This window comes from Malania oleifera, chromosome 2 (genome assembly GCF_029873635.1).
Source record: "Malania oleifera isolate guangnan ecotype guangnan chromosome 2, ASM2987363v1, whole genome shotgun sequence".
Classification (NCBI taxonomy): Eukaryota; Viridiplantae; Streptophyta; class Magnoliopsida; order Santalales; family Ximeniaceae; genus Malania; species Malania oleifera.
In genome coordinates this window covers 132,510,919-132,583,007 of record NC_080418.1, presented here as the reverse complement: position 1 = coordinate 132,583,007, position 72,089 = coordinate 132,510,919, and the positions used below count along the sequence as shown (strand labels likewise).

General features: G+C 36.4%; 1 protein-coding gene across 2 annotated transcripts; it reads left to right on the top strand.

Annotated features, from left to right (window-relative positions):
• The first annotated feature begins 42,837 nt into the window (after positions 1 to 42,837).
• Positions 42,838 to 71,536, top strand: LOC131148590 (probable zinc metalloprotease EGY1, chloroplastic). Of its 2 annotated transcripts, none has more exons than XM_058098399.1 (10): positions 42,838 to 43,342; positions 50,460 to 50,924; positions 51,088 to 51,228; positions 52,433 to 52,534; positions 65,426 to 65,637; positions 66,261 to 66,311; positions 66,384 to 66,453; positions 68,894 to 68,962; positions 71,148 to 71,198; positions 71,318 to 71,536. In XM_058098399.1, exons 1-10 carry the CDS (start codon positions 43,007 to 43,009, stop codon positions 71,474 to 71,476), a joined length of 1,656 nt encoding a protein of 551 aa, XP_057954382.1. In that variant the 5' UTR covers positions 42,838 to 43,006; the 3' UTR covers positions 71,477 to 71,536. The 2 variants fall into 2 exon arrangements, with proteins under 2 accessions (XP_057954382.1, XP_057954383.1); XM_058098400.1 differs by having other exon boundaries at positions 42,892 to 43,342; positions 71,069 to 71,198.
• The last annotated feature ends 553 nt before the right edge of the window (positions 71,537 to 72,089 follow it).

Below are 72,089 nucleotides of genomic sequence, written 5' to 3'. Positions count from 1 at the left end.
ACGGATTTGGAAACTGTCAGTAATACTTCTTTTATTTAAACAAAATAAGAAAAAATTCATTTCACAATATTAGTGACGAATTTGAAGATTCGTCACTATCATCCCTTTATTAGTGATGGATTTGGGAACCTTCACTATTAATTCTTTTATTTAAAAAATTAAAAAATTTTATTAAACACTATTAGTAACGAACTTGAAGATTCGTCACTATTATTCCCTTATTAGTAACAGATTTGGGAACCGTCAGTAATACTTCTTTTATTTAAACAAAATAAAAAATTTTCATTTCACAATATTAGTGACAAATTTGAAGATTCGTCACCATTATCCCTTATTAGTGACGGATTTGGAAACTATCACTGTAGAAACCCAGATAATTATAGGAATTAAATAATAAAGAAATGGGATGAAGAAGGAAATTTTAAAGGGGACGCAGCAGGGCCTCGTCGAACGCAACAGTTTTCTTGGGCTCATCGACGTGGACGCGTGTCTCATTGATGAGAGTTTACTAAAGGGCTGTTTTTGGGGCCTTAAACTCGTCATCGAGGCCACATGGCAAGAGGACTATAAATAGCCGAAAATGACATTTTAGTGGAGAAACTCATTTTTCCAGTTTCCTTCTCTCTTTAGCTCTCCTTCTCTCTCCTTCTCTCTAGATTTCTCACCCCGTTTCTCCCCGTTTTGACAATCAGAAGTCACCACGTTAATCTTGGTAAGTAGATTATTTAGGTATTTCTAGTATTAACAGGCTTATTTGAGTCCAGGTTTTGTAATATACGAGAATATACTGGAGTTTTGTGGAGTAAAATTAGGGTGTTATGTTTTCAGGGTTAGGGTGTTTTTAAGATCATGCAGGCATGGGTTGAGGATCCAGTAGGTATTTTTCCAGGAATTCTGTTATATTAAAGTTTAAAAAATTGTGAATAAGCTAGTTTAGGAAATATGAGTGGATAATTTTTTGAGGAAATTCAGTGATTCGCTGAGAAATTTGTATAAATGTATTATTGCAGGATTTACATATTGGTACGCCGAGGGTGTGAGGGTAGAATTGGAGGCGAGCCTCCCAGACAGATAGGTAAGGGAAATATACGATGTTAGGAATCTTAGAATATTTATTAATGAGTTATATGTTTTTCCATATTATTATTCAATCCGAAAATTATTTATATATCATAAAATACAGTATCAGTATATGAGATATTATCTATGTAGTTGTGTGGCATGAGGCAGATATTTTATAGCAGATTACCATTATTTCGAAAATACTAAAGTCATAAAATTATGATATTACAGTTTATACAATTCAGATAATATAGTATTTTCATATCAGTTTTCGGTGTTGTGATTATTTTCCATAACACTATGGTAATTTAGTTTATACAGTACAGATATTACAGTATTTTTAGAACAGTTTACAATGTTATGGTTATTTTGAAATCATGATGAAACAACAAGATAATACATATAGTACATACGGTATTAGACCTTGATGAATTAGATCAATTATCAGTAGAGCACGATACCGTTGCTATTTCATATCAGTTTACTAGGTACCATGCCATAGAGTTTGTGTCAGGGGCGGGCTGACGATTGGTGGAGTGCAGTTTACCAACTACTGTGCCACGAAGTTTGTGTTAGGGCTGGGCTGAGGATTGGTGAAGTGTAGTTTGACTTATCCTAGTAGGCCAACCAGTGTTAAGTCCGGCCTATGGGCCGCACAACCTTATCATGAGGGGTTAAATCATGATATATAGTTTTCCAGGATATTATCACAGTTATTTTTATGTATATAGATTTACAGAACAACAGCAGATATTCTATAGTATTAGAATTAAGAATAAATTGTACTCAGAGATGTCAGTTGTATTTTTAAATTATATGGATATACAATGTACTATGAGATGTTTTACCAACTAAATTTTGTTTCATTTATTTGTCTGTATAATATGTTTGAAAGCTCAGTTGTCACACACTAATAATAGCATATTTACACTTACTTAGCGTTGTCTCATCCCAGTGATTTAAGATTTTTTCAGGTGATCCAGTTAGGCGAGTGAATTAGACTCGCAAATAAAGAAGACGTGTACATTACCCTATTTGTAGGGTAAGTGTATACAGGAGATAGTATTTTTGAGCAGATGATTCTAGGGTGATGTGTATATGTTGACCCTATTGGTTACATCCCGTTTTGATCATGACAAATACCTTGGTATTTAATGTCTGTCAAGTTTGTGTGCAGGTTTATATTATCAAATCATATGCTGGCACATGAGAAGACTTGAAGACTAAAGACCCTAAAGACTCATTGTAATTTATATTTTGTGTAATTTGGGTCTGTAATAGTAATATAGGAATGGTCTATAATAATTAATGCATGGCATGCATGTAGGAACTAAAGCTCAAGACCGTAGTTTGACCTTAGGGATCACCCTTTGGTCGATCGACGTCGAATTTTTTTGGTAAGAAAAATGGCCTTAGAAATTACCCTAGGTCCTTACACAACACTTGAGATTGTCTCCATAATCACATATATTATATGGGGAATTAATTGAAGAGAAATTGGGCTAAATTGCAAAAATTGAGAGAGGTCGGGCAACCGAATCTCAGGTGAACAAATCACCGCGGGCGCCAGAACTATTGAGAAGTCAACAATTTGACCAGCTCTCGGGTGACCGAACACAAAATTTCCTTATCTCCCTCGGGCACCCGAACCCTCTAAAAGGGACTTCTTAACCACTCGGCCTACCAAACATTCACGTTCAAAATAGGCCCGGGCAACCGAACCTCTGAGTTCAGGCTACTGACCCACTGACCGGGCACCCGAAACTCCAAATGAATGCTACTAACTTTGGTTTGGGCTACTGAGCTAATATTCAGGCTGCCAAAATATTTTAAAACATTTTTTTAAAATGAGTTTGTTCGGGCGACCAAACCTCGATTCAGCCACCCGAACCTTCTTGGGTTAAATTTATTTTACCCGAGGTAAATTAGGGTTAAAATGAGTTAATTACTCATAAGTGTTTTTAGAATTTTATAAGAATACCCAATAGGTTCCAAACGGTTATATTTTTTATCTTGTCTATAAATATGGGTTCCTTTGTGAAAATTAAGGAGAGATTAGCCAAAATCATTAGCAAAAATCCTCTCGATCTCAAAATCTCATTTTGCCCAAAATACTCTCAAATATTCATTTCCTTGATACATCTTGATATTGTGAGAGTTTATTGATTGTTCTTGTGTTTATTAGATAGTGCTAATACTCTCATTTGTTTGATTGATTATTTGATATTATTTTGGAGAGTTTAGCATAATTTATCCCACAGATTTTTATTGATAAAATCTTGTGTTGGGATAAACTCATAAGCTTAAGGATCTTTGCATTGTCATTGTAAGATTCCTATAGCTTTATTTTTGTGTGTTAAATATTTTACAAAACTAGATTTCAAACAACTCTTGTGCTAGATACATTTGAGAAAATATTTTTTTAGTTCGTTTGAATATCATTGCTAGTATCTTTGAAACACTAAACTAATATTGAGATTTAATATACTTCGCTTTCAAAGATTAGCTTGTTAGAACACTGTGCATATTTGAGATTATACATCCTTGAGTGTTGATTGCACACGTAGAGCACCGAACTTATAGTTCGTACATCATTGAGGTGCATTGATTATATTGTGCGTAGTGGTACATATCAGCTTGTGCAAGAAGCATTTTTTTTTGTACAAAAATTTTCATATTCATTGTATTCCAAGCATGGGCCTGAAGAGGGAGACTAGCCCTGTTGAATAGTCCCAGACTGGCTTAGACTCGGTTAGAAAAGCTAGGTGTGCTATCCTGGTAAGGCGTGTTGGTTGAAGTCAGCCCCTTTAATTAAGCTGGTTGTAACCAGTGCCGCTCCACCCGTTAAAAGAGCATTTGCGGAATCCTTGGGCTTGCGAGCTAAAGGCGAGGACGTAGGCAGTATTGGTTGAACCCCGATAACATATTATGCGTGTACTTTATATTTCCGCAGTTTATTTTCTACAGTTTCATTTTCAACACATGTATGTATTCTATTTAATTCATTATATGTTGTACATGTGTTAATTAGGTTTGTGATTAAATAGAAAGACCCTAAGTTTGTGTAATATTGTTGCATATAAATTGAACCTAAAAGAGAAATTTTAAATACTCAATTCACCCCCTTTCTTGGGAGCACACCAAAGCTAACAGTATAGATATATGTGTATGGTTTGGGAAGAGTTACTAAATTCTGGTATTGTTTATATGGATGAATAATTTTATGTTTTTCCGCTGCATAGGTGTGTAATATAATCAAGTTTTCCTCAGTGCTCACTAGGGGCCTAGGAGGTTATAGCAAATAATTCAGGAGTATCATAATGTTATGTTTTGTAGTTTATTTATTATTATTATTTTTTTAAATGGTATATTTTTTGGGTTGTTACAGTTTGGTATTAGTGTTTAGGTTGTTAGGTTTTGTAAACTCTAGAATGCAGTGGACACAATACTAGAATATAGGAAAAAAAATTGAGGTTTTGTTCTGTGGTCTGAGTACAAGATTTCCATGGTGGTTTCTATGTATTTCCTAGGGTAACGATTTCAGGAAAGCCATAGTAAACTATTGTCGGTTTGTGTGTTTAGGCTGTGGGATTGAATTAATTTTGAATTAAGATCAGGGAGGGTAGTTAGTTGTAAATATGAGATTTTAGGTAAATGAAATAAATTAGATATGTATGGGATATAGGGTCCTTAAATTATGTTCATTATATTTTCATGATGGACCTAGAGAGCAGTGGTATGAATGCTAGGGGTGATAGAGTAGGACCTTCCAATATGGGGGGTAAAGATTCTGATGTGGTATTGCGCAACGTTACCCAGCAGGTGATGGCTAAGATGGCCAGAAGCTCGGGGGAGCGTAGCTACACGATTGAGCAGCTTACGTGGATGAGATCTCCGTTATTTTCTGGAGGAGCAGACCCTCTAGCGGCTGAAAATTGGATTCAAGATATTAAGGATATGATGACGATCCTCTTGTGTACTGATGAGCAAAAGGTATTGTTTGCGAAATTTAAGCTGATCGGAGAGGCAAAATGTTGGTGGAGATCAGTGAGGTTGATTGAGAAGCAGAGGATTGATCCGGTAAGGATGATGTGGAGCCATTTTTGGGAGTTGTTTTTCAACCGGTACTTCCTCGCCACTGTTAGGAGGGCAAAGGTAGCATAATTCTTACACCTAACTCAGGAACAGTTGACAGTAGAACAATATGTAGCCTGTTTCATAGAGTTGTCTCAGTTTGCCTCACATATGGCATCAGACAAGGAGAAGAAGGCAAGGAAGTATAAGGAAGGCCTGAGGCAGAATTTTTTGAGTAAGTGATCGGTTTTTCGGGCTCAGACATTCGTGCAGGTTGTGGATAGAGCTATAGTAATTGAGAGTGACATGCAAAGAGGCACCGCAGCTCAGAGTCAGAGGAAGAGGCTCATGCCTCAAGGTTTCCAGGCGAGTTCCAGCCAAGGCCCATAGAGAGGAGACCAGTATGGAGGAGGTTAGGGACAGATGATGAGGCACAACGATTTTCAGAGTGGGCAAACATTTCTTATCTGTCCTGAATGTGGTCGAAGACATCGAGGTGAATGTAAAAGGGGAGAAAATGTTTACTATCGTTGTGGGAGACCTAGTCATATGGCATGATCATGTCAGGGACAGTCGATCCATGCGCTAGCTCATAGACCACTTCGAGGTGGTTATCAGGCACCCCATGGGGACCAACAGAGGAACACAGCACCGAAGAGGGTGTATGCTTTGATGTCGGGAGACGCTGAGGCTGCTGGAGACGTTGTTACAGGTATCTTTACTGCTTTTTCATATAAGGTTGTTGTTTTGTTTGACACAGATGCCACCCATTCTTTTGTCTCATCGGGGTATACTAAATTAGTTGGGATTTAAGCACAGTTGTTAGATGTTGAGTTGGTTGTAGCCATGCCAAATGTATCTACTGTGAGGTGTAGGAAGGTACTTAGGAATTTTCCAGTGGACCCTCAAGGGAAAATACTACCAGCTAATCTTGTGATATTAGATATATAGGGATTTGATGTAATATTGGATATGGATTGACTGGCAGCTAATCACGCCAGCATAGATTGTCATTAGAAAGAAGTATTTTTCAAACCCCTAGGTGAGCAAGAATATAGATTTGAGGGTTCATGTGTGCGCACCTCACCACATTTGGTGTCAGCTATTCAGGTGAGGAGGCTACTTCAGGGTGGTTGCCAAGGATATGTTGCTTACATAAAAGAGTTGCCAAAGGAAGAACTGAAACAAGCTAATATTCCAGTGGATAGAGAATTTCTAGATGTTTTTATGGAAGAATTACCTGGCTTACCACCAGACAAAGAGATTGAATTTATTGTGGATCTACTATTAGGGTCGGCACCGATATCTAAAACACCGTACCGAATGGCTCTAGCCGAGTTAAAGGAATTGAAAGATCAATTGCAGGATTTGCTAGATAAAGGATTTATCAAGCCCAGTGTGTCGCCTTTAGGAGCACCAGTCCTATTTGTGAAAAAAAAAGATGGGATCATGAGAATGTGCATAGATTATAAAGAAATAAACAAACTAACAATCAAGAATAAATATCCTCTTTCCAGGATTAATGACTTATTTAATCAGCTCTAGGGCACCCAAGTCTACTCCAAAATTGACCTTCGGTCGGGTACTACGAGTTTCTGGTAATGCTGTTCGAATTGACTAATGCATTGGTAGTATTTATGGATATAATGAATCAGGTGTTTCATCAGTACATGGAGCAGTTTGTTATGGTATTCATTGATGATATACTGGTATACTCAAAGAGTTATGAAGAGCACGAGGATCATCTAAGGTTGGTGTTACAGATGTTAAGGGAAAATAAATTATATGCCAAATTCAAGAAATTTGAATTCTGGTTGAGGCAAGTTACTTTCCTCGAGCATGTGATTTATGGGGACAATATATCAGTTGACCCGAGTAAGATAGAGGCAGAGGTGCGTTGGGTGAGGTCGAGAAATGTCTAGAAGGTCAGGAGTTTTCTATATTTGGTAGGCTACTACCGATGCTTTGTGGAGGGTTTTTCCATATTGTCGGGTCCGCTAACACGACTCACGAGGAAAAATATAAGATTTGGTTAGACTAATGATTGCGAGCAGAGCTTACAGGAGTTGAAGCAGCGGTTGGTCACCGTCTCGGTGTTGGTTATTCCATTAGGAAAGGATGGATTCGTTTTATACAGTGATGCGTCTCATAAGGGACTTGGGTGCGTGTTGATGTAGCATGGCAGAGTTATTGCATATGTCTCTAGGAAGCTTAAAGGATATGAGAAAAACTATTGTGTGCATGATTTGGAATTAGTTGCAGTAGTGCATGCTCTCAAGATTTAGAGGCATTATTTGTATAGAGGGAAATTTGAAATCTTCACAGACCACAAAAGCCTAAAGTATTTCTTCACCTAGAAAGAATTGAATATGTAGCAAAGAAGATGGTTGGAACTTATCAAAGATTATGATTGTACCATCAGCTACCACTCAGGGAAAGCAAATATGGTGGCTGTTGCACTGAGCAGGAAAACAGTAGGAGCAGCGGTGTCAGCAGTGGAGATTCAATGCCCTATCTAGATGGATTTGGAGAGGTTAGGCACAGATATGATAGAGGGTGATCACCAGACATTTATTGCTAACTTGGTGTTATAGCCTACATTGCAAGAAAAGATTAAAGTTGCGCAAAGAACTGATCCATAACTAATAGAGTTGATAAAGAAAGTGCAAGATGGGCAGGAAGAAAAGTTCAGTATATTAGATGATGGAGCACTGCGGTTTTGTACCATATTATGCGTGCTTGTAGATGCTCAGATCAAGAGAGTTATCTTGGAGTAAGCTCACAAATCCCTATACACCATGCATCCAAGTTGTAATGACCTTAACCTGTCACGTGGGCCCAGAGTGCTACTTTAGTGACGTCAATGTACCTAATACCTTATTCATCAAATATAAAACATATACGTAGTGGAAATAAAATACATAATCCTCAAAGTACATTACTAGAGTTCTAACTATCTTTATACACAAATAGATCCATTTTCACATAATTACATCCCATAGAACTAAACAAAAATAAAATCTCTATCTACACACTACCTACATAAATTTACACCTCTAGCCCGCTAGACTCGATCTCTAAGATTACCTGAAAAGACAGTTTGTAAAGTAGGGGTAAGGCTCAGCTCAGTAAGGAAAAGACTAAGAATGTCAGTGTGGGGCCAGGATGCATTTAGTGTACAGAAAATAACCAGTTCACTAAGCAGATAAACACGTTTATGAAAATATTCTTATTTTACACTCACACACACAATTAGCCAAGGATAGGGAAGATTACCTACTCATACAAGTAGCTTCTCTCTACTTTAGTACCATTACTGCTACTAAGGCACTCACCTTTCTCAGTAAGCCCTCAAAGTTATCTTATTAATTAACCGTATTCACATAAATTAATAAATATGCATATAAGACACTCCCTGTGACAAACACGCCATTTACTTCCCCCATGGCACGGGTTGTGCGGCCCGAAGACTGGACTAAGCCTAGGTGATCAGCCCAAACAAAGTAAAAAAAAAACAATATCCTCTGTAAACATATTTGCAGGCATCCACAGCAAAGCTGCAGGTCCAACGCCCTTACTTCAACCTCATGCAGGCAGTCGGCTGGACCCCCTACACTTTAATCCAGAACAGTGTGGGTGCACATGGTCTAACTAGCAATGGTACCGTGCTCACAACACACTGGTCCCTAAGGTTCCTAAAGCATATCATGAAATTTAGATAATAGAAATCACCATTTAAAATATCAATTCACATATATTTCCTGTTATTCCGAAAACCTAGCCCCCGGGTATAAATGCAATCCGACATATAGCCGTCAATTAAAACTCAGTCCTCGACCGTCAAATAATAATCCTAGCCCTTGACCAATCAAATAATATCTGGCCATTGGCCGTTAGTTCAAACTCCTGCATTTCATAAATAGTTCCAGTATTTTCACAAGCATTTTCTGTATTTCTCAAACAATTCAGTATTTCACAGACAATTCAGTATTTCAAAATCCCAAATCCAGATATACAATAATCCATACAAATTAAATCATCTGCCACACGATTTTTCACATTTTAACATACCTATATAAACTAACTAGCTTTCCACCGTTCATTTTATTCAAAAGTACCATACCATATATCCTAAGTGTGTAAAATCTATTTCGAATGATTGGTTTTCAAAATAGCCTTTAAATTTCCAAATGAATGAATAAATAAATAAATTTATATAAACATAACAGTTATATTGATTCAAGTTTCATAAAATTTCTGACTTAACTCAATCCCCTTACTTGATTCCTGAAAAAACCCGATAACACCCCGGCCTATGCCCTAGGTGTTCAAAAACCCCTGAGCCTTGAAATTCAAATTTCACCATATCATTCGTCACAATCCCTAGAGTAACTTTCCCTAAAATTTTCTTAGGTTCTAAATATCCTAAATAGCCTAATAAAAACCTAAATTATCAAACTTACCCCCAATTTATGATTGGTACCCCGGAGCTCCAATTCGAAAACTCACTCCGACTAGATTGTACAGAATCTCCCCATGAGTCTCCTGACAATTTCCATCCATTAATGGAGCTTATAATTTAAGAGAAATTTAGGTAAGTTTGAGATTTGGCCTTACCCCAGGAGATATACCTACGCCGTTCCCACGACAGATCCGCTCTAGTAGAAATGTCAGTGGCAACGAGTAGAACCCAATGGTATCTTCAGATTTTCGATCGACCGAATATCGAAGACGAGATGGAAGAGAGTGGGAGAGAGGAGACGAAGTGTGAACGGAGGAGGCATTGCTGCCTTTCTTGCGCCCGAAGGATTCTCAAATCCTTCAAGTTATGTATTATATATATATATATATATATATATATATATATCATTATAATATTATATTATTATTAATAATTATTATTTAATTAATTAATTTTATTATTTTTTTAAATTTTAATTTTAATTTTAATTTTAATTTAATTTTTTAATATTTTTATTTTTTAAATTTTTTTATTTTTATTTTTTTTAGGATCACTACACAGGTAGTACTAAAATGTATCGAGATCTACGGGAATCCTTCTGGTGGAGCGACATGAAGAAGGAAATTATTAAATTCGTAAAGCAGTGCTTTATATGCCAGCAAATAAAGGCTGAGCACTAGAGACCCGCAGGACAGTTTTAGCCACTCTACATTCTTGAGTGGAAATGAGATCACATTTCTATGGATTTGGTAACAGAGCTACCGCCAGCACGACAAGGACAAAACACTATTTGGGTGGTCATAGATCAACTAACGAAGACCGCTCACTTCATCCCTATCAAAGTCAACTATTCTATGGACAGACTAGCAGAGTTGTATATTCAGGAGATAGTTCGCTCCCATGGTGTGTCGATATACATAGTCTCAAACTGTGACCCCCAATTTACATCACGATTTTGGAAGAGTTCAGGAGGCTATGGGGTCACTGTTAGCATTCAGCACAGTTTTTCCATCCTCAAACTGATGGATAGATAGAGAGGACGATTCAAATACTTGAGGATATGTTGTGAGCTTGTATGCTGGATTTTGGGGGTAGCTGGACTTAGTATATGCCACTAGTTGAGTTCGCGTATAATAATAGCTATCAAGCCAGCATCGGCATGGCACCTTTCGAAGCGTTGTATAGTAGGAGGTGTCATTCTCCACTATAATAGGATGAAGTAGGTGAAAGGCAAGTTTTGGGACCATAATTGGTGCAGCAGACGTATAATAAAGTCTGACTAATTAAAAAAAGAATTAGTACAGCTCAAAATCGGCAGAAAAGTTATGCAGATACTCGCCACCGGGAGTTAATGTTTGATATGGGAGATTGGGTATTCTTAAGGGTAGCTCCACTGAGAGGAGTTATGAGGTTTGGTAAGAAGGGTAAGTCAAACCCTAGGTACATTGGCCCATTTGAGATACTTAAAAAGGTGAGGTCAATTGCCTACAGGCTAACTCTGCCACCAGCTCTGTCTAGAATACGCAATGTATTTCATGTTTCCATACTGAGGAAATAGGTCTCATACCCGTCCCACGTGATAAGTTATGCAGAGATAGAGCTTAGGGATTCACTGGTGTATGAGGAAGCACCAGTGCAGATCTTAGACAGGAAGGAATAGGAATTGTGTACCAAGAAAATTTAGTTAGTAAAATTCCTATGGAGGAATCATGACATAGAGGAAGTTTCGTGGGAGCTTGAGGAGGAAATTAGATAGAAATACCCACACCTATTTAATGGAGAACAATATTAGTCAGTATTATTCAAATAAAGTTAATTTTGATTTTTTCAGTATAGAGTGAAGAATGTATAGTTGTATTTTAGATCATAGGATAGGTAGTCTTTTGGTTTTGGGAAAGTTTTCTTTTATGGGTTTATTTGTAATCTCTTAGAACCGTTTATGTAACCATGGTATTCCTTTACCATAAGTGAGGGTAATTAATAAAATAAGTATCCTATTTCTCTCAATGGATGGTGTTCAATACATATAGCGAATTTCGAGGATGAAATTTTATAAGGAGGGGAGAATGTAGTAACTCGGATAATTATGTGAATTAAATAATAAAGAAACGAAAGGAAGAAGGAAATTTTAAAGGGGACGCAGCAAGGTCTCATTGACGAACACAGAGCGTTCGTTAACGAACAATCTTCTTGGACTCATCGACATGGATGTGTGTCTCATCGACGAGAGTTTAGCGAGGGGTTTTTTTCGGGGCTTGAAACTCATCAATGAGGGTTATGTATTCATCGATGAACTCCCTTATTAGACTCATCGACGAGGTGACATTGCTCATCGACGAGGCCACGTGGCAAGAGGACTATAAATAGTCAAAAATGACATTTCAGTGGAGAAACTCATTTTTCATGTTTCCTTCTCCCTCTAGCTTGGCTCCTTTCTCCTTCTCTCTAACTTAGCTCCTCTCTCCTTCTCTCTAGATTTCTCACCTCGTTTCTCCCTGTTTTGACAATTAGAAGCCGCCACATTGATCCTAGGGAGACTCTCTACAAGTCTGCTGGAGTATATTGTTGGTTTAGGCATTTTAGACATCATCCCAAAATCAGGGTAAGTAGATTATTTAGGTATTTTTAGTATTAGCAGGCTTATTTGAGTCCAGTTTTGTAATATATGAGAATATACTGTAGTTTTGTGGAGTAAAATTAGGGTGTTATGTTTTCAGGGTTAGGGTGTTTTTGACACCTTGTGGGCATGGGTTGAGGACCCCAGCAGGTATTTTTCCAAGAACTCAAGTATATTAAAGTTTAATAAATTGTAAATAGGCAGGTGCAGGAAATATGAGTGGATAATTTTTTGGCGAAATTTAGTGATTCACTGAAAAAATTTGTATAAATGTATTATTGCAGGATTTAGAGATTAGTACGCTGAGGGAGTGAAGGTAGAGTTGGAGGCGAGCCTCCTAATCAAATAGGTAAGGGAAATATGTTATGCTAAGAATCTTAGAAGATTTATTACTAAATTATATGTTTTTCCATATTATTATTCAGCCCAAAAATTATTTATATATCAGAAAATACAGTATCAGTATATGAGATATTATTTATGTAGTTGTGTGGTATGAGACAGATATTTTACAGCATATGCAGATTACCATGATTTTCAAAATACTAAAGTCATAACACTATGATATTACAGTTTATACAACTCAGATAATACAGTATTTTCATACTAGTTTTCGGTGTTATGATTATTTTCCATAACACTATGGTAATTCAGTTTATATAGTACAAATATTACAGTATTTCTAGAATTGTTTATGGTGCTATGGTTATTTTCAAATCATGATGAAACAGCAGGATAATACATATAGCACATACAGTATTAGACCTTGATGAATTAGATCAGTTATCAGTTGTTAGCTTTAACGTGATCCCAAGAGGGGGGTGAATTGGTACTTTTAAAATGTAAACCCTAGGTAAATCTCCTAACAGTAGTATATTCACAACCCTATGGTCAACCTAGTGCAAGTTGTAACGACCTGCTATTTACTTAACTTTTTCTTTTTTCTGAATATAATAAATGTCAATTGTCTGTAGTACTACTGGTAGACTCAGGCTTCGAGAAGTGCTAAGAATAATTCTATATATCATATGCATCTAAGCAGCTGTAACTAAAAAAAAAAACTATACATTGTCTTATACACAATACCAGAAAACTATAGTACTCTAAAATATAATTACAATGCAAAATACCCAGTGACGTCACTATAATCTGAAAACTATCCCAAACCCCTGGTATCTCAAAAATACCTACCCTTCCCACAAGGGCAGCTCAAGTCAACCTCTACCCGTGAGCCTGATTTGCTCGCCTAACTGGATCTTCTAAAAAAAATAGTAAGTCACTGGGATGAGACAACGTTCAGTAAGTGGAAATATGCTATTACTAGTGTGTGGCGGCTGAGTTACACATTTGAAATACTAAAATAATACTAGTACTTTAATCTGAGTAAGCTAATAAACTATACAGAATATATAGAATATAATTTAAAACATAGTTGTGTATTTGAATTTGCTATCTGAAGGTACTGCTACTATAATAGTATAAATTGCTGCTGTGTGATATATCTGTACATAGGAACTTTTGCTATACCTTGAGATATGTATATTATGATATATCCTCTTATGATAGGGTTGTGCAGCCTATAGGCTAGACTTACTCTGGTTGGCCAACCAGGCAAGTCAATCTATATCTATACATCCGTCAACCTATATCAATCTAGCCCACTGCAACTACTGCGGGCCATCTCTAACCTCTATCATCATCTAATCAGCTACCTCAACCCAACATGCCAGGGAGACTGCAATCTCTCCTCGCACGGTTAGACGAAATCCACACACTATCTAAGTTATGTAGTTGCACGTGTCTGAAATAGCAACAATACTGTGCTCTGTTGTATATCTCTGTCTGTAATATCCACAGGGGGTCTGATATCGTGTAATACTATATATATAATCATCTTGCTACTTTTAACATGCTTTCAAAACAACCATAACACTATAATTCTAAGCTATATTATCTGAGATATCTGACTAAAACATGTATATAAAATATCTGTCTGTTTCATTTGTGATTTCTGTCTATACTAACTGTGATATCTGTATAAAATATATGTATACAATATCTGTATATTCTGTATATAATATCTGTAATCTCTGAATAATCTAACTGTAGCATCTTGATGCTATAACTGCATAATTTGTCTGTATAAACTGTCTGAGTGTTATGGTTTAGAAATCATGTTATTCTGAGAAATATTGTAAGTCTTATTCATTGCTAATAATATTTATAATTGAATATCTGTGATACTGAAAAATCTATATACTATACTGTAATAAACTCATGCCACACATTTGAGTAAACAAAGTCTCATGCTCAGTTTCTGTAATTCCGCTGTAAAAATAATATTCATAATATTCTGAAAAGGTAATCTGATATGCTTGCTAGTAAATACACATTCATAGTTTTCTATTATACATATTAAAAATCACTAGCATAGCATATTTCCCTTACCATAAATTTGAAAAGCCTCCACTAAATTCTAGCCTTATACCCATAGAGTTCCCAGATCAACTCCCTGAAATCAACATCCCCCAGAACCAAACATCAATATTTTCCTATATACGACATTTCTTATAACTATAGGGAAAGCAAGTATTGAAGAAATAGCCTTACCCTGAAACTGACATGAATTTCAAAATATCTCCACCAACGATCAGCTCCAGCAGACTTGTAGAGAACTTCACCAAGAGCGTTGTGATGGCCTCGGATCTTCAATCTAATAAGAAATGGAGCGAGGATCGAAGGGATAAGGGGAGGGGTACATTAGAGAGAGAGAGAGAGAGAAGGGTTTCTTGCGCCAAGAATCTGCCACAAATCTGGGTTTTAGCTATTTATAGAACTGGATTCATCGATGAATCCTATAGAAATTTTGTCGACGAACTTGCACCTTCGTCAACGAGTTTCAGACTTCCAAAAACCCTCTCTCAATATCTTCTCGTCGACGAGACGATACTTTATCAACGAGATCCTGAAGAACCCTTATCGACGAAACCCCTGTGTTCATCGAGGAGGCCTTGAATATTTTTCTTGGGTTATTGCATTCTCCCCTCCTTATAAAATTTCGTCCTCGAAATTTATTATCTGTATTACCTTCTATCATCCCATAAAGGCAAATGGTCTACTTATTTTATTACTTGCCCTCACTTATGGTGGAGGAATACCATGATTACATTCCAAATTCTAGGAGATTACACATATAAAACTAATAACTACTTTTATCTATTCAATATATGTACCTGCAAAAGAAACACTATCTAACTATTATACTTTACCTGATTACCTCTAAATCTCTTGAAACAACTGCAGGTATTTCTATCTCATCTGCTCCTCGAGCTCCCAAGAAGCTTCCTCTATAGAATGATTCTTCCACAAAACTTTTACTAGCTAAATTTCTTTAGTGCGTAATTCTTGTATCTTTCTGTCTAAGATCTATACGGGTACTTCTTCATAAGTTAATGAATCCTTAAGCTCTATTTCTGCATAGCTGATTATGTGGGATGGGTCTGGGATGTATTTCCTCAACGTAGCAATGTGAAACACGTCGTGTATTATGGATAAAACTAGCGACAGAGCTAGCCTGTAGGCAATCGACCCTATTCTTTCTAGTATCTCGAAAGGGACAACAAACGTAGGGCTTAACTTGCCCTTCTTTCCAAACCTTATAACCCCTCTCAGAGGAGCTACCTTTAAGAATACTCAGTCTCCCACATCATACTCTAACTCCTGGTGGTAAGTGTTTACATAGCTTTTCTGCCAACTTTGTGCAGTATTAATTCTTTCTTTAATTAGTCGAACCTTATCATACGCCTGCTGTATAATCTCTGGACCCAAAACTCGCCTCTCATCTACCTCATCCCAAAAAAAGGAGAACGACACCTCCTACCATATAATGCCTCGTATGGTGCCATGCTGATACTAACTTGATAACTGTTATTATAAGCAAATTCAACCAATGACATAAAATGAGTCTAGCTACCCCCAAAATCTAGCACACATGCATGAAGCATATCTTCTAATGTCTGAATTGTCCTCTCAGTCTGACCATCTGTCTGGGGATGAAAAGTAATGCTAAATGTTAATTGTGTACCCATAGCCTCATGGAAACTTTTCCAAAATCATGAAGTAAACTGAGGATCTCGGTCCGAGACTATGGATAACGGTACCCCATGGACGCAAACTATCTTCTAAACATATATTTCTATCAGTCTATCAATGGAATAACCTACTTTAGTAGGGATGAAATGGGCGGTCTTTATCAGACGATCTAGAACCACCCAAATTGCATTCAATCCCTGTCGCACTGGTGGCAATCTCGTAACATAATCCATGGAAACGTGATCCTACTTCCACTCTGGAAGTGCTATACAAGCTCGGCTATCTCTCTCTTCATTCCACTCCACCATAAATACTCCCGTAGATCCTTGTACATTTTAGTACTATCGGGATAGACTGTGTATAGTGATATGTGAGCCTCCTCCAATATAATTCTCCTGATCTCAGTATTTGCAGGAATGCATAGCCTAGTACGGAATCGTAGGGCTCCTTCATCTGATACGCTAAACTCTTCTCCCTGTCCATCCCGCACTTTAGCCATTACCTCTGCTAATTCTACGTCATCACCTTGAGCAGTCTTTATCTTCTCATATAGGGTAGGCTGTACAACCAAGCTGGCAACAAATGCCTAAGGACTATCTTCTACTAACTCTATGCCAAGTCTCTCCAAATCCATCAGGATCGAATGCTGAACCTCCATAGCTGCTAGTGCTGGTCCCACTAATTTCCTGCTCAGAGCATCTGCTACCACATTCGCTTTCCCTAGGTAGTAATTAATAGTGCAGTCATAATATTTTATAGGTTCTAGTTACCTTCTCTGCCTCATATTCAGTTCTCTCTAGGTAAAAAAATATTTCAAGCTCTTGTGATCCGTGAAGATTTCACATTTTCCACCATACAGATAATGTCTCCAGATCTTGAGAGTGTACACCACTACAGCTAACTCCAAATCATGCACAGGATAAATCCTCTCATATTCTTTAAGTTGTCTAAAAGTTTATGCGATGACCCTGCCGTGCTGCATCAATACGCACCCAAGACCCTTCAGGGACACATCACTGTATATCACAAACTCATCCTCCCCTGATGGGATAGCCAACACTGGGGCAGTAACCAACCTTTATTTCAATTCCTGAAAGTTCTGCTCACAATCATCAGTCTATTCAAATCTTACATTTTTCCTTATGAGTTGCGTCAACGGAACTGATAAACTGGAGAAACCATCCGTAAAGCGCTAATAATAGCCTACTAAACCCAAAAAACTTCTAACCTCTTGAACATTACCAAGTCTTACCCAATTTACCATTACCTCTATCTTACTCGGGTCAACAAATACACCTGCCTCAGAGATCACATGGCCAAGAAAAGAAACCTGCCTTAGCCAGAATTCACATTTCTTGAACTTTGCATATAACTTCCTCTCTCTCAATGTCTGCAATACCAGCCTCAAGTGATGCACGAGCTCCTCAAAACTCCTTGAGTAGACTAGTATATCATCAATGAATAGAACCACAAACTGGTCCAGGTACTGATGGAACACTTGATTTATTAAATCCATAAACACCGTAGGTGCGTTAGTCAACCCAAATGGCATCACTTGGAAATCGTAATGCTTATATCTTGTTCGAAACTCCATTTTTGAAATATCTTCTGCCCTCACTTTCACTTGATGATACAGATCAATTTTGGAATAGACCTGGGTCCCCTGAAGCTGATCAAACAAATCATCGATCCTGGGAAGAGGATATTTATTCTTAATTGTTAGTTTATTTATCTCCTTGTAATCTATACACATCCTCATGGTCCCATCTTTCTTTTTCACAAATAAAACTGGTGCTCCCCAGGGCGACACATTGGGCTTGATGAATTCCTTATCCAGCAATTCCTTCAATTGATCTTTTAACTCTTTTAATTCGGTTGGGGCCATTCGATAAGGAGTTTTAGATACTGGTGCTGACCCCGGTAGAAGATCCATTGTAAACTCAATTTCACGGTCTGGTGGCAAGCCAGATAATTCTTTTGGAAATACATCTAAAAATTCTCTAACCACAGAAATATCAGTTTGTTTCAATTCTTCTTTTGGCAATTCTTTAATGTAAGCAACAAATCCCTAGCAGCCTTCTTGAATCAATTTTCCCACTTGAATAGCCGACACAAGCTGTGGCGATGAACGTACCCGTGAACCAAGAAATCTGAATTCTGGCTCGCCTGGAGGTTTGAAAATCACTTCTTTCAAATGATAGTCAATACTAGCATGATTAATTGTCAACCAATCCATACCCAAAATTATATCAAATCCCTATATTTCTAATATCACCAAATCGGCTAGTAATATCTTACCTTGAATAGTTTGGAAATCCTCTGAGTACCCTCCTATCTCACCACCGATCTAGGCGGCGTAGCTACAGCTACTCCAATATCCAACAACTATGCCTCATACCCCGTTAATTTAGCATACACCGAAGAAACAAAAGAGTGGGTGGCACCTGTATCAAATAAAACAACATTTGTATATGAGAAAGCAGAAAGGGTACATGTAACTACGTCTCCAGCTACATTGGCGTCGCCTGGCGTCAATGCGTACACTCTTGCTGGTGCAGTATTCTTCTACTATCCTCCACGGGGCATCTGATAACCACCTTGGTACGGTCTGGGAGCTAGTGCCTAAGCTGGAAATCCCTGACACGACCAAGATCTATGCCCGGGTCTCCCGCATCGATAGCAGACGTCCTCACCCATCCTACACTCACCTATCCTACATTCACCTGGATGTCTGTGGCCACATCTAGGACAAGTAGGAACAACTCGTCTACTCTGGGAACCACCACGGCTCGTCATTCGTCCCTGATCACCTCCATATCGATCACCTCCATGGTCCCTAGCTAGAACTCGCTTGTAGATCCTGAGTCGCGAACCTCTTCCTCTGGCTCTGAGCTACAACACCTCTCTACATACCACTCTCAATAATAGCAGCTCTATCCACCACCTCCACGAACATTTGAGCCCTGAAGCCAATGACTTGCTTGAATAAAGTATGCTTCAAACCTTCTTCAAACTTCCTTGCCTTTTTCTCTTTGTCTAATGCTAAATGTGGGGCAAAACAGTATAACTCAAGAAATCGTGCAGTGTACTATGTCACCATCATCAACCCCTGAGTCAGATGTAGAAATTCAGCTGCTTTCGCACTCCGAACGATAGTAGGAAAATTTCGCTCAAAGAATAATTCCTTGAATCTACTCCACGACACTGGCACTGGATCGGGGCTCTGCTCCTCAATCAAACGTGCTGATCTCCACTAGTGCTTTGCCTCTCCTGTCAGTTTAAACATCACAAATGCCACTTTCTACTCATCTGTACATGTCAGTACTGCTAAAATCTCCTCTACATCCTGAACGTAATTCTTAACTACAATCGGGTCAAGTCCTCTAGCAAAAGAAGGAGGTTTCATCCGCGTAAACTGCTTGATGGTGTAGCTACGCTCTCCTCCACTCCTAGTAATCTCAGCCATCACCTGCTGGGTGACGCTGCGTAACACAGCATCTGTACCACCTCCCATACTGGAGGGTCGTGGTCTGTCACCTCTAGCATCTGTACCACTGCTACCCGGATCCATGCTAAAAATACAAAGAACACTATTTCTGAATCTTAGTTTCTCTGTTAACAACCTCCCTGATCCTACCCCAAAATCCAATCCTGCAACCTAAACACATAACTCGTCGATAGTTTACTATGGTTTTCCTGAAATCGTCACCCTAGGAAAAACACAAAAACCACCACGAAAATTCTATATCTAGACCATATAACAAACCTCAAATTCTTTTCCCATTTTCTGGTATTGTTCTCACTGCATTCTAAAGTCTACAAAACCTAGCAACCTAGGCTTTAATACCAAACTGTAACAACCTGCTATTTACTTAACACTTTTTTTTTCTGAATATAATAAATGTCAACTGTCTGTAGTACTACTGGTAGACTCAGGCTCCACAGAGTGCTGAGAATAATTTTGTATATCATATGCATCTAAGCAGCAGCAACTGAAAAAAAAAATTATACACTGTCTTATACACAATACCAGAAAACTATAGTACTCTGAAATATGTTTATAATACAAAATACCCAGTGACGTCACTATAATCTGAAAACTATCCCAAAACACTGGTATTTCAAAAATACATACCCTTCCCACAAGGGCGGCTCAAGTCAACCTCTACCTGCAAGCTTGATCTGCTCGCCAAGCTGGTTCTCCTGAAAAAAAAAAACAGTAAGTCACTGGGATGAGACAATGCTCAGTAAGTGGAAATATGCTATTACTAGTGTGTGGTGGCTGAGTTACACATTTGAAATACTAAAATAATACTGGTACTATAATCTGAGTAAGCTGATAAACTGTACAGAATATATAGAATGTAATTTAAAACATAGTTGTGTATCTGAATTTGCTATCTGAAGGTACTGCTACTATAATAGTATAAACTGCTGCCGTGTGATATATCTGTACATAGGAACTTCTACTATACCCTGAGATTTGTATATCATGATATATCCCCTCATGATAGGGTTGTGCGACCTGTAGGCTAGACTTACTCTGGTTGGCCAACTAGGCAAGTCAATCTATATCTGTACATCCGTCAATTTGTATCAATCTAGCCCACTGCAATCACTCCGGGCCATTTCTAACCTCTATCATCGTCTAATTGGCTACCTCAACCCAGCATGCTGGGGAGACTGCAATCTCTCCTCGCACGGTTAAACGGAATCCACACACTATCTAAGTTATATAGTTGCACGTGTCTGAAATAGCAACGGTACCGTGCTCTGCTGTATATCTCTGTATGTAATATCCACAAGGTGTCTGATATTGTGTAATACTACATATATATATATATATAAAATCATCTTGCTGCTTTTAACATGCTTTCAAAAACAATTATAACATTATAATTTTGAGCTGTATTATCTGAGATATCTGACTGAAACATATATATAAAATATATTTCTATTTCATCTGTGATTTCTGTCTGTACTAACTGTGATATCTGTATAAAATATATGTATACAATATCTGTATATTCTGTATATAATATCTGTAATCTCTGAATAATCTAACTGTAGCATCTTGATGCTATAACTACATAACTTGTCTGTATAAACTGTCTGAGTGTTATGATTTAGAAATCATATTATTCTGAGAAATATTGTAAGTCTCATTCATTGCTAATAATCTTTATAACTGAATATTTGTAATACTGAAAAATCTATATACTATACTGCTGTAGACACCCTATTTTTGCCCTAACCAAGTAGAACAAGGGGTCCCCTCTTATTATTTTCATTATTAGTATTATTACCTTATTATTATTATTATTCTATTATCATTATTATTTTTAGTATTACCATTATTATTGTTATTATTTTTATTTTTATTATTAGTATTTTTATTATCTTTATTTTATTACTACTTTACTATAATTATTTTTATTATTATTCATTATTTATTGCTAGTAGTATTATTACTATTACTTTACTATTATATTTTTTATATTACTTTTATTATTATTATTATTATTATTATTATTATTATTATTGTTTACTATTATTATTGTTAGTAACATTATTATTATTATTATTATTATTACTATTGTCTTACTGTAATTATTATTATTATAATTATTATTATCATTATAAAAACAAAAAAACAAAAAAGGAGAGGCTTTTTAGGGTTTTTGGGACATAGCCTATATATAGGCTTATTCACGCACAGCACAAAAGAGGGGGCGCAACACAGCAGCGTTGGGCGAAGCGGAGGCCAAAGAAAATTATTATGTTGTTGTTCTTCTTCTTCTTCTTCTTCTTCCCGAGCAATCCTCTCCACTAACCCATAGCCGCTGCAACTCCTATCTCTATCCATCCTCTCTACCTTCCCCAGCCTCTCCTGAAATCCTTTTGTTCCCTGCTTCTTCAGCTGCCAGCAGAGCCATAGTAGCTCCGAGCCGTCCACAGCTGCTGCTGCAACAGCACGCACGACCATCTTCTAACAGCAGCGGCCATCAACAACAGCTCCAGCCGAGGCTATTTCCACCGGGTCCAGCAACCGTGACCAGCTGTAGCACATACCCAGCAACCCACCTTCGCCTCAGGTCCAGCACGGCGTTATCGTCGCCGTCGTCCAACTCCGGCGACTCACCACTTTACAGCCATCTTCTCCAGAAACGGCAACACATTCGACACACACAACATCACTCCCCTCATATCTCCGTCCATTCTCTAACTATTTCCTTTGTACGTAGGGTAGCAGCAGAAAACACACACACGGCCTGGCCCATCTCCTGCTATCGTCTCACCGTTCCTCTCCCCAGACCCCAACCGTAAGCCACTTACAAGCTTCACGGCCACTCAAAAAAAAGCTAGTGGCTCTTCTGCTTGAGTCTCTGAATCTTGCTTTGGCGAGATCCCACAGTGCCCTCACGCCTATCTCCGACGTCAGCTCTGATAGTAGCAGCAGCTCTCAACTCCAGTTGCAGCAGTTCCCCCCGAGCACCCCAGGACCTCCGACGACAAAAACACATACCCGAAGGTCCAGACACACCTCTGTAAGCCCCTTTGCAAATACACAGAACACACACACACACAGTAAACACACACCAACACACCCCCCACACACACCTGTCACACACCTTGACACACGCACACTAACATGCACTTGTTTTTTACTTTATTTTATTTTTTTTATGTAATGTCCATATATGTTTTTTTATATATTTATTATTATGATATTATTGTGGTTATATACTTTATGCTTATTATATTATATGGTATATCATGTATTTAATATTATAATGGTATTGTGGTTATATAATTTATTATTGTGCTTATTATAGTATAGTTTATATCTAGTATTTAGTATTATGGTATTATTGTAGTTATATACTTTAGGCTTAGTGTATTATACACTATATCTAGTATTTAGTATTATGGTGTTATTGTGGTTATATATTTTATTATTATGCTTATTATATTATAGGTTATATCTAGTATTTAGTCTTATGGTATTATGGTGGTTACATACTTTATTGTCATGCTTACTATGCAATATATTTGGGGTTACTTGTTTTTAGTATGATTAGTATGGATAGTATTATTTATTATGGTATTTCACTTGTTAATTTGGTGTTTGTAATATTTTAGTAGATAGGTATTCTTATTATTACTAGGTGTATTATGGTAGCTTATTATCCTAGTTCATTATCCTATTATCACATATTGAAACCTCCCATACTAGTATTTTCCTATTAAAATAGTAATCATGTGTTCTAACCACACTAAAAGTTTAGTGGCGACTCCAATACTCATTGTTTTCCCCGAAAATATTAAACTACATTTTTATTTCGCCGACCCTGGGGCACATTAGCTCTGGGACGTTGCGACAGCTATAATAAACTCATGCCACACATTTGAGTAAACAAAGTCTCTTGCTCAGTTTCTGTAATTCTGCTGTAAAAATAATATTCATAATATTCTAGAAAGGTAATCTGATTTGCATGCTGGTAAATACACATTCATAGTTTTCTGTTATACATATTAAAAATCACTAGCATAGTATACTTCCCTTACCGTGAATCTGAAAAGCCTCTACTAAATTTTGGCCCTATACCCGCAGAGTTCCCATATCAACTCCCTGAAATCAACATCACCCAGAACCAAACATCAGTATTTTCCTGTATACAACATTTCTTATAACTATAGGGAAAGCAAGTATTGAATAAATTGTCTTACCCTGAAACTGGGATGAATTTCAAACTATCTCCACCAACAATCAGCTCCGGTAGACTTATAGAGAACTTCGCTGGGAGTGTCATGGTGGCCTCGAATCTTCAATCTAGTGAGAAATGGAGCCGGGATCGAAGGGAGAAGGGGAAGGGTGCGTGAGAGAGAGAGAGAGAGAGAGAGAGAGAGAGAGAGAGAGAGAGAGAGAGAAGGGTTTCTTGTGCCAAGAATCTGCCAAAAATCTGGGTTTTAGCTATTTATAGAACTGGATTTGTTGACGAGACACATCACCTCGTCGACGAACCTGCACTCTTATCAACGAGTTTCAGGCTTCCACAAACCCTCTCTCAGTATCTTCTCGTTGAAGACATCTTGAAGAACCCTCGTCGACAAAACCCCTGTATTCGTCAACGAGACCCTGAAGATTTTTCTTGTGTTATTACACAAGTAATGTAAATTAGTTGTAATATGTACCAATAATTAAATAAAGTAATCTAATTAACAACACAAGCACCAGAAAGTAGTAAAGTAAGAGTGACACGTAGAAATGTTATCGAGATTAGGCCAATTGCCTACATCCCCGCCTTTGCTAACAAGCACAAGGATTACCACTATAATTGCTCACTTAAATGAGTGGAGCAGCACCTAAACAAACCAGGTCAATTAGCATAGGGCTGACCTCAACCTTTACAACCAATCCTTACCGGACTGGATTACCGCCCCCTCAGGCCACACCTGGAAACACTCAGATTTTACAATTAAAGAATATTTGTACAATGATTATGCTTTCATGTAAAGTGCAAATATGTACCCAGTTACGCGCAATCACATACACCACCAATATGAAATAATATGTAAGCTCAATGTGGTTTATTATATTAACTTCCAAATATATTTGCAATCGATGTAATCGGTGCGTGAGACTGCAAGTAATATACTCTTTGTATCACAAGATGTTCAATCAACGTGCTCAAACAAAGATATCAATAAAATCTTAAATATTTCAACCAACAGGTTATCTCATCGTATAAAGCTCAAGTAATGTATATGCTTGGTTTGCAAAAGAAGTTTAATCTTTGTATTCAGCAAATGATATATAGATCAATGAATATTGCAACAAAGATTTTTATCACATAAACAAATATCTTTTTAAGGATATGTCAAGATAAATCACACAAGATATTTGAAGATATTTTGAAAAGATTTTGCAATCCAAAAATAAATACAAACTTCACAAGATATTGCAATGAATATGCAATACTCAGAAGTTTAATGGAAGTCTTCTTAGGAGAGACTTATTAACAAAGTTTCCTAAGAATATTTAGGTTTGGCTCTCAAGAAAAATTGTATCAATTAATCACAAACCAAAGGAGGGCAGACCTTTAGAGCAAACAATCACTCAAAACAAACTTACGAAGAATTTTGGCAATAGTAGAAGGTAAGTATGAGTGAATGGAGCTTAAAAATGAATAGTAGGAATTTTGAAATTTGAGAGAGAATTTTTAATCAAGTTTCTAATTATTCCAAATGAAGGGATATATATAGACTTCCCCTGAATTATAACCGTTAAGGACATGGTTGGAATAATTAGAAAAGATTTAATATTATTTAATTATTTTAACCCTATTTTAGTGAGTTAACCGGTGTAAAAAAATAGGTCAAACCCGAGAGCAACGGTCTACCAGGACAAGTTCGGTCGGCCCAAGTTCTTGGGGTTCGGTCGACCGGGCTAGAAATGAACTGCTGTCTCGGTCGACCGAACATATAAGTCCTAAGGCGATTTTTCAATTCTTACAAGGTTCGGTCGACTAGGGTCATTTTGAACTAAGCCTATCGGTCGACCAGGTTGGTGCAGTGTAATTTTCTCTCGGTTGACCAGGAAGTCAAAATATTGACTTCCTAGGAGGTTCGGTCGACTGGGGCCAAATGAACTACAGGAGTTTGGTCAATCGGGGTGTGGTCAACTAGTTGACCCGGTCCTTGGTTGGTCAACCAGGGGCAAAATGAACATGAATTGTCGGTTGACTGAATGTGCACATTTAGTGCATTTCGGTTCTGTTTCAACCAATAAACACCCTATTCAAATGACTAACACATATATGTGCAATAGTGCGTGTCCTAGGGTCATTTCTAGGTCCTGTTTCAATTATGTTTGGTTTGAGCTTATGTATTAGATCATGCTGTAATGTGTGTGTGCTTACTACAAACCATAGAACTTAATTACTATTATAGACCCTTTACATAAATGAAATAAAATACAACACATAAAAATTGGGTCTTCAACTTCACTTTCTCTTTGTGTATTATGATCTGTCAATCTGAGTTCCTGCACATAATCTCAAATATGCATTAAATACAATAAGTATTTGTCATTATCAAAATCGGGCGTGACTTATAAGGTCAACATTCTTCCCCTTTTTGATGATGACAAATACATCAAGCAAAAATATGGGTATAGTCTAAGAAGGCTCCCCTTATCAATATGCATTAAATAAAAACCATTTTCAACCCAAGTATTTTTGCCTCTCCATCTCCCCCTTTTGGCAACAGCAAAAAGGGCCATAAGAGTTAAGAACTCTAAGCAATGAGTAAATACCATATTTATACATTACAAGTTTTGGAAAGTTTTTGAAAAAAAAAAAAGATTGGCAAAGTTTCATTTGAAAACAGGACTTTACAAAACAGATCTTGTATAAATAGTAACATGTTTGAGTTTATAAATCCTAACTGTTGACCTTATAGGTCACACCCTGGTTTTGATAATGACAAACTCAATTGTATTTAATAAATATCCAATTCATGTGCAGGTTTATACTAACATACATTCAAGGGCACGTGAAAGCTTGAAGACAATTTCATATTCCTAATTGTAATATCTCTAAGTGAATTTTGTCTGTAATAGTAATTAGGCTGTCTGTAATAGTAATTAGGGTACTGGTTTGTAATAAGCTCACACACATCACATGAATGATTTACTTTGTAAGCTCAAACCGAACCATAGAAAGACCTTAGAGTGTACCTTCGGTGTCTTCAAAATTGGACCCCAAGTGGCCTTAGGACACACACATATGCACATATGTTTATTAGGCACTTAAAATTGATTGAGTTGGGTCAATTCGGGACCGAAATCCACACTTGGTGCACTTTCGGTCGATCGAGTCAAACAGTTCAAATTGGACCGGTCGACCGAAACCGGTCCGGGTCAACTATTTGACCCGGTCCCGGTCGACCGACCCCTTACAGGTCATTTGACCTCGGTCGACCGAACCACCTGGGAGTCAACTATTTGACCCCCCGGTCGACCGACCACTTTTGTACTCCAACAACTCGGTCGACCGAAGCGCCTCGGGAGAATTCCCAACAACTCGGTCGACCGAGCCGTGCAGTTCAAAAAGGCCTCGGTCGACCGAAACTCGGAGATTTCAAAAATCGCCCTTACCCGGTCGACCGACCCCTTAGTTCAAAATGCCCTCGGTCGACCGAGCTACTTTTGGTCGACCAGACCTCTCGGGTTGCCCTGATTTTTTTACCGTGATTAAATTTTTTAAACAGGGTTAAATTTTCTTAAGTGTCATTAATCTTTTCTGAAAATTCCTAATAAGTCCCCAACGGTCAAAATTCTTGGTATGTCTATATATACTCCTTTATTTGGTGGATTAAGTACGGATTAGCAAATAAATTAAGAAAAATTTTCTCTCAAGCCAAATACTCATATTTGCCTCCTACTACTTACATTACTTTGAAAACCTACTCAAGCTTACACTCTTCATCTATCCAAATCATTTGTAAGTGTATTGAGTCTTTTATTTTTGGTTAGCTCTTCATATTGCTGTGTATTTGAATCGATTTTTGAGAGCATAACCTAAGTTTTCTTAGGAGGCTTTGCCAATAAGCCTGCCCTAAGAAAGACTCTTTGTGACATCCCAAGTATTGCACTCTAGTTGCAATATCTTAGGAAGTTCATTTTTGTTTGGAGATTGCAAAAATACTTTCAAACATATTTGAATATCTTGTGGTGTTCATATTGATATATTTGGGAAAGGATATTCGTGTGTGTGTGATATATAAATCTTTGTGGTATTGTTTGTACAAGTTTTATAAATATATATCATTTACCGAAAACAAAGATTATCTACTTTGCAATACAAGCACATACTCATTCTATTGATTGATAATATTGAGGCTTGCTTGGTATTCTGTGTGAACACTCTTGACTGAATATTTTGAAGTGCATAGATTATTATTGACACTCTCACGTACGTGTTACACTGATAGAAAACATAGTTGAGAGATTGACATTTTAGACCACACAGAGCTTACATTTTAAATCACTTGTGGTGTTTGTGTTTGTGCGCATTTGTGGTACATATCTGCTTTACTTGAAAGCACAATTGTATTGTACCTTTGATTGTATATCTGAGAGATTCCAGGCGTGGCCTGAGGGGGCGGTAATCTAGCTCGGTAAGGATTGGTGTAAAGGTTGAGGTCAGCCCCGCTAATTGACTTGGTTAAGGTTGAGGTCAGCCCTGTGGTAATTTGACCTGGTTTGTATAGGTGACGCTCCACCCGTTTAAGTGAGCAAGGTATTGTGATAATCCTTGTGCTGGTTAGCCAAGGCAGGGACGTAGGCAGTTGGCCGAACCTCGATAACATATCCGCGTGTCATCTTCTCTTTACTGCTTTCTAATACTTGTGTGATTGTTTAAACTGCTTCATCTGATCTCTGGCACATTTACATCATTTGCACTAGATTGACCCTAGGCTTGTGAACATACTTCTGTTAGGAGGAATACTTAGAAGGTAAAATTTAAAAATACCAATTCACCCCCCCTCTTGGGATCACGGTAAAGCTAACAATTGGTATCAGAGCGAGGTTGCATAGACTGATTGTTATTTTGCACAAAGTTCACATATGGCTCATAGCTCCGTGACCCCTTTCCCCGAGGGACCATCTTCCACACGACCTCCTGTTTTTAGCGGTGTTAATTACACCTTCTGGAAACAGAGGATGCGCATCTACCTTCAGAATACTGATTGGAAGGTGTGGAGGATTGTCTCTAAGGGAAACTATGTCCCTATGAGAATTGAGGGTGCAGCTAGGGTTCCTAAGACTGAGGATGAATATGATGATGATGATATGAAAGCCGTTAGTCTTAATGCCACTGCTATGAATATTTTATATTGTAGTCTTGATGTGAATGAATTTAACAGGATTATGGCATGTTCAACTACAAAAGAAATATGGGATAAATTAGAGGTCACATATGAGGGTACTAGAGATGTGAAAGACAGTAGGATAGATATGTTGACCAGTGAGTATGAGGCCTTTAGGATGAATGTAGGTGAGTCCATTCAGAGCATGTACACTAGATTCACACACATCATAAACTCACTGCATGCATTAGGAAAGACATATCCCACATATGAAATGATCAGGAAGATCCTTAGAGGCTTGCCTCCTGTTTGGGAAGCTAAGGCTACGGCCATTGCTGAGGGTAGAGACCTTAAGGCCATGAGCTTAGACGAATTGATAGGTTCCTTAATCACTTATGAACTGTCCATAAATGAAAGACTCAATGAGCATAACAGGGCTAAGAAGGTGACTGCACTAAAAGCATCTAACGACACTTTTAGTGAGTATAGTGAGTCTGACACTAATGAGGAAATGGCTATGCTAACTAAAAAGTTTAGTAGATTCTTCAGGAAGAACAGGAAGCCATTTAAAAAATATAGAGACTCCACTAATGAGAAGGGAGAGTCCAGCAAAAGAAAGGAAAAATCAAATGCTCCTACATGCTACAACTGCAACAAAGTGGGGCACATCAAACCCGACTGCCCACTTCTGAAAAAGGAGGCTAAGAAAAATAAAAGAGCCATAAAGGCTGGGACTTCATGGGATCAATTCAGCAGCAGCAACTCAGACTCGGATCATAGTGACACGGAGGTCGCTAACTGGTGCTTAATGGCACACGGGGATGAGGTATCGTCTTCTAGTTCTTCATCTTCTTATTGTTCATCTGATGATTGTGATTCTGACAGCATGCCTACATTTAGACAATTGCAATTTGAATATATCTGTGTTTCAAAATTATTGAACAAAATGACCAAAGAGAATGAAAATTTGAAAAAGAAATGTGACAATTGGTCTAAATTGTTTAATATGGCAAAAACCTCTCATGCATCTATTTTAAAAGAAAAGGATACTACTATTGTTGAGCTTGAGAGGAAAGTGGATGATAGCTCCACAATCATTTTTAAATTCACAAAGGGCAAAGAAAATTTTGAAAAACTACTTGGTGCCCAAAGAAATTCTTTAAGTAAAGAGGGTCTTGGTTTTAATGGCATTGAAAATATTAGACGACCTAATCTTTACTTAGGACATTTTACACGAGAATCAAAATCTCATATCCCTCCTAAAGAACCTAAGTGTAGACTGAAATGTTTTAAATGCAAACAGATTGGTCACATTCAATTTGATTGTCCACTTAGGAATAAGCATGCTAAAATCAGAAAGGTATGGGTAGTTAAAGGAGACCCTGCTACTAACCCCCATGGACCCAATAAAATTTGGGGACCAGCATCAGTCACTTAGCTTATTTTGCAGGTATGTCTAAAATCATCCCCATCCAAGGACCGGTGGTACTTAGACAGTGGGTGCTCACGAATATGACCGGTGACAAGGGAAAATTCACTTCAATTGTTCCCAAGGATGGAGGCTACGTGACATTTGGTGACAATGCCAAAGGACGCATCGTCGGGGTAGGTAAGGTTGGTAAGGATTCCTCTCCTACTATCGATAATGTTTTGTTGGTTGATGGATTGAAACATAATCTACTTAGCATAAGTCAATTGTGTGATATAGGATATAAAGTATCATTTGAGAATGACAAATGCATAGTAGAAAATAAAACAGACCACAAAGTACTCTTTACTGCTGAGAGACATGAAAATGTTTACACTACATCTCTTGATATTTTAGCTTCGCAACAAGTAACATGTTTTTCTGCTATAAATGAAGCTAGTTGGTTGTGGCATAGGCGTTTGGGGCATGCTAGCATGGACTTGTTGTCTAAACTTGTTAGAAAATAATTGGTTAAAGGTTTGCCTAAAATGTCTTTTGTAAAGGACAAAATTTGTGATGCATGTCAAATGGGTAAGCAAACAAAATCTAGTTTTAAGAAAAAGAAATTCATATCTACTACTAGACCATTGGAGTTGCTTCACCTAGATTTATTTGGGCCTAATTCTGTGCAAAGTCTTGGTGGAAAATCTTATGCTTTTGTAATTGTGGACGATTTTTCTAGATTCACATGGGTGTTATTTCTTGCACATAAAAATGAATCATGTGAACATTTCACCAAACTTTGCAGGAGAATTCAGAATGAAAAAGGATATAAAATCACTCACATAAGAAGTGATAGAGGCACGGAATTCAAAAATGAAAGCATAGAAAAATATTGTGACTTAGAAGGTATATCTCATAATTTTTCTGCACCTAGGACACCTCAACAAAATGGTGTAGTTGAAAGAAAGAATAGGTCACTACAAGAAATGGGAAGAACTATGTTGAATGAGCATAACTTACCTAAATATTTTTGGGCCGAGGCCATTAATACCGCATGCTATGTTATGAATAGGGTGTTGATTAGACCATCAATTAATAAAACTCCTTATGAATTGTGGGACAACCATAAGCCTAATATTTCCTATTTTCATGTATTTGGTTGTAAATGCTTTGTGCTTAGAGATAACGAGCATCTAGGAAAATTTGACTCTAAATCTGATGAAGGCATCTTCCTAGGCTATGCACTTAATAGTAAAGCATATAGAGTTTTCAATAAAAGAACTTTAGCCGTAATTGAATCCATTCATATTGTATTTGATGAGTCTAATCCATTCTCTAACAAAGATGATGAAGATGATATTGATATTAGAAAATGTTTAGAGAAAATGTCCATTGAAAATAATGCAAGTGAAAATCAAGAAGCAAACGAAAAATCACTTGAGGATAATGAGAATGGAAATCAAGAATTGCCTAAAGATTGGAAATACATTAGAAGTCATCCTATAGATCAAATCATAGGCGAACCATCCCGCGGAGTAGCCACCAGATCATCATTGAGAAATATAGTAAACCACTCCGCTTTCTTATCCCAAGAAGAACCTAAAAATATTAAAGAAGCCATAGAAGATGAATCTTGGGTAATGTCCATGCAAGAAGAACTTAATCAATTTGAAAGAAGCAAAGTGTGGACCTTAGTTCCTAGGCCAAATGAGCACACCATCATTGGAACTAAATGGGTATATAGAAATAAGAAAGATGAAAATGGGGGTAGTAACTAGGAATAAAGCCAGACTAGTTGCCCAAGGATACAACCAACAGGAAGGGATTGATTTTGATGAAACATATGCTCCTGTTGCTAGATTAGAAGCCATTCGTATGCTACTTGCCTTTGCCGCTTTTAAAAATTTTAAATTGTTTCAAATGGATGTTAAAAGCGCATTTTTAAATGACTACATCAATGAAGAGGTATATGCAGAACAACCACCCGGTTTTGAGAATCATAAATATCCCGATCATGTTTACCGGTTGTCTAAAGCCCTGTATGGATTGAAACAAGCTCCTAGAGCTTGGTATGAGAGGCTTAGTGGTTTTCTATTAGAAAATGAGTTTACCCGTGGCAAGATTGACACTACACTTTTCATCAAGTCCAAAAATGATGATATGCTCCTCGTTCAGATTTATGTGGATGATATCATTTTTGGAGCAACCAATGATGAGTTGTGTAATGAGTTTGCGAAATGCATGCAAAGTGAGTTTGAAATGAGCATGATGGGTGAACTTAGTTTCTTCTTAGGTCTACAAATTAAGCAAGCTAATCATGGAACTTTCATATGTCAATCTAAATACATAAGGGACTTGCTAAAGAAATTTAATATGGAAGATTGTAAAATTCTTGGCACACCTATGAACTCTTCCATAAAACTTGATAAAGATGAACAAGGGATCCCTGTTGATGTAAAATTATACCGTGGCATGATTGGAAGTCTCCTATACCTCACTGCTAGTAGGCCTGATATTATGTTTAGTGTGTGCATGTGTGCTAGATTTCAGGCTAACCCTAAGGAATCTCATCTGAAAGCTGTTAAACGAATCCTTAGATATCTAGTTGGAACTATAGAGTTAGGACTTTGGTACCCTAAGCATACTACTTTTGAGATTGTCAGTTACACTGATGCTGACTTTGCCGGTAGTAAGGTTGATAGAAAAAGCACTAGCGGCACTTGCCATTACTTAGGACAATCTCTTGTTTCTTGGTTCTCCAAGAAACAAAACTCAGTTGCCTTATCCACCGCCGAAGCTGAATATATTGCAGCTGGAAGTTGTTGTGCCCAAACTCTTTATATGAAACAACAACTTGTGGATTTTGGATTGCACTATGAAACAATACCGATTAAATGTGATAATACTAGTGCAATCAACATCTCTAAAAATCCTATCTCACATTCACGAACTAAACACATTGAGATTAGACATCATTTCCTTCGTGATCATGTGCAAAAAGGGGATGTAGCTCTTGAGTTTGTATGCACAAATGAACAGTGGGCCGATATATTCACTAAGCCACTACCTGAGGATAGATTTATACAAATTAGACGGGAGTTAGGCTTAATGCATAATAGAGAAGCTTCATAATCTAATATATTCTATAACTTGCACAAATTTAGGGGGAGCTGCTTTATATTGTGAAAGTTGGTTGTTGACTGAGTGCTTATGTCATACGTTCACTTATTGCATGTTCATATTGACTATTGCCTATGATTGCATTATTTGTCCAATTCATGGCCATTTTGAAAGTTTATTTGCTATAATTGGCTTATACTGAACTGTTTGAGTAGTTGTGGATAAACTGTTAGGAAATATAAACTCAAACAGGTTACACTTACACAGGTTTATTTTTGGAAAGTCCTATTTACAAACGGCACTCTGCCGAAATTTTTCAAAACGGCACTCTACCAACATTAGTCTTGTGTAAATGTACCTAATCCAAGCCTGTTCCTTTAATTCCGATGACCCTTTTTGCTGTTGCCAAAAGGGGGAGATGGACAGAAAGGCAAAATTGGATGCATTTTGTGAGGGGGAGCCTTCTCAAGGCTTAACCCTAACTCTATAGTTTTGCCAATCGAGTTTGTCATCATCAAAAAGGGGGAGAATGTTGACCTTATAGGTCACACCCTGGTTTTGATAATGACAAACTCAATTGTATTTAATAAATATCCAGTTCATGTGCAGGTTTATACTAACATACATTCAAGGGCACGTGAAAGCTTGAAGACAATTTCATATTCCCAATTGTAATATCTCTAAGTGAATTTTGTCTGTAATAGTAATTAGGCTGTCTGTAATAGTAATTAGGGTACTGGTTTGTAATAAGCTCACACACATCACATGAATGATTTACTTTGTAAGCTCAAACCGAACCATAGAAAGACCTTAGAGTGTACCTTCGGTGTCTTCAAAATTGGACCCCAAGTGGCCTTAGGACACACACATATGCACATATGTTTATTAGGCACTTAAAATTGATTGAGTTGGGTCAATTCGGGACCGAAATGCACACTTGGTGCACTTTCGGTCGACCGAGTCAAACAGTTCAAATTGGACCGGTCGACCGAAACCGGTCCGGGTCAACTATTTGACCCGGTCCCGGTCGACCGACCCCTTACAGGTCATTTGACCTCGGTCGACCGAAGCGCCTCGGGAGAATTCCCAACAACTCGGTCGACCGAGCCGTGCAGTTCAAAAAGGCCTCGGTCGACCGAAACTCGGAGATTTCAAAAATCGCCCTTACCCGGTCGACCGACCCCTTAGTTCAAAATGCCCTCGATCGACCGAGCTACTTGAGTCCCGGTTGACCGAGCTACTTTTGGTCGACCGGACCTCTCGGGTTGCCCTGATTTTTTTACCGCGATTAAATTTTTTAAACAGGGTTAAATTTTCTTAAGTGTCATTAATCTTTTCTGAAAATTCCTAATAAGTCCCCAACGGTCAAAATTCTTGGTATGTCTATATATACTCCTTCATTTGGTGGATTAAGTACGGATTAGCAAATAAATTAAGAAAAATTTTCTCTCAAGCCAAATACTCATATTTGCCTCCTACTACTTACATTACTTTGAAAACCTACTCAAGCTTACACTCTTCATCTATCCAAATCATTTGTAAGTGTATTGAGTCTTTTATTTTTGGTTAGCTCTTCATATTGCTGTGTATTTGAATCGATTTTTGAGAGCATAACCTAAGTTTTCTTAGGAGGCTTTGCCAATAAGCCTGCCCTAAGAAAGACTCTTTGTGACATCCCAAGTATTGCACTCTAGTTGCAATATCTTAGGAAGTTCATTTTTGTTTGGAGATTGCAAAAATACTTTCAAACATATTTGAATATCTTGTGGTGTTCATATTGATATATTTGGGAAAGGATATTCGTGTGTGTGTGATATATAAATCTTTGTGGTATTGTTTGTACAAGTTTTATAAATATATATCATTTACCGAAAACAAAGATTATCTACTTTGCAATACAAGCACATACGCATTCTATTGATTGATAATATTGAGGCTTGCTTGGTATTCTGTGTGAACACTCTTGACTGAATATTTTGAAGTGCATAGATTATTATTGACACTCTCACGTACGTGTTACACTGATAGAAAACATAGTTGAGAGATTGACATTTTAGACCACACAGAGCTTACATTTTAAATCACTTGTGGTGTTTGTGTTTGTGCCCATTTGTGGTACATATCTGCTTTACTTGAAAGCACAATTGTATTGTACCTTTGATTGTATATCTGAGAGATTCCAGGCGTGGCCTGAGGGGGCGGTAATCCAGCCCGGTAAGGATTGGTGTAAAGGTTGAGGTCAGCCCCGCTAATTGACTTGGTTAAGGTTGAGGTCAGCCCTGTGGTAATTTGACCTGGTTTGTATAGGTGACGCTCCACCCGTTTAAGTGAGCAAGGTATTGTGATAATCCTTGTGCTGGTTAGCCAAGGCGGGGACGTAGGCGGTTGGCCGAACCTCGATAACATATCCGCGTGTCATCTTCTCTTTACTGCTTTCTGATACTTGTGTGATTGTTTAAACTGCTTCATCTGATCTCTGGCACATTTACATCATTTGCACTAGATTGACCCTAGGCTTGTGAACATACTGCTGTTAGGAGGAATACTTAGAAGGTAAAATTTAAAAATACCAATTCACCCCCCCTCTTGGGATCACGGTAAAGCTAACACTAACAGTTTATCCACAACTACTCAAACAATTCCAATAAAGTAATAAAACATAGAATCCATCATTAACATGCATAAGATATAAGAATTATACACACAAGCAATAATCAACATTCTCAAAGTTTAAGGCAATAAGACATATCAACAATAATATTAGTTGCTAAGACTTGTAAACTTCACTTGAGAGCCCCCCTTAAATTTATGCAAACTATGAAACATCTAAGAAGCTTCTCTACTGTGCATTATACCTAACTCACATCTAATTTGTATGAACCTATTTTCGAGAAGTGGTTTAGTAAATATGTCCACCCACTGTTCATTAGTGCATACAAATTCAAGTGCAACATTCCCTTTCTGCACACGATCACGAAGGAAGTGATGTCTAATCTCAATGTGTTTAGTTCGTGAATGTGAGATAGGATTTTTAGAAATGTTGATTGCACTAGTATTTTCACTTTTAATTAGTGTTGTATCATAGTGCAATTCAAAATCCATAAGTTGTTGTTTCATATAAAGAGTTTGGGCACAACAACTTCCAGCAGCAATATATTCTGCTTCGACTGTGGATAAGGCAACTGAGTTTTGTTTTTTGGAGAACCAAGAAACAAGAGATTGTCCTAAATAGTGACAAGTGCTGCTAGTACTTTTTCTATCAACCTTACTATCGACAAAGTCAGCATCAGTATAACTCACAATCTCAAAGGTAGTATGCTTAGGGTACCATAAGCCTAACTCTATAGTCCCAACTAGATACTTAAGGATTCGTTTAATTGCTTTTAGATGGGATTCCTTAGGGGCAACCTAAAACCTTGCACACACACACACACTAAACATAATATTAGACCTACTAGTAGTAAGATATAGGAGACTCCCAATCATGTCACGATACAATTTTACGTCAATAGGGATCCCTTGCTCATCTTTATCAAGCTTAATGGAAGAGTTCATAGGTGTACCAAGAATTTTACAATCTTTCATATTAAATTTCTTTAGCAAGTTCCTGATATATTTAGATTGGCATATGAAAGTTCCATGTTTAGCTTGTTTAATTTACAGCCCTAAGAAGAAACTAAGTTCACCCATTATGCTCATTTCAAATTCACTTTGCATGCATTTGGCAAACTCATTACATAACTCATCATTAGTTGCTCCAAAAATGATATCGTCCACATAAATTTGAACAATGAGCATATCATCATTTTTGGATTTGATGAAGAGTGTAGTGTCAATTTTGCCACGGGTAAATCCATTTTCTAGTAGAAAACCACTAAGCTTCTCATACCAAGCTCTAGTAGCTTGTTTCAATCCATACAAGGCCTTAAACAACCGATAAACATGATCTGGATATTTATGATTTTTAAAATGGGTGGTTGTTCTACATATACTTCTTCATTAATATAGCCATTTAGAAATGCGCTTTTAACATCCATTTGAAACAATATAAAATTTTTAAAAACAGCATAAGCAAGTAACATATGAATAACTTCTAACCTAGCAATAGGAGCATATGTCTCATCAAAGTCAATCCCCTCCTACTGATTATAATCCTAGGCAACTAGTCTATCTTTATTCTTAGTTACTACCCCATTCTCATCTATTTTATTCCTATATACCCATTTAGTTCCAATGATGGTATGATTACTAGGCCTAGGAACTAGGGTCCATACTCTACTTCTTTTAAATTGATTTAGTTCTTCTTATATGGACATCACCCAAGACTCATCCTCTATGACTTCTTTAATATTTTTAGGTTCTTCTTGGGAAAAGAAAGCAGAATGATTCACTAGATTTATCAAGGAGGATCTTGTGGCTACACCACGGGATGATTTACCTATGATTTGATCTATAGGATGATTTCTAGTGAATTTCCAATCTCTAGGCAACTCTTGATTTTCATTGTCTTCAGATGATTTTTCATTTACTTATGGGTTTTCACTTGCATTGTTTTCAATAGATAATTTATCTAAACATTTTCTAATATCAATATCATCTTCATCATCTTTCTTAAAAAAATGGATTAGATTCATCAAACACAACATAAATAGATTCAATAACAGTCAATGTTCTTTTATTAAAAACTCTATATGCTTTGCTATTAAGTGCATAACATAAGAAAATACCTCCATCAAATTTAGAATCAAATTTTCCTAGATGTTCATTATCCCTAAGCACAAATTATTTACAACCAAACACATGAAAATAGGAAATATTAGGTTTATGGTTGTTCCACAATTCATAAGGGGTTTTATTAATTGACGGTCCAATCAACACCCTATTCATAACATAACATGCAGTATTTATGGCCTTGGCCCAAAAATATTTAGGTAAGTTATGTTCATTTAGCATAGTTCTACCTATTTCTTGTAGTGACCTATTCTTTCTTTCTACCACTCCGTTTTGTTGAGGTGTCCTAGGTGCAGAGAAGTTATGTGAGATACCCTCTAAGTCACAATAATTTTCTATGCCCTCATTTTTAAATTTTGTCCCTCTATTACTTCTTATTAGAGTTATCTTATATCCCTTTTCATTTTGAATTCTTCTACGAAGTTTGGTAAACTATTCACATGATTCATTTTTATGTGTAAGAAATAACACCCATGTGAATTTAGAAAAGTCATCTACAATTACAAAAGCATATGATTTACCACCTAAACTTTGCACAGAATTAGGACCAAACAAATCCAAATGAAGCATTTCAAGTGGTCTAGTGGTAGATATGAATTTCTTTTTTTTGAAGCTAGATTTTGTTTGCTTATTACCCATTTGACATGCATAACAAATTTTATCTTTAACAAATGAAATTTTAGGCAAGCCTTTTACTAATTCTTTTCTAACAAGTTTTGACAATAAGTCCATGCTAGCATGTCCTAAGCGCCAATCCCATAACCAACTAGCTTCATTTATAGCAAAAAAAAATAAGTGACTTGTTGTGAAGCTAAGTTATCAAGAGAAGTAGTATAAACATTATCATGGCGATCGGCAATAAAAAGCACTTTGTGATCTGATTTATTTTCTACTATGTATTTATCATTTTCAAAAGATACTTTATATCCTATGTCACACAATTAACTTATGCTTAGTAAATTATGCTTCAGCCTATCAACCAATAAAACATTGTCAATAATAAGAAAGGAATCCTTACCAACCTTACCTACCCCAATGATGCGTCCTTTTGCCTTGTCCCCAAATGTCATATAACCTCCATCCTTGGGAATGATTGAAGTAAATTTTCCCTTGTCACCGGTCATGTGTCGTGAGTACCCGCTATCCAAGTACCACCTGTCCTTGGAGGAGGACAATCTTAGGCATACCTGCAAGATAAACTAGATAACTGATGTTGGTCCCTAAATTTTGTTGGGTCCACGGGGGTTAGTAGCAGGATCACCCTTAATTACCCATACTTTTCTAATCCTAGCACGCTTATTCTTATGTGGACAATCAAATTGAATATGACCAATTTGTTTACATTTAAAACATTTTATTCTACACTTAGGATCTTTAGGAGGAACATGAGATTTTGACTCACGTGTAAAATGTCCTAAGTAAAGATTAGGCCGTCTAACATTTTCAATACCATTAAAACCAAGACCCTCTTTACTTAAAGAGTTTCTTTGGACACCAAGTAGTTTTTCAAAATTGCGTTTACCCTTGGTGAATTTAAAAATTATTTTGGAGCTATCCTCCAATTTCCTCTCAAGCTCAGCAATGGTCAAATCTTTTTATTTTAAAATAGAAGCATTAGAGGTTTTTGCAATAACAAAAAAAATTTGACCAATTTTCACATGTTTTTTTCAAATCATCATTTTCTTTGGTCATTTTACTCAATAGTTTAGACATACGAATATATTCAAATTGTAATTCTCTAAACGCAGGCATGCAATCAGAATCACAATCATCAAATGAATAATATGAAAATAATGAACAGGAAGAAGATACCTCATTGTCGTGTGCCATCAAGCATAGATTGGCGACCTCTGAGTCGTTGTGGTCTGATTTTAAGTCACTGCTGCTTAATTTGTCACATGAGGTGTTTGCCTTCATGACTTTCTTCTTTTTCTTATCCTCCTTTTTCAGTAGTGGGCAGTCCGGCTTGATGTGCCTAACTTTGTTGCAATTGTAACACATGGGAGCATTTGACTTTTCTTTTCTTTTGCTAAACTCTCCCTTCTCAAAAGTAGACTCCCTATATTGTTTGTATGACTTTCTGTTCTTCCTAAAGAATCTGTTAAATTTTCTAGTAATCATAGTCATATCATCATTCGTGTCAGTTTGACTGCATTCACTAGATGTATTAGTGGAGGTTTTCAATGCAGTCACTTTCTTTGCCTTATTCTGTTCATTTACTCTCTCACGTGGCCTGGTCAGCAAGTCGCATCTCCTCGTCGACGAATTTCAGAGTTCGGAAACAGTCTTTTCAGTAACTTCTCGTCGACGAGATGCATGCCCCCGTCGACGAGCCCAAGAACCTTACTTGTCGATGATACCTTGCTGAAATTCCTTAAGAAAATTCCTTTTTCTCTCATTCTTTTATTATTTAATTGGTATAATTCTTCGGGTCTCTACATAAAAGAATAGTTTATGTTTTGGAAATCTGGTTATGAATATGTGAATGGATACTCCTTTTTGGGTTGTATATTATACTCTGATATTTTATTTGGGGCATGTTTAATTATTTTTCATTGTGTGAATGGGATTAGAGATGCACGTGAATTGTCTCATCACACCCTGGGCCCTACTTGGTGAGTTTGGGGCGTGACAGGTATGCCTTGTATAATACTATCCATATCTTTCCAAAATTGTCTCTTAAGATTCCTTAATGAGCATAAGCACTAATGATATTTATTTTCTCTTAAACTAATATCATCTTGAATTTTATAATTCTATCATTTATTCTATTTACATCAACAATTCTATCTTTCTTGTTTGTGTCTACTAGAATTCCTACTCCATTCTTATGTTTTTATTTTCCAATGTACTTAAGTTTAAATCCTAATTTATCAATTTATCTAGTTTTCTCCTCCACCCACTTCATTTCTTGAAGGTAAATTATATTAATTTTTCTTCTAATCATTGTGTCCACAATTTGCATATTTTTACCCATAAGTGTTCATATATTCTAAATTGTTAATCTAATCATAGTTTCTTGAACTTGTTTCTTTACTTGTCCATATTTAGAAGGATGTAGAAACCTTTGCATATTTGACACTGTACCCGGGCGCCAACATGACGCATCGCTTTGGGGCAATAACTTAGCCCACCCTTACCCACTTTTCGCTACATCTGGGTGGTACAAGTGCAACGTGTCGCTCGTAGGTAATACCCTAACAAATATTCGGTAAGAATTCATATTAGAATGATTTGACAAATTTTACACTGACTATCTGCTACCTAATACAACCTTCCTTCTTTACCCAGGCTTGGAACCTATTGTGTATGAAAAAATTAGGATATTAAATGCATCACAGGAGGAGTTTATTATTACAATGTTATTGAAATTCAATAATAATAATAATAATAATAATAATAATAATAATTTACTATTATTATTTAAAATTGGAGAACCATGATATTCACTTTATTTGAATTAATTATAATTATTTTAAAATTTTTCAACAAAAAAATTTTAAAGGTAGAATTTCAAATTCAAATATAGAAAATCTAAAACTAAATTAAAAATAAATAAATTTAAATAAAAATCATGATTATAATTTTATTATTATGATTTTTTTTTGGGTAACGAGGGACTCCTACTACCGATGAGCCCAATTGGAGCCTCCCGATTTGACACCAGACCCTGCATACACCAACAGTGTCCTTCACTGGCGTAAGATGTAAATCGCATATATGCACTCAACTGATAGGGATCGAATCCCAAGCATACCTCTCTTTCAAGGCTACATAGAAATAATGATTGATGAACTTAATTTGACATGGGAAAACAACAAATTTGTTATTCACCAATAAAAGTGTCTATGCTTACATTATCAATATAATTGAAGTGTGTGTTTTTTTTTAATCTCTTGATGGTTCTTTAATTTATTGGGTATTTTTAAATTATTTAAAATTATTTTTTAAAAACAACAATTATTAAGAGTTTATTATTTCTAAAATATTTTAAATGTGTGAAAAATGTTGCAAGGTCTACACAAAAGTTTAAACTTTAATAATTTTTAAAATTTCAATTTTAAAATCACAATAATAAGAGTCTCTGACTCTCTTTGACTTCCAAACACTAATATTAATTTTGAATATATTAAATAAAAAATAAATAAAAGTACAAGAGTTAATTGAAATTTTTTATAAATAGAAATAATTTTTTTTTTATATTTTTTTATACAAGTAATTTAAGATACGAATTTATTTTTTAATATTTTTAATAACTCAAACCTTTTAATATATACACATTTATTATATGTTTGCAACCATTTTCTTCAAAAGCACACCGAAGAAGAAAAAAAAAAAAAAAAAGGAAAAGAAAAGGATATTTTTTAAAAATCTGGTCAAGCTATATGGTGCTGATGCCACAGCCACACCAGACAAAGCTCTTCCATCTCTCCCGCTGCCCCGTTCAATCCCTCCAAATCTCTGTGTCTTCATCTTCACTCACTCTTCAAATTTCGATGAATCTCTAATTTTCTTGCATTTTTCCATCCTCAAAGCTTTCCTCTTCAAGATTTTTTATTTGATGGGAACTCTCACGAGCTGTAGTTTCAGCACTTCGAGCTTGGGGTTCCGTTCGCTTCCAAGAAGCCGCAGTGATTCGGCGCTGAGGTTTCAGCTGTTTGGGCATAAGAATTCATCAAAGAATTTCTGTTTCTTGTGCAGACGGAAGTCAGAGAGAGAGATTTTGAGTCGACATTTTGGTAAGTTCGTGTGTCTTAGTGCGGACAATGATGGAAATGGAGATGATAGGGACGCGTCGAAGGACTCCAGTGTGACCACCGTATCGCCTGAAGAGGCCGAGGAGGCGATTGGCAAGGAACGGGACGCGGAGAAGGCGCCGGCCTCTGTTTCTTCGAGGGTATAGTGGTTTTTGTATTGTTGTCTTCTATTTTTTTTATTTATTTAGATTCAGTTTCTTAATTTTTGACAGTCTATCGAGTGCTTGGCTTGGTTTTGTCTGGGTAGCATTTTCGAAGCGCATATATTGGTTTTTTTTTTTTTTGCATGGATATGGTAAAAAAAAAATTGGGGAAAAAAACTAGAAAGATGTGCAAAAGAGGCCTGCAAGTACACTGGGAGTGTACTAATACTCGGAGGAAAAATCAAAGAAGCAAAATAAGCGATAAAGCAATCATAGCAAAGGGGAATTACATAATCAAAAACCTCATAACTGAAAATTTTAGGCCTATCGGGTTGGTAGCCGGTGTTTATAAGGTTTTGAACTGAGGTGTTATTTAATAGGCTTCAGGAGCTGTTAGGTGATACAGTGACTCTAGTAGAGCTGTTAGGGGGTGGTTGAAGGTCTTAGGGTAAGTAGGGTCGATATTGAAGTGTTCCATCTTCATTTGGCAAATGATGTTATTTATTTATTTATTTATTTATTTTAGAGGATAATGATGAGAAATTTGGTTGTTTGATTTGTAACTTTTGTGAAATTTCAAGCTTGAAGACTAACATGTCTAAGGGCCCATTTGTTTTCTTTAGTAGCTTCTTAAGGGTTACATGCATCTTAATTTTAAACCAATTAAGAAACTGGTCTTTTAAAGGATATATTTGTTTATATGCTTAATGTGCTCGTCTCTTATGTATTATGAGATTGATATACCTCTTATTTGGTTAACACTCCATTACGGGGAATCATGGGACAAAATTACCCTCAACAAACAACTAAAATTACAATAAGAACATACTACATGTATCACAAATGTCTTGAGTGTTACCCTAAATACTGTGGAAGCTTTTCTAGTGGTAAAGGGTTTTATGACCAACCCCAAATCCTTGATGGCCAGTCATACTCTGTTTTTCCTTGTGAGAAAAAGTTTTACATTTTAGCAATTCTTTTGTGTCATAACTCTTAAAATGTTTTTATTCTTTATATATTTTTAATTCTCTTGACAATTCAACATAAATCCACTTTCAGAGATATGTTCAAGTTATATTTACAATCTGGTTCTTTGCTTTCAGAAGTTCATTCGACATTCATCACTTAATATTTAATTTTATCAAATGATCCCTAAGAGTTGTGTAGCTGCCATCTAATGACCCCTAAGAGTGGTGGAGCTGCCATTAATATGGATCTTTGCGAATTAGAAAGCTTATGTTTTTAGTTGGGTGTATCATTTGATTATTTGTCTTTATGGTATTGCAATCCAAGATTTCTGACTTTGGGAATCTAGTGGTCGAGACATTGTGTAGGAGATTAAAGGGATTTCTTATGGTTTGATACGGGTGATAGTTAGGGGAATCTTGTTAGTTGGAACGTGGTTAAGACACCTAAATTAGAAAGGGGGTTTGAGACTTGGTAATTTGGTGTCTAAGAACATCTCTCTAGTAGGGAAATGGTTATGGGGGTTTCAATCGGAAGCTAATGACACATGCCACAACGTTTTAAAAGGTAAGTATTGTATTCATTGAAATGAGTGGGATGTTGGAATTAGTGGCCATGCTTCTAATATGAGCTGTTGGAAGTTTGTTTTCTAGTATCCCAATTGTTTTCTTCCTCCTTAGAGCTTGCAATGATGATAATATTTGCCTATGGGAAGATCTATGAGTGGATGAGACTTCTTTGGCGACCTTGGTACCTTGCCTTTTTAGGCTTTTTTTCTCTACATTATTTTCCGATACTTATTTTTTGCCTTTTTAGGCTTTTTTTCTCTACATTACTCTCTGATTACTTATTTTTATTCTTTGGAAGAGGGCTCTTTTTCATGGGGTTCTCTCTCTCTCCCTTGGAATCTTAATGAAAGAGAGTTGACAAGTTAGTTAATTTTTTAAGAGTTTGGATTTATTCGTTCCTCATTTGAGGCTATATTTTTGGTTTCATTCATTCTAATTCCTTTTCCTTCATTTATTGACATGCTCAACCTATTCTCATTTTCTATTGGAAAATGTCATTTGGAAGGCTAACATTCTTTAAGATTAAGGCATTCACTTGGACATTAATGATAACCTATTGTAAGTGAAGAGATTCAGTAAAGCAATGATATTTGCCTAGTCTTTGGAGTCTAATGAGATAAATGAATATTGTGTTCTACATTACTGGGTGGTGATACAGCTGTGAGTGACACTGTTTTCCTTTCTAGGTTTGGTATGTGAGTGATCCCATGAAAACCATAGATCACTTCATATTAGTGCAGTGTTTGGGGCTTTGGGAGAGGTAAAAAGGGTATAACTTTGTGGATTTTTGCTTTGCATACTATTTTTTTTAACATTATGGATGAAGAGGAATGCTAGGATTTTGGGAAGACAAGGTCATCACATTTTTTATGGAATAGAGTATTGCTTCATTTGGATGATTGGTTTGGGGGTGTTTTGCTTTGTCTGACTTGCAAAGGGATCAGAGCACTGCCCTTTTGTAATTGTTTTTAGTTTTTCTGTGGGAAGACATCATGTTCTTTATTTCTTATATTTTTTCCCTTCATTTTCTGTACTAAATTTCTTCGTTTGTATAAAAAAGAATAACCTTATAACTGAAGGAAATTCTGTAAAAGAAATAAAACAGAATCCTTGCGAAACTTGAGATCAATGGATGGTATTCTTGATTTTTATTGCTTAATTTTGTGCACATCCTGCACCAAATCTTGAATCCCTGCAACATAACGGTTAGAATGGTTCTCTAGAGGCTTCTTCCTTGCCCTTTGAAGTTATTTGCAATGACACAATTTTCATCATAGAGTAGGGACTAGAGCATCACCCAATTAATCAGCAAAAACTGAAAAAATTTCTGCCAAAGGGCAGTGAATAAAGGGGTGATTAACTGATCTCAATTCAGCTCAGCAAAGAAAATAGCAGTTTGGGTGGTTCTATCTTTTCTGTTTTGGATATTGTGAAGCGTGAGAAATTTTTCCTGAGCTGTCATCAGAGAAAGAAATAATTTTTTGAAGGAATAAAGGAACTAACCTGTTTCATTGGGAAGTTGGGTAGAGCATGGCCACTGGTAGAAATATTCTTAGAAATCAGAAAATTAAAAAATTATTAACTGTGAACAGTCCATTGGAGGAGAGTCCCACACATCTTACATGTATATACACATGTGCGCATAAAATTGATCAAGGATCAAGTTTTTTCTTGGTTCATGGATTTATAATAGGTACGTTGACCAAAATCAAGTACCATATTCATTGGAAGTACAATATACAATGACCAAAGGCATGTATCTTTGAATCCATATATGATTCATACATAGACTCCCAAGATAGATTGGAAGAAGGAAGGTACATTGATCAAAGTCATGCATCTCATTGTTCAATGTATCATTAAGGATAATATATGACATAAATCAAGGATTATTATTTGGAGTAAGATGTACATTCACTTTGAAGGAAAAGGCTTTGTACATATATATGACTCTCCACTAGTTAGAAAAATTTTGAGCAAGGACCCTTGGCTTTTTTTTTTTTGGTGTGAACCATAAATGAGTAGTATTTGATATAAACTAATTCATATGCATCGTGTCATTTCAAACGAGACAATATGAGTTTTGACACAAATCTTCTTCTTCTTTACTATTATGTCTTACTTTAGTGATGGAATTCTATCAAGCATAGTTTAGTGGTGAGAAGGACCAAAAGCTCTTTATATATGTGCCTAAGTGACTCAATCCATCATTGAGTCACAAATATATCTTTCCCTTCCTCCAAGGTGAACGTACCTCTTACATTCAATCAATTATCTTTGATTTATGGGATATGTTATCCCTAACGATGCATTGATCAATGAGATACATGATTTTGTTCTTCCAATGTATCTTCAGAGACTATGATTAACTACATATGAATTTAAAATGGAGCATGGCTTCATCCAATGAATATAGTACTTGACTTAGGTCAATGTATCTATTATAAATTCATGGACTAAGACATAAATTGATCCTTAATAGATTAAACATACAAACACACGCACATCCATGTGGTCATGAAGATAATTTATATAGGGTAAAAGATACTCACCGACCCTAAGTTTGGCAAAAAGACAAGGACCTCCCCTGAGGTTTCAAAAATTCCATTGACCTCCCTTGATGTTTCAAAACTAATACAGACCTCCCCTGAGATTTTCTAAAAAGACACAACCCTCCCCTCAAAAGACTTGTCTTTTTGCAAAATATAAAGGGAGGTTTGTGTATTTTTGGCAAACCTCAGGCAAGGTCTCTGCAATTCTTGAAATCTCAAGGGAGGTCTTTGGGATTTTTGAAACCTTAGGAGAGGTCAGTGTCTTTTTTATATCTTTAGGGGAGGTCAATGTCATTTGTCCATTTATATATATATATATATATATATATATATATATATATATATTAATCACCTTTTGGGCAAGAGATTTATTGGCCCAAATCAGTTCCAAGATTATCCTTGCCAATTGCCATAATGTGTGCAAATGCAAGAATAGCAACGAACTCCTCGTCCTAATATACTACCTCTGCCTCGACTGCCATCCAAACATTGCCCTTGTCCTCCAAAGCTTCCCCGACCCCATGGCTAAAGTGCTAAAATTTCAGGGTAAGAAGCTTGAGAAGAGACTTGAGAGCTGTCATTGGTGATCTGTTGGACCCTAGTATATGCTTCATTCATGGATGGAAGGAATTGGATTGCTGATGGGTTGAAGCTTAGGACTGAAACAGACAGAAACGTGGTGGCCAAGAGCTTTGCCCGTTGCCTCTTAATCTTCTCAACATTGAAACTAACTGGTTGATAGATATGAATTCCTCCCGCATACACTTTAGAGTGTTATAATTTTCACTGATGGATCTACCTTATTTTTCATGTTGAAAAGCTTCTCTAGGTCAAGAAAACAAGTTTTGAGTTTTTATCTCATGAGGAACTTTCATGAAGATCATCTCATACGGACTTAGCTGTTGCATGAAACATAACATTCACAGAAATTCATGGCTCCGTGCTATTCCACACCCACAATACAATTTATTCTCTTTCTTTCAATCTTCATAATCCTTGGGCTCTGGAGATGGGTGAGAATGCAGCTTATGCTTGGACTTCCCTTTCATTAACAAACACCCAGACACTGCCTGAGACCACTACTAGTAGTTGGAGGATCCTACAAATTTGATGGCTGTGATCTCTACGCTAGTACAAGGGAAGCTCTCTCTGTAGAATCTGTCAAAAGCACCCCAATGCATTACATTCAGCACACACTAGTATTGGGAATGAACAACAAAGCAACAATGCAGAATCTGGAAGCACACACTAGCACAAAACTGCACTTCAGAGCTTCAAGAGGTAGCTATGACCACAAAACTGGAGTTCCAACATCCTAGGAGAAATCACTCGACAACACATGACAAGGCATCCTGCAACAAAGGAAGGCATAAGCTACGTGGTGGCAGCTACAGTTATTAAGGCTGGCAGCAACTAGAAGCAAGTGCAGGCAAGAACAGGAAATAAAGTCATTGAACACCAATTGGAACCAATTAGCAACTGATACAAGATTGCAAGCAATCAATCGCAAACACACAGAGCATAAAAACAGCCTCATCGTGCCACAACCAGCCAGTGGAATGTCAAAATAACAACAGCAGTATACCAGAAACAGTATGTGAATGCGAGACTTTGCGTCAAGAAAGCACCATGAACACACATGACATCTAACCAAGGATGCTGCACAGCCTAACTGAGAAGAAAAATGTCCCAAACAACCCTTAAACCAAACACACAATCAGATTTGAGAACCAGGAACAGCAAGGAAAAAGAAAAAAGGAGTGCCCAAAACCAACTCAGATAAATCAAATTTAGAGGAGATCAATTTTCTGATTCCATGTTGTAAATCTGAAATAACTTGAAGAGAAGAGAAGAAGGACAGAAAAGCTGGGCAGCAGTTTCTTGGAGCCTATGTGCTGCTCCAGGTCTGCCCTCCTATATACCAATAAAAAGATTCGAAAGACTAAAACACACCACATACTGACTAAGGGGCCATTTGGTATCACTGTCAAAAATTACAACCAGAAACAGAAACGAAAAGCAAAAAACAGCAATGATACCAAACAGATCCTAAAATAGCATATTCTTTTCTAACAGGTTCAACTCCTATCACTTGTCATACAAATCAGTATTTATAGGAATTGTTATCATTAGTATATCTTTATAGTCAATGTCATTTTTAGAATGAGTTTTATTCGCATAACAGTCGTAGTCATAACAGCATCATTCTCAATCATTGATTTGGGTAAAGCATGCTGTCATTTGTGATGTCATGTTAGGTATAGCTGTTCTCTTAGCATAACAAACAGTCATAGTAGTCACTGCACCATTTTTTTGACCATTGATTTGGCAACGACATGCTTTCATTTGTGAAGTCATGCTAGGTATAACCTTCAAATGACGTCATGCTTCATCCAAATTGATTGTGGGAAATGGGGCTCCAATCACTATGACACTGTCTGTTGTATCTGGATTTTCTTCTTCTTCTTCTTCTTCTTCTCATGGGAACATCCTTTTCTTTTAAGTGATGCATAATAAAATAAAATTTAGTGATTTGTACACATAGGATGACTGACACTCAAGAGCTTGTATGAATCATGATTACATATTTCAAGTGCATAAATGACATAGTAAACAGTCATAGTAGTCACAGCACCATTTTTTTTACCATTGATTTGGCAACGACATGCTGTCATTTGTGAAGTCATGCTAGGTATAACCTTCAAATGACATCATGCTTCATCCAAATTGATGGTGGGAAATGGGGCTCCAATCACTATGACAGCTGTCTGTTTTATCTGGATTTTCTTCTTCTTCTTCTTCTTCTTCTTATGGGAACAGTTTTTTTTTTTTTTTTTAAAGTGATAAATAATAAAATTAAATTGAGTGATTAGTACAAATAGGATGACTGACACTCAAGAGCTTGTATGAATCATGATTACATATTTCAAGTGCATAAATGACAGGAAAGTATTGACCATTGGCCCCAACCCTTACTGATTAATGACAACATGTAATCTAATATATGGGGTTTTCTTGTCTATTCAGCCACCAGCTATTTCTACCATGGGACCAGCTTACAATAATTTCCAAGTGGATTCTTTTAAGCTGATGGAGCTCCTTGCACCTGAGAAGGTTGACCCTGTGGACATCAAAGTAATTAAAGAAAAGCTGTTTGGCTACTCGACCTTCTGGGTTACTAGAGAAGAGGCATTTGGGGAGCTGGGTGAGGGCATTCTCTTCCTTGGAAACTTGAGGGGGAAGCGAGAGGAGGTGTTTGCCAAACTCCAGAGTCGACTTACTGAAGTCATGGGCAATAAATACAACCTTTTTATGGTAGAGGAACCCAATTCAGAAGGAACAGATCCGCGTGGTGGGCCACGGGTTAGCTTTGGTATGTTGCGGAGAGAAGTTTCTGAACCAGGGCCAACAACACTCTGGCAATATGTGATTGCTCTCCTGTTATTTCTTCTTACAATTGGTTCCTCTGTGGAGTTGGGAATTGCATCTCAGGTATTCAAATCATTGGTGCACTTCTTGTACATAGTCTAGCTATTTAATGTTTCTGTACTCTTAACCATTCCCATATCCATTTTAGGCATCATTTATGGATCATGAGCAGTAAACTTATTGCTTGGAAATGATGTGTACTGATTGTGTTTGTTCTTTCAAGCAGCTAAATCGACTTCCACCTGAAGTAGTCAAGTACTTCACAGATCCAAATGCCGTTGAACCACCGGATATGGAGCTGCTATTCCCATTTGTTGAATCTGCTCTGCCACTGGCGTATGGTGTTTTCGGGGTTCAGTTGTTTCATGTGAGAAAATCTCTTATTTTTGTTGATTTAATTAATGAATGCATTAGATAACTCTTCATTGATGTCTTCATTCAGCATTACAAATATGGTATAATTTTAATTTCTTTTTAAGTATATTTTAAGATTGCAGGGCTTGAATGACTTGTTTTAACCCATTTTATAAACTGTCATCGTCAAGTGTCATGAATACATTTTTATTGAGAACATAAGTCTTGCTTACAGCTAAATTGGCAGTTCTCATAGTACGCAACATCTATTTCACCTTTTATGTAACACTTTGGCTTTATCATTTTTTTTCTATACTTTCAAATTATAGTGCCTTGATGTGGCTGTTTCCGTTGATAGCTTTAATGTTGTCAATATTTTTGTTTATGTCAATCAAAATCTGTTCTTGCAATCAAATCAAACAATTTTTTTTGCCATAGCCATTAGCTTGAAATCGTATGTCTATTCTAAACAGTCTGATGTTGGGCTAAATATTTACCAATGTGTTGTTTTTTATCTTATCAAGTTTTTCTTTATGGTCTCTTATAGTTTGTTGTATGGTTGTCGATTTCAAATGTTCCCCAGCCTTTCATTTGGTCATTTTAAGAGCTGTACTCTATGTATACTGTTTTCCCCCTCTTCTACTTTTTTTTTTTCCTGCTGTAGATAAGTGCCTATCTTTTGGTCTCACTTGCTCTAATGCTTTTGGATTTCTTACAAAAACATTTTGTTTGCAAAAAAAGACACTGAAGAATGGTGTCAATTATGTTATTTTCAAATATAATTCATTAGATTTTCCATGAGCATTCATCAGAATGTAGCTGACATGAATACTCTTTATTTTGTTAAGCTGACATAAATACTTATCTAGTTATGTTGGATTGGTATTCACCATGACATATTCTTGACCTGGAGCAGCTGGGAAATGTTGTCATTTGTTTCTGGTAAACTGACGTAAATGATTCCTTTTTGGGTTGGTGATTATTTGGATTGTTTTTTTTGGCCTGTAATTTCTCTAGCCTGTTAACAAGCACTAAATAATTCAAGTGGAGGAAAAAAATTTCCATGAAAATTTTTAATAGCATTAATTTAATGTTGGGTCTATTTTCTGGCTTCATATTTTTCATGTAAACAATAATACTTTTTATTCAAATAGTCAAAATTTTAATATTTTATTCTTTTGATTTTATTTCTACATGAAGGAGTTGATTCCATGCAGGAAGTTGGGCACTTTCTGGCTGCTTTCCCGAAGAAAGTGAATCTGAGTATCCCTTACTTTATTCCTAACATTACATTGGGCAGCTTTGGTGCAATTACTCAGGTAAGCATGTCTAGTTATTTCTACATTGCTACTTAAAACAGTGGAAACTTTAAGAAATGAAAATTTACTATATTTATCTCTAATTTTCTTCTTGTACTATTTAGAGTGATTAGGCATAGAAATGAAAGGCGAGAATTTCAAATTACTTTGGCTTGTTTTTTATACTGGGGTTGTCTAAACCTGGCAAATAAATTTGCAATATTAAGAAGAGTACATTGGCTCCCTGCTATCTAGCTAAAAAAAGATTCCCTGCAAAGTGACCTGTGGAACACAATTTGAGGATTTTTCTTAATTAAAAAAAGTTACAAATTAGGAAAACCTGGCTTACTTAGATAATGAAATTGATCCCCTACATAACCACATTTAATTGGAGAATGAAATGAAATACAGATACTAGAATGCACCAATTACGCTTTCCTTTTCTTCCAAGGGAGCTCTCGTTCTTGGGTCTTCCACTTCTTTAGGAATCTCAATGAAAGAGAGGTTGATGAGCTTACTACAGTGCTGAGTACTTTGGACTATTTTGTTCCCAGACTAGGACTGCTGAGATGGTTGGCTGGGGGATTCATTGGGTTTTTTTCTTTCAAGTCTTTTTTCCTTCATTTATTGAGACCTCCAATCTCCGGTCATTTTCCTTTGTACCATTACATTTGAAAGGCTAAGGATCTTTTTAAAATCCGGGCTTTCATCTGGACCATGACTTGACAGGATTAATGTGCATGACTTGTTATAGGTTAGAAAGCCCTATAAGGCTAGGTGCAATCTTTGTTTGATGTCGAAAGTTTAATGAAACAAGTGTGCACCTCTTTCTACATTGTTGGGTGGTAAGCCAACTTTGGAGCACACTTTTTCTTGCTTTGTGAAGCATGGGTGGTGTCTTAAAATATATGGGTGAATAGGTGGTTATTGTTTGTGAGATTCTGGGGCGTTGGAAGAAATAGAAAAGGAAGGGCTTTATGGACATGTGTAGTATATACTCTACTGTGGACCCATTGGATCAAGAGAAATGCGAGATTTTTAAAGTTCAAAGTCAAATGACATCTCCCCATTTGTCGTGGAATAGAGTTGTCTTTCTTGTTTCACTTCGGGCACATTCCTTTGGTTTTTTTGGGGGGCATTTTTCTGTCTGTTCTTCAAGAAGATTGGAAGGCAGAACTATTGTAGTTGTTATAGTTGATTCTAGGAGGCTGTATTGTCCTCTGCACAGTGTACTTTTGTTTCATTTTAGTTCATGAAAATATTTTTGTCTGAAAAAAATATGTAGTTTCCAGAAGGCTTGTCATGTGGGCAGCTGTTGTTGTGATCCTTTACAAGATGCACATGGTTGTTTGTGTTGCAATTGTTGTTTTATAATAATCAACCTGAAAAATGGGGGCTTTTGCCCTCCTCTTAATTGTCTGTAACAAGAGGGAGAAGAAAACATAAGAGGATACATGATGGATTTTTCCATACTGTAGAACCTTTCTATAAAACTTCAATAATTTTTGACATTAGGTTTACGTTATGAATTTTTCAAAACTGTGTATCCTTTCAGTGAAACATGAATAATTCTCAATTCAATTCAATTTTTAATGCCTAACCTAGCACTTTATGCATAAGCATACAATGAAAAGTTTCAAGTATGAATTATGAGATGTATCCAATTTGCAATTGAAGCTTTTGGTCCATTCAAACCATCTTACTGAGCTGTCTTATTGAAAGAAGTTAAAATATCATTGAAGTATTTTGAAACCCAATGATTCTTTTATGAATAATGCATACAGAACCAAAGAATGTTTTTCAAAAATGATTAGAAATGTTTCAAGAAAAATCCTTTTGAAGTTAACATGTAATGAGCTAGAGCTCTACGCTGGATTGATTAGTCATTCCATAAAGGTCGCTTGCTACAGCCCTTATTCTGAGAGCTGCTGAATGCACGTGCATATGCATAAAGTGGAGAATAACCATCTTTACTCTCACATTAAAGGAGAGACAAATTATGGATGCAACCCTCACTGCCTCAGAAGTAGTGGACTCTAGCATTAAAGATGGCAAAGGAGGATTCTTTCTGTTGTGCCCTGTGCCTTTGGGTGCACATGCTTTGTTCATGTTTCAAATACTAGTTAATACAAGTTGCCTATTGAGCTTGTATGTGTTTCTTGTTGGGAACTCCATACTCGAGAAAAAGGGTTTGGATGCTATGATACCCACTCGTTGAAACTGTTAGTGCTAATGGAGCTCTTTTAACAGGAATCCTTACTTGTCTAATGTTGGTCCTCCTCAACTGATGAGTCTGTCGATGATTTATGCTTCTCCATCATGTGCTGACCCTCCTATTTCTACCCTTATTTCTCAAAGAACACTTCCACTCCTCTCCTCTTCCCAATCTATTAATTGTTGGACCAAAGAACAATTAAGGTATATGAAGGGCGAGACCTGGTGCAGATGCTTTGTTCATCTTCTAAGTACTGGTTTGAACAATTTTCTCCTTGCACTCGTAAATTTTTCTTTATTGGGTACTCAATAACTCAAAAGGGTATAAATGTTGGGATTCCTGCTCGTTGAAACTGTTTGTGCTTATAGAACTTTTTCCCTAGGGCACTCCTTATTTGTCTAGTGTTGGGTCCTCTCTATATTAATCTATTTTGAGTCCATTGACAATTTATGGTCTCCCATCGTGTGCTTATCCTTCCATTTCTACTCTTATTCCTCAAAAAAACACTCCCACTCCTCTTCCTAGGCCATTTGTTATTGGACCAAAGAAGCCACTAGATGTGGACAAAGACAACACTACCCCCACAACCAACTCTTCCACCCTTCTACATCTCAACTTTTTGTTGTGAAGGTTCCTCCCAATTTGACTTAGGTTTGCCCATATCTCATCAAAAAGGTTTGAGAACTTGGATTTAGCGATGCTTAGTTGCTCATCCTATTTCTAGCAATGTTTCACTTTTCTTCATCTTCTTGTTACTGTGCAACCTTTTGCCATGTCTATTTCCCTTTTTCTATCCCTTCTTTACATGTTGACACTTTCTTCTAACATTAGGTGAAAGCATGCAATGGATGTGGAAATGGAAGCACCTACTACTTGAGGGACATGAGATTTGTCCTCTGATAAGGAATTGGTTTAAGTGTTTTTGGGTCTGCATTGTTAAATATCATCTTCATGGTTCTATTAAGAGGCTTGAAGCTTGATTGGTTGCCAAGAGGTATACTAGAATTTGCGGTATTGATTATTTTGAGACCTCTCCCATTGCTCAAATAAGTCGTATTTTTAATTTTACTTGGAGTTAATTTTGATTGACCTTTATACCAAATGGATGTCAAGAATGCCTTCTTGTATGGGAATATGTAAAGAATGCCTTCTTGTATGTACATGGAGCAACCTCTGAGGTATTTTGCTTGATGGGAGAGTGGTAAGATATGCAGGTTGCAATGGCCATTTATGGTCTTGAGCTGTCTCATTGAACCTGGTTTTGACAAATTTAGCATTGTGATCTCTGTCGTGGCTTTATATTGTGCTAGTCTAACGCGTTTGTCCTAAAAAAGGAGACAAATGTGGAACTTCTAGTAGTTTATGTTGATGATATCATCATCGCTGGCAACATTAGTAGGATTGTAGATGTCAAAGCATTGGCTCTAGGTAAAGTTTCAAATCAAGGACTGGGTTAATCTGTGTTACGTTCTTGGTATTAAGATTGTATAGTGTAAGAAAGGATTGGACCTCCCTCAGTGAAATTTTACACCTATGACTTGCTTAATGAGACTAGTATATTGGAAATAAAACCAGTTTATTATCCTTGGGATCCCAACATCAAGTTGTCTCGGGATGTTTGACTGTAGCCTGAACACAAATGTTCGTATAGGCAATGGATTGGCAAGCTGATATATTTGATTGTCAGGACTTGACATATCTTTTGATGTGGGGATGGTGATTTAGTTTATGGAGAAACCTAATTAGGCACATTGGGATGCTATTCATAGGATTCTTTGATATTTCAAGAGCTCTTTTGGCAGGTGTTTGATATTTAAGCAAATATTGTCGGATTCTTTGATGCACATGAAGGTCAAAGGTCCAGTGTCGGATATTGTACATTTGCGGGTAGTAAATAGTGACTTTGTGTAGTATGAAACAAACTGTCATAGTGAGATCCAATGCCCATGTAGAAGACCAAGTGTCATAGTGAGATCCAATGCCCATGTAGAAGACCAAGCTATGGCACATACTGTTTGTGAGTTGGTGTCATTGAAATCTTTTATGTTAGAGATGGGTTTTTTTTAAAACAAAGCTGATAGATATGTTTTGTCATATTTAGGCTGCCATTATATTGCTAGCAATCCACCTAGAGGATGGAGCACATTGAAGCAGACTGACATTTTATGAGGGATGCTATGATGAAGGTTGTGAGTACTTCATTTGTGCGCATCAATTAGGAGATGTTTTCACAAAGGTTCATGCCTTGTCTAATTGAGGGGGTTAAGTGATAGCTATACACCTTTGATTTGAGGGGAGTGATAGAGAAGAGTAGACTATTTAGTATTTGGTTTGTGATTTAGTTTTTGGCCCCGTGTTTTTTATAATTAACATTAATAGTGTCTAACACTGAAAACAGACAAATGACTCCCACGCCTGGCTGACAGAACACCTCTCCCTCTTCTCTTCTTCTCTCTTTCCTTCTCTAAGCCTAAGTTCTCCATTTTCTCTGTTAACCATTCAGATTTTTCAGATTTGCAACAATAACAATATTGGGTCTAGCCCTGAGAGCAGACATGCGACACCCACACCTGGCTGACGGCACCCCTCTTCTCTTCTTCTCTCTTTCTTTCTCTAACCCTAAGTTCTCTATTTTCTCCATTAACCATTCAGATTTTTTTTTTTCCAGATTTGTAACAATAATGATAAATGTTAAAAGCGAAAAATATAGCAAAACCATAAAATTCAAAATAAAAATTTGACACCTTTCTGTCCCTAATTGAACAAACTCAATTTGTTGTAAACATTGCTGCCAAGCTGCTCAGTCTTCGTCTTTTGACTCTTTTATCACATGGAGCCCCTTCAAGACCCCCCATTCTTGTTGTGAGCTTCTTTTTTCATGGCTGCAACTTGGATGTTGGACTCTCTCTCTCTCTCTCTCTCTCTCCGGTGACAGTGTCTATCTCTTTCAGCTGCTGCTGCAGATCGCTGCAAGCCTAATGATAGATAAACCCTGTCAGGTTGGTCTCACTGTGTGTGATCTAGATCAATGGTCTTCAAGTTTCAGATCATGATCAATCTGGAGTTAGGGAATGAACAACCCAGAATGTCTTTTTGTGGGGTGGGTGGTAGCTATTTTTTTGAACCTTTGAAACAGCTGATCTTGTTTAGGTGTTTGGGGTGCTTGATCCTTTTCGTCCTTTTGCTATACTTGATCTCCGGATTTGGACTTTGGATGTCTAAGGGGAATTTTTGGTAAATCTTTCTTTGACCATCTTTATATATATATATAGAAGAATTCATTAATAAAATAAGAATAGACAGCTAGGAGGATAAGACATCTCCTTAACAAAGTCTGGAAAATCCGGAGAAAAATCTAGCACTAGCTCTCCAACACATAACTCCAATTGCACTGAATATCAGAAAAGCTCACCCCATTAAAATTCCCTTGTCCCACACACCAAAGAGAAGCTTAAAAATTTATCTTTTCCCAAACCAGCAACTGTGACAACTTCGTCCCTAGAAAAATGCACGCATTATGCTCCATCACTACCCCCAAAAGACTGCAAAAAGGGCACATTTTCAAAGCGCTGCCCTTTCCTTTTTCCTGCCAAATCCAGCAAGACACTGTCAAAAAATCCTCCACTGTCTTAGAACTGACCCAACATTCGCCTAAAATACCAACTAACTTACCCCAAGCACTCCTAGCATAGTCGCAGTGAATGAACAAATGTGATGATTCTGAAGACTTAAAGCTGAGAACTCATATGTCTGGAGATATAGCCTTCAAAGGTCTCATTACCAGCAGCAAGTTATTGGTATTAATTCTATCAAGCACAACCAACCAAATAAAGGCCTTAATTTAAAGGGGGACGTTGGCCTTCCAAATGGAACTATAGAGAGGAAAAGATAGATTAGACCTATTCAAAAGATCACAAAAAGATTTGCTCGAATAAACCCCGAAGGATTCCAGAGACCAAGACCGCCTATCCTCTAAAGAAAAACAACAGTTATTCATCAAGACTAGCAAAGAGGATAGTTCTCCCATCTCCCTATCATTTAACAATCTATGGAGGTGGAAATTCCAAGAAGGCAAAGGACCACGTGGATCAACAACGAAAGAAGAAATAGACTCATCCTGCCCTAAGCTTGGGTGAAAAGGTGTGGAAAAGAGGTAGACAAATCTTTCTTTTATCATCTTACTGGAGGTTCTAGTGCTTTTTGATTCCATAATCATGAACTTATTGGGAAAGCTATGACTAGAATATTTGGCATGTAGAAGATTTTTTGGTCTACTAATGTAGAGCTTAGACTACCGGAAAGATAAGCCAGAAAGAAATAGTGCGATGAAGATTTATCATAGACTTAAGCGATTAGACTATTTTTGCTTGGGATCCCATTGGTGGGAAATAGGTAATATTGTGTCTTAATTTTTATCATTTGCAACTCTGCCTGTGATGCACTTAATGTCCTAATTTTTTCACACACAGTCGGTCCCAAGCCCGGGTTAAGGAGGAGGGTTGCGTTAGGTAGCTGACAGCCAACGTAAAATTTGTCAGATCACTATGATTTGAATCCTTAGCAAATATTTGATGAGGCGTCCCTTACGAGTGACGCGTTGCACTTGAACCACCCGGGTGTAGTGAAAAGTGGGCGAGGGTGGCCTAGGTCGTCGCCCTGAAGTGACACGCCATGTCAGCGCTTGGGTACGGTGTCAAATATGCGAGGGCTCCTGCATCATTCTGGACGTGGGCAGGTAAAGACGTTAGTTCAGGAAACTAGAATTAGATTAGCAACTTGGAATATAGGAACACTTACGAGTAAAAGCATGGAAATTGTGGATACAATGATTAGAAAAAGAATTAATATAATTTGCCTTCAAGAAACTAAGTGGGTGGGAGATAAAGTTAGAGAAATCGATAAATCAGGATTTAAACTTTGGTACACTGGAAAAGAAAAATATAAGAATGGAGTAGGCATTATTATAGACAAAAACTTTAAAGATAACATTGTGGATGTAACTAGAGTAAGGGATAGAATTATAAAAATCAATATGGTATTAGGACAAGAGATAATAAATATCATTAGTGCTTATGCTCTTCAAGTTGGCTTAGCAGAAAATCTTAAGAGACAATTTTGGGAAGATATGGATAGTATTAGTACCAAGGACTGAGAAAATATTTATAGGAGGAGATCTGAATGGACACGTTGGAAGAGATAATAAAAATTATGAGAGGATACATAGAGGATATGGATATGGAGAAAAAAATGAGTCTGGAGAGATGATCTTAGACTTTGCTATGTCATATGATTTTAGTATAATGAATACTTGCTTTAAGAAGAGAGAAGAACACTTAATAACCTTTAAAAGTGGACAAAATAGAAGTCAAATAGATTTTTTTTTTAACTAGGAGGGTAGATCGTTTATCATGCAAGGATTGTAAAGTTATTCCAGGTGAAAGCCTAACCACACAACATAGAGTCTTAGTGTTAGATATATGTATTTAAAAATGGAAGAAAAAGAATAAAATAAACCAGTGTAGGAGAACTAGATGGTGGAACCTAAAAGGAGAAAATATAATAAAATTTAAAGATAAAATGATCAAAGATGGGGATTGGACCTTAAAGGATGGGATAGATACAAATACTCTTTGGAATAGATTAGTTAGCTCTATTAAAAAGATAGCAAAAGAGATTTTAGGTGAATCAAGGGGAAGATTCTCGAATAGCAAAGAAAGTTGGTGGTGGGATAAAGATGTACAAAAAATTATAAAGAAAAAAAGAATTTGGTATAAAACGTGGCAAAAATGTAGAAACAGAGATAACTTTGAAAAATATATGGAGGCAAGAAAAGATGCAAAAAGGGCCATTGGTGAAGCTAAATATAGATCATTTAATAGTTCGTATGATAGATTAGGTACAAAAGAAAGGAAAAGAGATGTATTTAAACTTGCTAAAGCTAGAGAAAGTAAGAGCAAGGACTTAGGAAATGTAAAATGTATAAAAAGTGAGGATGATATTGTCTTGGTTAAGGACGAAGATATTAAAGAAAGATGGCGAAGTTACTTTAGTAAGTTGTTTAACGAAAACCAAATAGAAGGCTTAAACTTAGAATTTCCAAATGAGAAAAGGACAAAATATAATATTTATTTGCAAAATTAGAGTTAATGAAGTTAAGTTTGCACTAAAAAAGATAAAAAAATGGGAAGGCTATGGGACCAGATAACATCCCAATTGAAGTTTGGAAATGCTTTGGTGATAACGGAATTATATGGTTAACTAATTTATTTAATACAATTGTAAAAACTAAGAAAATGTAAGATGAATGGAGGAAAAGCACTTTAATACCTATATACAAAAATAAAGGAGATATTCAAAATTGTAATAACTATCGTGGAATCAAACTTATAAGTCATACGATGAAACTATGGGAAAGGGTAGTTTAACAAAGATTAAGGTTAGAAACGAAGATCTCAGAAATCAATTTGGTTTTATGCCTGGGAGATCTATCACAGACGCTATTTATCTTTTAAGAAGATTAATGGAAAAGTTTAGGGAAAAGAAGAGGGACTTGCATATGATATTTATTGACCTTGATAAAGCAATAGATAGGATACCTAGGGAAGTTCTATGGTGTGTTTTAGTAAAAAAGGATGTATGTTGTCGGTATACCGATGTCATTAAGGATATGTATGATGGAGTAATGACTAGTGTAAGGACTATAGATGGAGAAACTAGAGAATTGTGTACATCAAGGATCTACTTTGAGTCCTTATCTTTTTGCTTTAGTGATGGACCAATTGACTAAGAGTATTCAAAAGGAGGTTCCATGGTGTATGTTGTTTGTAGATGATATTGTATTAATTGACGAAACTAGTGACGAAGTAGAGGCTGAGTTAGAATTATGGTGACAAGCTTTGGAATCTAGAGGTTTTAGGATAAGTAGAAATAAAACAGAATATATGAAATGTAATTTTAATAATGATAGGAGGAATATTGGAGACAAAGTAAAACTTGATGATAAAGAAATAAATAGCACTTGTAGATCTCGATACCTTGGATCTATTATGCAAGCTGAAGGAGAAATTGAAGATAATGTAATGCATAAAATTAAAGCAAGTTGGGTAAAATGGAGAAGTGCTTCAAGTGTGTTATGTGATCGTAGAATACCCTTAAAATTGAAAGGGATTTTTTATAGGACAACTATAAGACCAGCTATGCTATATGGATCAGAATGTTGAGCGACGAAAAAACATGATATCTAAAAAGTAAAAGTTGGCGAGATGATAATGCTTAGATGGATGAGTGGTATAATATTGAAAGATAAATTAAGGAATGAACATATTCGTGGTAAGTTAGGTGTAGCTCCTATAGAAAATAAGATAAAGGAGGGACGACTCAGATGGTATGGACACTTGCAACGTAGGCCTTATAGTTAGGGGTGAGCAAATGGTCGGTTCGGTGAAATTCGGTTAATTAACCGAATTAATCAAAAATTTCGGTTAATCATTTCCATTAACCGAACCGACCGAAAAAGGGATATTAACCGAACCTCGGCCAAATGAATTACCTGTTCGGGTAATTCTGTTAACCGAATTTAACCGAAATTATTAAAAACTAATTATTATAAACACAATATAATTATAAATATTTTTATGAATTCTGCAGCTTATTTATTAATTTTATTAAAAAGAAGGATATTTTGCATCTATTCATTTTATTAATAAAAAAAATATTTTACTATTAATCTATAAAAGTGAAATTTACACCATTACTATTAATTTATATTTTAAATTTAATTAATTATTAAATCGATTAATCGGTTAATTGAATTTATATTTTATGTTCACCGAACCGAAACCAGATTCACCGAATTTTGGTGAAGCTTAACCGAACTGACCGAACCGGTTTTTTTACTTGAACCGAACCGACCAATTTCGGTCGGTTAATTCGGGTTTCCCTGAATTATGCTCACCCCTACTTATAGTGCACCTGTGAGGAGTGACTTAGTTACTGTGGGGGGCAGTAGAATGGGTAGGGGTAGACCTAAAATAATTTGGGAGGAGATAGTGAGTAAGGATTTAATATGCTTGAATCTATCAAAAGAAATGGTCCATGATCGCATAAATTGACGGAAAAGGAAGTAGAAATAAAACAGAATATATGAAATGTAATTTTAGTAATGATAGGAGGAATATTGGAGACAAAGTAAAACTTGATGATAAAGAAATAAATAGCACTTGTAGATCTCGATACCTTGGATCTATTATGCAAGCTGAAGGAGAAATTGAAGATGATGTAATGCATAGAATTAAAGCAAGTTGGGTAAAATGGAGAAGTGCTTCAAGTGTGCTATGTGATCGTAGAATACCCTTAAAATTGAAAGGGATTTTTTATAGGACAGCTATAAGACCAGCTATGCTATATGGATCGGAATGTTGGGCGACGAAGAAACATGATATCTAAAAAGTAAAAGTTGGCGAGATGAGAATGCTTAGATGGATGAGTGGTATAATATTGAAAGATAAATTAAGGAATGAACATATTCGTGGTAAGTTAGGTGTAGCTCCTATAGAAGATAAGATAAAGGAGGGACGACTCAGATGGTATGAACACTTGCAACGTAGGCCTTATAGTTAGGGGTGAGCAAATGGTCGGTTCGGTGAAATTCGGTTAATTAACCGAATTAATCGAAAATTTCGGTTAATCATTTCCATTAACCGAACCGACCGAAAAAGGGATATTAACCGAACCTCGGCCAAATGAATTACCTGTTCGGGTAATTCTGTTAACCGAATTTAACCGAAATTATTAAAAACTAATTATTATAAACACAATATAATTATAAATATTTTTATGAATTCTGTAGCTCATTTATTAATTTTATTAAAAAGAAGGATATTTTGCATCTATTCATTTTATTAATAAAAAAAATATTTTACTATTAATCTATTGAAATTTACACCATTACTATTAATTTATATTTTAAATTTAATTAATTATTAAATCGGTTAATCGGTTAATTGAATTTATATTTTATGTTCACCGAACCGAAACTCGATTCACCGAATTTTGGTGAAGCTTAACTGAACTGACCGAACCGGTTTTTTTACTTGAACCGAACCGACCAATTTCGGTCGGTTAATTCGGGTTTCCCTGAATTATGCTCACCCCTACTTATAGTGCACCTGTGAGGAGTGACTTAGTTACTGTTGGGGGCAGTAGAAGGGGTAGGGATAGACCTAAAATAACTTGGGAGTAGATAGTGAGTAAGGATTTAATATCCTTGAATCTATCAAAAGAAATGGTTCATGATCGCATAAATTGGCGAAAAAGGATTCCTATAGCCGATCCCACTTAGTGGGGACTGAGGCTTGGTTTTGCTGTTGTTGTTGTTGTGTAATTTTTATCATCTGCATGACCTAGTGTCACGAGCCAAACACTTCCTTGTGAAGGGCTGCGCAACACTAGTTATAGAGCTCTTGCTTAACTAGTTAGCTGAAAGTATACCGCAGTTTCACCACATGAACAAATTCTCAACCATTGAAGGCTGGGTTTGTCCTCCCCTCGTAGAAGACTTTTTAGAAATATCCTTTGCAGGATTTGGTTGAAGAAAGGATAGGGCAACTTTGTGGAAGTGTGGCTTTTTCTCTATATTATGGGGTTTATGGATGGAACATAATACTTGGATATTTTCTAGGGAAAAAATTAAACCAGGTGCTGGTTTAGGAAAAAGTTAAGCACTTGGCCTCTCTGTGCCTCTCTGTGATTTGTCAGTTATGGATTTTTTAAAGAGGCAAGCTTTCTGAAGTTTCAAAGAGATTGGAGGAACATGCTGACATGATAATCTCTCTTTGTCTTGGGTATTTTTTATGTTCTTTGTTTAGTCTGGGGGTGTCTCAGTTTGTCTCAGGAGATATGTCATTCTCTCTTTTGTAAGTTCTTTTTCTATTAATGATATCTTCTTTTGTTATAAAAAAAAATTGTCAACCATTGAATACGAAGTTAAGTGGAAATAGTATATAAGTATGCAAGTAGACAAAAATCATGCAGTAGCAATTCATTTTTAGCACCTCTATAGGCAACATGTGTTTTGCCAAGGAGGCAAATAGGCTAAACACGATTACAGAAGCTAGTGAGCTTTACAGTGACTGTGGAACACTTACCCTCTGCTAAAGAGTTTTCTTATGTTATTTTAACTCTGGCACTAGGAAACATAAAATTGACTGATGAGTCATACTCCCATTTTACACAAACACATTATCACACTTAACATGATGGTTACCCATCCCATGTACACAAGGCAATCAGTTATAGGCAAGAATAATGTCCTAAACAAGCTTGGCTTGTGAATTGTGACACCTAGCCTCCTCAATGTACACAGACCACGAGTGTGACCTAAATTAGGATTACTATGTACTGGAAAGCACTTCTCTCTTCTATTATTTTTCTTATTTGTGCTTGTTAATTCTGTTCTGAACATCTATTGCTTCAGTAGGTGTTTTATCAGATAGAATCTCTGAACCAACATCCATTGGTTTCCTTCTTCCTGAAGTTAATGACCTATAACTGTTTTGTTTTTCATATCAGTATGAATGAGCGATGCTAGTTGGTAAATATGCTAACATCGAGTATTTATTTGTTTGTGAATGAATCCTAAAACACTTATTTGTTTTTTTAGGATATTTGGGACTCTTATCAAGTTTTATTTACTGCAGTTCAAATCCCTTCTTCCTGATCGAAGGACAAAAGTAGATGTTTCTCTTGCGGGTCCATTTGCAGGTGCTGGGCTGTCTTTTTCAATGTTCTTTGTTGGTCTGCTGCTTTCATCAAATCCAGATGCATCGGGAGATTTGGTGCAGGTTCCTAGCATGCTATTTCAAGGTTCTTTGCTTCTTGGGCTCATTAGTAGAGCCACACTTGGTTATGCGTATGTCTCTTGTTCCCTAACTTTGATCATATTTGTTGGAAGAGAAAAGAAAAAAGATACAAAAAAAAAATAAAATTGTGGCATACAAATTCTTGTGAGGTTTATGGATTTTAATCAACGGTTATGTTTCTTATTGGACCATCATATTGATGATAATTAATTAGTTGCTTGCTTCCAACATCTCTCTTGTTCTTTTGAAAAAAGAATAACAACTTTAAAATTCCAAGGAAGAAAAGTGATTTATGGATTTCAGTTACTGCATCTACAAGCATCAGTATCGATCTTAAGTAATAGGGACCATTTTCTTAAAAGGAGGAAAAACAGGTTAAAAAATCCATTAGCTAATACTGACCCTGTAAAATTCAATCACTGGAGGGGTGGTTTAGATATTATCTTTACCTTGAGCCTCTATGCTTGTCTTTGATAGCTGGAACCAATACCATTGTACCAGATGATGGCCATATGTTTGTGTTCTTTTTATTTTTATGCTAAATCAATGTATGATGCATATTGGTGAAGTAAGACTCTTGTGATACGCCATTTTTTTTTGTTATCTTTTTTTTTTGTTTTTTTTTTTGTTGTCTTTACTATTCTGATTGACACTTGGAAATATAAATATGCAGGGCAATGCATGCTGCTACAGTTTCAATCCATCCTCTTGTGATTGCAGGCTGGTGTGTATTAATGCTGGACCTATCTTTAGTTGACAATCATTAGAGATGCTTATAATCCAAGTCTTTTGGCAGGTGTGGCTTAACGACATCAGCATTTAATATGCTTCCGGTTGGGTGCCTTGATGGCGGAAGAGCTGTGCAGGTATTTTGCTTTCCTCTCCTTTGTTTGAACTGGAAGAATGTAGTGTTTAGACTTGAATACAACTTGAGGAGCATAATGAAAAGCTCTCACAGTGGTGATTGGGAACGATTTCCTTCCACTTTCATTAAAAAATTAGTAAGAAATATTTTTAGTTGTAAATCCGTTAGTTGCACCTTTGGTCATGATTCATAAAATTACAAATCTATTACGAGGAGTACTTCAAATTATATGAGGATGGGTGAAGTTATTTGCTTCGTTTGTCTCATATACACACCTGCCGAGAAATATTGATCTACACGGTAAGTTCCCATTATTTGAATGATGGAATATTTATGTTGATTTGATGTAGTCATTTGAAAAAAGGCTACAAAGGTGGCACTGTAATACACTTAGGGGAGTGGGTGGTTCATAATAAAAAATATTTCAAATGACCATGAAGGAAACCTCATCCCTGGGAATGGATGCCTACCTCATCGGAATCTTTTTATTTGGTTTGCACTATAAGATTCCAAGAATGTGCGCAGGATGCATATGTCATTGTTTTGTTCAACATGGGAATTCTGCCTGGCATTTCAAAAAGATGAATATTATATATATCCTTTACCTGTATATAAACAATATATAAAGAATAATTATATTTTCAATATAATATCCTATTAAGAATATCTTCCTAATTAAATCAATGCCCAAAAACTTAATCATGATATACTAAAAAATTTAGCACTTAATAATCCAATTAACCAAAATAATTTAGGGTCATATGATTTCAAAATTTCAACCAGTAAACTATGTTATTATAACATAATACTTTTATTTTTTATTAATTCTTATTTTTATATTTATAATAATTTATTATTTTATATATAGTAATAGCATGGCATAATACTATATTACTATGTTATGGGTCATTAATGTCCAAGCATACAAAACAGTCCAGATGTAGGATTCCCATGGAATGCAATTCCCGTGTTTTGTGGGAATCCTTCACTCCCAGAGAGATGTGAGACTAATGCAACGTCACATTCCAGTCACAAAACAAACATGGGAATGTTGAAAGATGCCCCCTTATGCGGTTCTAATGCTCTATGATCATTTGGTGCATCTACAGGTATGGGTATGTAACATTTGTGTGCTGTTTAAAAATTGATCATCATTATGTAAGAAATAAATTCTCACCTCTTTCCAATTCTAACTTTCTCATCTTTAAAAAAATATAGCCAAATCAACTGCATTTGGAGGTGAAATTTAGTCAGTGAAACCCCTTAAATTTATCAGCCCATGTCTCAATTTATGTGCCATAGATGGAGATGGATATTTGATTAATTCAATTGACTATCATGACATTGCTAAAGGCTTTTACGTATGTACAAAAAGAATTAAATTTGACGAGTTTGACATTTGAGTTGTTTTGGTCCCCAACCTTCTCATTAATATTGTTTGATTTGCCAAGAGGGATAAGTTTTTTCTTTCCTCAATATTGTGCTCATGAATTTTAGGGGAGGCTTGTTCTATGATGTCTTTGCTTGTGGGAATAATGATGATGAAGTTCCTCCTCCCTGTCCCCAAAACACCCAATAGGCAGGAATTGGATAAAAGTATGACAGTGACAGATGTTGGCAGAAAATATTATTATAGTAGAAGACTAAAAGTGGCCCTCGTAAGGAATATAGAAGCCTTTACTTTGTCAATAAAATTAGCAACCGAACAGGCTGGGAGTCATTTACTGGCTTCTAGAGTTTTTAATTTTCTCATTTTTTTGCTCTAATTTGACAACACCACCATGGTCTTTAGCAGGTCTCTGTTTCGCAAAATTTCGAAGTCACCTGCTCTATATATTATATGTTTTTTTACAAATTCTTGAAATCAATCAATAAGTAAATAAATAATAAAAATAAACAGATGGCTTCATCTTTGATTTTTCAAATGATGAGTAAACATTTTATTTTCATTTAAATAGAAGTTCAGTTGAGATTAACAAAATTAAGGTTTTCTTTTTTTAATGTTATTAATATAGAAGCCAGTGAGTGTACCTTCATTGAAGCTCACATGTTTATATTTGAATGTTAAATTGCTGGGACATACTTTTTCTTGTCGAAAGAGGAGTTTGCTATGTAATTTCTAAACGTTGTATCTTTCAAAAGCCTTGGCCCTATGTTTGGGAGCATGGAGGTTGAGTTCCGTGGATTTGAAATTATAGGGAATTCAACAAAACTCAGTACACTTTTGTATTGTGTTTGTCCAAATCCAAAGCCTAAAATCCATGCTCCCAACACATTGTTAATAAAGTTTCTGTGAATGTAATGCTGGTGAGGTTATGTACATTTTATTTCTTTTTCTTCTCTTGATTTCCTTCCAAAATGGGCTTAATGCTTTCATGCTGAATCATTCTTATCTAATTACTTAATGGTTTTTACAGCTTTTGGATTTCATGTTGCAACAGGGTGCCTTTGGTAAAAATGCTCTACTTGGATTTGGTTTGACAACGTACTTGTTGCTTGGATTGGGAGTGGTATGTTCTTGCCTAAGCTTTATTATCCACATGCATGTGCGGAATGTTTTTTTGAGTTTACCTCTAGCTAGCAGCTACTAAAATCTCACCACTGCCAAATTAATCATTTTAGTGACATAGCCCAAGACAGTAAAAAATAAAAATAAAAACAAAGAAGTTTCAAATAAGCAAAATTACTGTGGAGGTCCCAAATTGGGTTATTTGAGGTGGAGCAAAGAAATTGGCAAATATATAGTACATGTGATCCTATTTTCACAAGCCTTGATAATCATGGTTTAAAACCTGGTCAGGACTACTCGGCCCAACCAGGTTGAACCAGAACTGGTCCCCCTACTGGTTCAGGTGATGTCCTCAAAACAGAAATGATGTAAATTGAACACGACATGGCATATCTGGGCAACTTGGTTTGAACCAGCCTAAAATGGTGACCAGGCTGGGTTGACCTGATTTCTCACACAAAATCTATTTTGATGTTGAGAGGGATTGAACACTGACTGACAAGCAAGGAGAAGGTATGCAATGCCAATCTCGGCAGCTTCTATAATATTGACCAGGCAAATAACATATGTTTAGTAATGTATGCTGCCTCTATGCAAGCATGTTACACACACACACACATCAGTATATAGTTATATATGAATTAATCAAATTATTAATTTTTACCTTAAGTAAAATTTTAGTAATATTTTTTTGACTAATAAATTAAAATTAATAATCAAACCCCAATTATAATATATCTGTGTACAGCGACCATACACGCATGTCTAAAAATATGCGCATGTGTGTGCATGTGTGTTCACACGCACTCATGTAAATATATGTCACCTTGATACCACTGGTTCATCCATTTGTTCAACTCACTGGTCTGACTGGTTCAAGCAACCCTATGACTTTATCAGGTTGGTCATCAGTCTGGGTTTTAAAACCATGTTGCAGACTTGTCAAAAGCTCTCTCTTTACTTTTTGTGCATGTGAGCTGCACATTGTGCATATCTTTTAACCAGGTGTATAACCACTCATCGGTAGGAGTAGGCATATAGGATTTTCTATAAAATATCTGTAACCTATTTGTCCAAACCAAATTGCTGGGTGAAAAATCTCAGGGGGTTATTATGGCACAACGTAACAAAAGTTACTAACATGGAATTCCATTTACCAATTTCATAATTTCTAATAGTTCACAAATTTCATGATTCCTGAGCATGAACGTGTTTCTTGCTTCATAGGACCAATATATGATTTGAGATTGGAAAAACACTAATGAAAAAATAGTGAGAATTAGTGCATCATTTGGCATAGAGGTTGAAGTCATGTGTCAAATCCTCAACTAAAGTCGGTTGTCTGTTTCCTGCATTAGGACAATAAGTCGTGTGCATGTGCGTCTCTTGAGGGGAAACTCAATGTTTCTATGGCACATTACTAATGCTTGCTAATATGGATCATGTGTTCTGCTTCTTTACCTGTTGCTTTTCGTTCGTTAGGTCAATTGCTCAATTGAAGATTTTGGTGGTCAATTTTGTTCATTTAAAACTTTAACGGTCAATTTGGCTATGCAGTGAGACCTTATTGGCTTTGAGGTACTAAACTACTATGTTATTTATTTACTTTTTGGGTAAACTGCATTGACACCCAAGGTCTCATAGGTTCACCGACACACCCCCGCAGCGCATTTACGTGTTAGGTGTTTAGTATTTGGTTACAATACTGCCCCATCTGCCCCTTGCATTGATTATAAGTTGTTAATCACATGCCCAAACATTATAATTCCATGCTACTTTTGACCAAGGAAGCTCCCCTTCTGTACTTTTGAGTGAAACTGATAGTTGAATAAACTGGAGGGGCATGCAGTAAATCATGACACTGCTAGGGAGGTTGCAAATCAAGAGCGTATGAACATTGCAGTACAATAAGCAGTATATAGAGCTAAAAGGAAGAATGTGTACCACAAATATGGGATCTCTTATTCCATATACAATAGCATTATGAACAAAATGAATTTCTTTCATGTTTCCTATCATAATGTACGAAATGTTTGTAGCTAATGTTATCCACCCCCCCCCCCCCCCCAAAAAAAAAAAAAAAAAAATCACTTCCATTCTTCTTCAGGTGATGGATTGCAGAGTCACCGTGCTTATGATTACATGTTGTATTTCACTACTAGTATCGATTGTTTTTCCTGTTTCAGCTGGGTGGACCCTTGTCACTTCCTTGGGCACTATATGTGCTGTTATGTCAGGTATGCATATATTAAGTTAAAGGACAAAGCATTTTTTTCTTTGGAGGGAAAAGATTTTGTATCGAATGCGTTGCATGCTGGCTTATTTACCTCAATATTATATGTGAAAATATGTTCAGAGGGCTCCAGAGAAGCCATGCTTAAATGATGTGACTGAAGTTGGAACATGGAGGAGGACCATTATTTTAGGGGCCATTTTTCTCGTCGTATTGACGCTTCTTCCTGTATGGGATGAACTGGCAGAAGAGCTGGGTATAGGTCTTGTAACGACATTTTAATTCATTGTACAGAGATTAAATCTGATTTTGGCAATAAATTTGAAAGAGTACATTTTGGTAGTCGTTGGTTGCATTCCATTTGTGCACAAAATAGAAGTATTGAAGGCGAACTTCCCAAGCAAGCTCCACTGACCGACCACCTAATTAGCATAGTAAAAATATTGACTTGAATGGACCTAGATGTGCCCATTTCTCCCTCACCTGCCTCATCACCTCCCCTTCTCATCCGCCCCACTACTCTCTTCATATAATAATAATAATAAATAAATTATGGATGAGAAATATTTTGTGAAAGGTCACATTTATATTGTAATTCCTCTCCTCCTAAATAGTAAAGTCTGGTTACATTTGCCCTCTAAATAGGTATGTTTGAATCATGTAAAAACTTGGTCATCTTTATTTATTTTTCTACTTATTTTATTATTAATTTTTACATCATTTTATAATGCGTTATTAGTATGAGACTCTAATTAACTGATATATTTCTTTCATTTTTATTTAATTTATCATACTCTAACCAATTGACATATTTCTATATATTAATATCGTCTTGATGGTCGGTTTTATTTTTGTATTTTAATACTGCCTTAATGGTAAGTTTTATTTCTTGTAA

Excerpts from the sequence above, each read along its gene's own strand:
- LOC131148590 (XM_058098399.1), top strand. The coding sequence starts at position 43,007 with ATGGGAACTCTCACGAGCTGTAGTTTCAGCACTTCGAGCTTGGGGTTC. Across the intron at positions 43,343-50,459 it reads CGGCCTCTGTTTCTTCGAGG|CCACCAGCTATTTCTACCAT; the intron begins GTATAGTGGTTT and ends TTGTCTATTCAG. Across the intron at positions 66,454-68,893 it reads ATGGCGGAAGAGCTGTGCAG|GGTGCCTTTGGTAAAAATGC; the intron begins GTATTTTGCTTT and ends ATGTTGCAACAG.